The 72,089-nt window shown below is 34.2% G+C and overlaps 4 protein-coding genes and 1 long non-coding RNA gene across 6 annotated transcripts; 2 read left to right on the top strand and 3 right to left on the bottom strand.

Moving 5' to 3' along the window:
• The first annotated feature begins 45,161 nt into the window (after positions 1-45,161).
• LOC131606994 (uncharacterized) lies at positions 45,162-47,548 on the top strand. 2 transcript variants are annotated; one of them, XR_009285155.1, is made up of 5 exons: positions 45,162-45,533; positions 45,629-45,732; positions 45,900-46,104; positions 46,286-46,553; positions 46,689-47,548. It is a non-coding gene; the product is annotated as an uncharacterized LOC131606994 (long non-coding RNA). The 2 variants fall into 2 exon arrangements; XR_009285154.1 differs by having other exon boundaries at positions 46,637-47,548.
• A 1,891-nt stretch (positions 47,549-49,439) lies between these two features.
• On the bottom strand, positions 49,440-52,149 carry LOC131606993 (vicilin-like seed storage protein At2g28490). The gene is made up of 5 exons (XM_058879060.1): positions 51,843-52,149; positions 51,576-51,760; positions 51,410-51,496; positions 49,948-50,346; positions 49,440-49,866 (listed from the first exon to the last, which is right to left on the bottom strand). The coding sequence occupies exons 1-5, from the start codon at positions 52,147-52,149 to the stop codon at positions 49,444-49,446; spliced, it is 1,401 nt and encodes a 466-aa protein (XP_058735043.1). The 3' UTR covers positions 49,440-49,443.
• A 6,375-nt stretch (positions 52,150-58,524) lies between these two features.
• Positions 58,525-60,909, top strand: LOC131601955 (exonuclease V, chloroplastic-like). Its single transcript, XM_058873893.1, has 7 exons — positions 58,525-59,154; positions 59,227-59,331; positions 59,413-59,534; positions 59,646-59,795; positions 59,883-60,036; positions 60,152-60,228; positions 60,342-60,909. The coding sequence occupies exons 1-7, from the start codon at positions 58,765-58,767 to the stop codon at positions 60,589-60,591; spliced, it is 1,248 nt and encodes a 415-aa protein (XP_058729876.1). The 5' UTR covers positions 58,525-58,764; the 3' UTR covers positions 60,592-60,909.
• Positions 60,910-62,961: 2,052 nt separating this feature from the next.
• Positions 62,962-64,259, bottom strand: LOC131601956 (pentatricopeptide repeat-containing protein At1g06140, mitochondrial-like). The gene has a single exon (XM_058873894.1). The coding sequence runs from the start codon at positions 63,922-63,924 to the stop codon at positions 62,962-62,964; it is 963 nt and encodes a 320-aa protein (XP_058729877.1). The 5' UTR covers positions 63,925-64,259.
• Positions 64,260-64,405: 146 nt separating this feature from the next.
• Positions 64,406-66,531, bottom strand: LOC131601959 (nudix hydrolase 7-like). Its single transcript, XM_058873895.1, has 8 exons — positions 66,171-66,531; positions 66,020-66,085; positions 65,655-65,792; positions 65,461-65,538; positions 65,330-65,380; positions 65,196-65,230; positions 64,977-65,085; positions 64,406-64,776 (listed from the first exon to the last, which is right to left on the bottom strand). Exons 1-8 carry the CDS (start codon positions 66,306-66,308, stop codon positions 64,573-64,575), a joined length of 819 nt encoding a protein of 272 aa, XP_058729878.1. The 5' UTR covers positions 66,309-66,531; the 3' UTR covers positions 64,406-64,572.
• Between the last annotated feature and the right edge of the window lie 5,558 nt (positions 66,532-72,089).

Below are 72,089 nucleotides of genomic sequence, written 5' to 3'. Positions count from 1 at the left end.
CTGAATCAGAATCTACATCAGAATCAGACTCTGACTCTGAAGAGGTATTTTCTAATCTATATAGAGATGAGCTAGCTTCCAGTTTAACTGAAATTCTTGAAATCAAGGCTAAGCTTAGTATTAAGTATAAAAATCTGAGAAAGCTCTTTGTATCTGAAACTAAGAAGCTTGAATTAGAAAATTCTGAAGCTAGCTCATCTCTATTCCTAGTCTAAAGTATATTCTTAAAGAATATGACTTGAGCTTTAGGAAGTTCTTATCTAGAGGTATTGGAAGAAGTCAACTTGCCTCTATGATATATGCTGTTAGTGGAAACAAGAGAGTTGACATAGGATATGAGGGTGAAACCCCATACAAACTTGAACCTGTAGATGATATGAAAATCACATACAAGCCATTGTATGATCAGTTCAAGTATGGCCACTCCCATGATATTAGGCTCACATCACATGCTAAAAGCTTTCACATTACACACACTAAGAAGCATGTGACACAACCTAGAAAATATCATGTGGCTCAACCTAAGGAATATCATGTTGTACCTCCTGTTGTTTATAACGCTAAACCCAAGTTCAATCAGAACTTGAGGAGAACTAACAAGAAAGGACCCAAGAAAATGTGGGTACCTAAGGAAAAGATTATTCCCGTTGTAGATATCCTTAGCTGCAAAGAAGACAAAGGAAAGCATGTCATGGTACCTGGACTCTGGGTGCTCTCGACACATGACGGGAAGAAGGTCTATGTTCCAAGACCTGGTGCTTAAATCTGCTGGAGAAGTTAAGTTTGGAGGAGATCAGAAGGGAAAGATAATTGGCTCAGGAACCATAAGTACTGGTAACTCTCCTTCTATAACTAATGTTCTTCTGGTAGATGGATTAGCTCATAACTTGTTGTCCATAAGTCAATTAAGTGACAATGGTTATGACATAATCTTTGATCAAAAGTCTTGTAAGGCTATAAATCAGAAGGATGGCTCAATCCTATTTACAGGAAAGAGAAAGAACAACATTTACAAGATTGATCTTCAAGATCTTAAGATTCAGAAGGTAACTTGTCTTATGTCTGTTAGCGAAGAGCAATGGGTCTGGCACAGAAGATTAGGCCATGCTAGTTTGAGAAAGATTTCTCAGATTAACAAACTAAATCTGGTTAGAGGACTCCCAAATCTGAAATATAAATCAGACGCTCTTTGCGAAGCATGTCAGAAGGGAAAGTTCTCCAAACCTGCATTCAAGTCTAAGAATGTTGTTTCTTCCTCTAGGCCGCTAGAACTTCTACACATTGATCTGTTTGGCCCAGTCAAAACAGCATCTGTCAGAGGGAAGAAATATGGATTAGTCATCGTAGATGATTATAGTCGTTGGACATGGGTAAAGTTCTTGAAACACAAGGATGAGTCTCATTCAGTGTTCTTTGACTTCTGCACTCAGATTCAATCTGAGAAAGAGTGTAAAATCATAAAGGTCAGAAGTGATCATGGTGGCGAATTCGAGAACAGATTCTTTGAGGAGTACTTCAAAGAAAATGGTATTTCCCATGATTTCTCTTGCCGTAGAACTCCACAGCAAATGGAGTTGTAGAGCGAAAGAATAGGACTCTACAAGAAATAGCCAGAACCATGATCAATGAAACCAATATGGCTAAGCATTTATGGGCAGAAGCAATAAACACTGCATGCTATATTCAGAATAGAATCTCTATTAGACCTATTCTTAATAAGACTCCTTATGAATTGTGGAAGAACAGAAAGCCCAACATTTCATATTTTCATCCTTTTGGATGTGTTTGTTTTATTCTGAATACTAAAGATCATCTGAGTAAGTTTGATTCTAAGGCACAGAAGTGTTTCCTTCTTGGATATTCTGAACGCTCTAAAGGCTACAGAGTACTGAAACATTGATTGTTGAAGAATCAATCAATATCAGATTTGATGATAAGCTTGGTCTTGAAAAGCCAAAGCTGTTTGAGAATTTTGCAGATATAGATATCTCAATTTCAGAAGCTGAAGAACCAAGAAGAAAAGTATCAGAAGCTGAAGAACCCAGAAGCAAAAGATCAGAAGATCAAGTTGCTGCTTCTTTAGAGAATCTCAGAATTTCTGAAGAGCCAACTGTCAGAAGATCTTCTAGACTCACCTCTGCTCACTCAGAAGATGTCATTCTTGGAAAGAAGGATGATCCTATCAGAACAAGATCTTTTCTTAAGAATATCAGTACGGATCTATGATCAGAATGAGAAGATGAGAAGTTCTAACTCTTTCAGAATCAAGGTTAAAGCAAAACAGCTGTCACCAACTTTTCCAGAAGATGAACAAGTGTTCACTCTATTTGGACAAGCATGTGTGCAACTGATGAGATGCCGCCCTAGGTCACTGTGCAAATCATTTCAAATTTCACGTTATCCCACCTAACGTCATTCATCATTAAATGCGTTTGATTTTCTTGATTTTGTAACTGTTCATTCTCATAATTTCATTGCATTCTTTTTCAAATCTGTTTCTATTTAAACTCCTCTCATCACATCTTTTTCTTTTTTACGCATTCAGTTTCTCTCTCTCTCTCTCTCTCTCTCTATGCATTTCTGCAATCTGTTTGCCATTTTCTCTAACCCTAAACACAAGAAGAAACCTAGAAATCTCAGAAAGGTGCAAATGGCTGCTTCTTCATCCCATATTGCCGATTCTTCATCTCCTTCTCAACAACATCAACAAGAAGAAGAAGAACTGTTCTATCCACCACTCACTTGCACAATTCCTCTGGAAGATTTAGAGGTTATCTGTGAGTTGATAGTTGATTTTCATAATCTGGAAGAACATCAGTTTAGTCTCAGAAATGATGTGATCTTTCAAGGATGGTCATCATTATTTCGTGAGTTCTATGGACCGGTCTATCCTGACTTGGTAAAAGAACTCTGGGTTAACGCTTTCGTCATTCCTAAAGCAATAGTCTCTTTTGTTCATGGAAGATTCTTCTCAATTACTGAAGACACATTGCGTATGCTGTTTGATTTGAAAGAGCCTGTTGGTGATTTTGAACTCTCTCGAAGGGCAAACTGGAATCATGTTCTTGCTGAACTATACCCAGATGTGACGAAAACAAAAGATGTCAGGGATCTGAAGGACATCTACAAAATATGGACAAAGATTCTTCTTGGGTTTTTCTATCACAGGAAAGCAACCCATTCTCCAAACTTTGTCAATAGAGACCAACAATACATCTTGTATTGCATTGGTACTCAGAAGAAGGTTGATGTTGTATACATCATTTTCAATCATATGTGGACTGCTGTAAGAGATACTCGAGATGAGAATAGAACCATGAAAGGAAATATTATTCCTTTTGGAAGAATCATTACCAATCTTCTGGTTCAAACCAAGATAGTTGAAAGATTGGAAACTGCTGGAGTTGTCAAAGACCTTGTTACTGTCACTGGAAGCATCTTGAATGCCAATACCTTGAGAAAGATGAATCTTATTAAGGTTATTTAACATGTTCCCCAACCTATTCCAGGCGTCAGAAACAGAAGAGGACATGTGCTAGCTGAGTTTGAAACGTTCTTTTTAAATGAACAACCTGATATTAAAGTTCATTATCTAAACGTTGTCAAGAAAGGTAGTACTATAGATGCTCCTGCTGGGATCATTCGTCAGAAAGCCTCAACTTCCAAGCCTGTAGCTTCAGAAGATGTTTCAAAAGCTGCTCCAGAAGTTGTTACCAACAAAGAAAGAAGGACAAAGCGAAAGTATGATCTTCCTTCTGTCAATGAGGAAAAGGACAATCAAGAAGAAGCTGCTGCAGAAGTTGATGAAAACGTTGTTGTTGAAATTGAGAATATACAACAAGAAGATGCTGAGAAAAAGAAGAAAAAGAAGAAGTCAAAGAAAGAGAAGAAAGAAGATGTTGAGAATAATGCTGAGAAGGAAGTAGAGAAGAAGAAGAAGAAAGATAAGAAGAAGAAAAAGAAAACTGTTGAAGTTGAAAAGAGGTTAGAAGAAGAAGTGATTCAATAAGAAGTGAATAAGGAAGAAGAAGAGAAGGAAGCTTCCAGAAAGAGAGAAATTGCTCTAGAAAAGATAAAAGCTGTTTATGAGAAGAAGATGCGAAAGGCTATGGAAGATGTTTCTGAGAGGCCTCAGAAGAAGAGCTCTTCAGGTATCCATGTTTCTGAACCTAACTCTGTTTCTATTTTAATTTTAGAATCTGTACCAACAGAAGTTCCTCAACCCTCTCAACCAGAAAATCAACCACAAACAGCCTCTGTTGAATCCCCTCAAACTACCAATGTTCTCACCCCTCCTTCTTCACCCATAACCAATGCTGTTTCTGACCAACCCATTGATACACTTGTCCTTGATATTCAACCCCTTCAAACCCTCTTTTCCCCTCAAACAAATATCTCCATTTCTCAACCTCCTCCTCATGCAAACTATTCCCCCATTGCTAATCCTGTTACCAACAATTCACCTGAATCAGAATCTAAAAGTACTGGTTCTTTGGCTCAATTGTTTCGTGACTGCAACTTCACTCCTAAACCCCGTCCTGAACCTGAGCTTGTGGTGTTAGACGTCGAGTCAGAAGAAGTAGAATCTTATCTCTCTCTTGATAGAGAACCCCAACCCTACTTTGTTCTGAACCCAGATTCTGCTATCACCAGACTCAAATCCCGCCGGGAATTTTCTGTTGGTGTACATTTTGAAATATTAAAACTAAAAATGGAGATAGGTTTAGAGACATTGAAGGCAGCACATCATGCCCTGATGGATGATGTTGAATTGAGAAATCTCTGGAGGATCTTCAGAAGGAAGATGAACTCTGAGTTTCTGAAGCTTCAGAAGGCGTGTGAAGCAGAAGCTCCAGATCATCTTGGATTTCTAAGATCCTATGAAGAATTCTGGGTCAGTCATCTCAAGGGAAGGTATTGCTTTGAAGAAAAAGAATTTGTTGATGAGCTTGCAGAAGATGTGTCTGACCAAGCGCCTTGTCTTGCCATGGTTGTATGGAAGCCTCAATTTCTTATTCTGAGTGGAAACTTTCACTCTTTATTCAACTGGCTAAGGGAGAATCCCTCAAAGAAAGCACCAAATATGGTATATCCTGTTGTTAAGTATCCATCAGAAGTTGCTGCTCCTACACCTCCAAAGAATCTGGCTTAGATTCTTCAGGCTCTTGAGAATGAAGATTCTGATATCCCTGAAAGGGACTTCAATTTCCTTGAAAGGGATGTTCCAACTCGAGTCACCAGAATTTTGATTCATGTTGTTAGGATGAGCTTTAATTATCAGAGTTTGGTCCTAAATCTGAGGGCAATGAGGTATAAAGAAGGTTTTTCTTGATTGTCCCAAGTTGTAGCATATCTCTGAAAATAAAAGAATTCTCATTTTTAGTGCCAAAATGGTCTTAGGGGAGAAAAACACTTTTCTCTTTTGGCACAACTCCCTAATATTGATTGCTACAAGGTTTCACAGAAGAAGAGCCCTCGAGCATGCCTAAATGTTTTAACCTTGAGATTCTTCTTGACAACAACTTCCTCCAATGGTACATTGAGCAGTATCCTTTGAACCTTAATTTTCTTGTGACAGACGCTTTTCTTCTTTAGTAACCTTTCCTCATACTTGAGAGAATCTCCAAGCCATGCATCTATATGATGTCCAAGACATATTCTTTAGCATCTGCTCTTAGTTTAATCTCTCCATGTTCATCATAATTAGCATAGGAAATATGCACTTTCTTCCGCTGATCTGTGGTCTCAGTCACCAACATGTTACCCAGAATGTCTGGCACATCTATTATGACATATATATTTCGCTCTTTGATAATTTGGTCACCGTTCAACAGTTGAGTGCAATTTCTTCTGACATGTTTACATAACAAGTTCTTTATTTGCATTACTTGATAATCATAAAGTTAGATTGTATCTCCAATCATGCCTACTTCTTACTTCAATTGTACTTGTTGAACAACATTCACTAGTATCTTGACTGATATTCTGCATTGCACAATGTCTTCTCCATGAATGAGAATGATCACTTTCTCATTGTCTTCCATATTAACACTCTTCAAGTTGTTGACATCCATTATGTAGATGTTCTTTATGTAGCCTGAAACTCTTGGTATCACTCTTATGGGTCCAAGAATAACAATGGGATTGGGGTTTTCAGCACTAAGGAATCTTCCATCTTTATCAGGTGATAGCATAGAGTTTTTGGATTTTACTAGCCCAATGAGCTCAGCACTATCATTAATTTGGGTAGTCATATCAATTATCAATATATACTTCTTGCATTAGTAGTACAAAGGATTTCATTTACACTTTCACCTAGAGTCTTCACAGCTTCAACAATATCACCTATAGCAACATCAACATCCACATCTTCATGAACAAGATCATCATTCTCCTTATGCCTTTTGGGCCTCTGCCATCATGTCATGTAGGATGTCTGCCACATTCTTATCACCATCGGGATTTATCAAGTTTGTTTCCCTAGAATCTTCATCATGATGATTTCTCATAGACCCAAATCTGAGTGGAACAACCCTTATACTTCCACCAAAATCTAGATTAGACTTATCAACAATTTGAATGTTAAGACAATTATCTGATACATATATTTTTTGACTGGACTTCAACACACTAGCTTCTGTTTCACCAATCATCCTATCATGTCTTTGGTTAATCACACTTTCAGACATATAAGAAGTCATTATATTATGGTGATTTCTTCCTAACCAATATAGGTTGTTCAAAGTTGGGAGGACCTTCAGTCTGATCATCAGTTTTCCCTTCAATAACCCATTCTTGATTGAGTTTCACACCATTCTCAAGAGATGACTCCGACTTTTGAGATGGATGTTGGAACATGTTTTTTGACATTTTGATTAATCTTTCCTCTTCATACATATTATCTTTATCAGCCCTTAGGTCCTACAAATGCCTGATGTCTTCCTCGGGTGTGTACTTCTTCATAGAAGCTACTTTACCCTCGTTGATGACAACATATCTGGATTTATGGAAGCTCATATTTCCTCCTTTAATTACCTGAAAGGTTTATGGTGTTCACATTTATTGTTGATCTTTTCCTTAGTAGCATTTTCTTATGATTGGACTTAACCAACTAACTCGGGGTCTTGATTATTCCCTTTGCTCTATTATTAAGAGTGACATGAGTAGTGTTTTCTTTAGACCTGTCCCAAGTACCCTTATTATTACAACATCATTCTTTGCTTGAGGATCTTCAGTGTGTTGTAAAAGCTATTGAGTTAGTTGAAGTAGCATTGTGTTTCCACTTCTTCTTGGTCGAGAATCCCTTGATCTTTAATAATTTGTACCAATAAGGACTTGCATGTCCATATTTACCATAATGGTGACATGTCAAAGGTTGTTTCTTGTTTCTCTTCTGATGAGATGACACATGTTGAACACGATGCTGGGACATGTGGTTAGATATCAGAATCATAGTCTTCTTTTCAGGTATAACAACTTTCTCTGAGAATTTTTATCTCTTTCATGCTCGTCCTAAGATTTATTCTCTTCATATCACTGGACCTCTCTCTAAACTTCGTCTTTCCATTAAGTGAATTTGAGATAGTTTTCAAATTACTTTCCAATTGTATGAAATTATCTATTTTAGAGTTTAGTGAAGAAACCTCTTTTTCTACACTTGTGATGGTTGATGTGAGCTCCCTTGTTTCCTTTAGAAGAACACCTATGGTCATGGGCCAGAGGGGGTGTTGCAACGTGCTAGGCCTAGGGAGAAAATAAAAGACATTTCCAAAAACATGCAGATGGGCCAGACCGGGTCAGATCCAGACCCACCACCCCTTTACATAAGATCGGGTTTAGAAACCCTAATTTATTCCCACCAACGTCTCTTTCGTGAAAACATAAACCCCTCTTCTTCTCTTTCATCCCAAGCCTTTGATTTCCCTTTATAACTACGCAGAAAAACAACCAAAATGCAACAAAATAACACAAACCTTCATCGATTTCATGCCTTCAACATGAATCTATGGTTAATTTCAATCAACTACAAGCCACTAAACTGTGGATCCCCTTTTCTCCTTTCAAAACCCTAACCAAATTTTTGAACAAAATCAAGGGAATATTCCTTCACATATGTGAAAAATTAATGAGCTGTAATTGGGATAAAAATGAATCCGTTAGAAGGGAATTTTCTCTCAGATTTTGTGGTGCCATCGATGAGCTGTTAAGGGTGATTTAGGGAATGACTTGATTGACATTTTGTTTGTAGTGATCTTCTAGAAGAGGTGTGGTTCCAAAATTATGACATCACTTTTGAGGGCAAATGAATCTTTTCACAATTTCTTTGCATTTGAAAATGTTTGAAATTGATTCTTGTAGCATTTACTTGTTGGTGAAGGCTCATGTTCTTTCTAATGTTCCAATGCTTGCATTGATTCTTGCATTCTCTTGTTGATGCTTTTGAAATCCTCTTTCTTTGATATTTGCCTTGTTTTTGAAGTCATAACATCTTTGCCTTTTAATGTTCATGATGATAATTCCTTTTGAAACTTGGAAATTCAACTTGAATCTTTGATATTCATTTTCCTTCTTCATATTGTAGGTTATGTATGGAGAAATTTTGTGTTACAAGATGGAAACATGATGGAGGGAAAATCATATTCGAGGAACATCTTGGCATGAATAAGAGTTTATGAACCAAAATAGATTTAGGCCGAACTTGTAAAAAAAAATGGATTCTTCTTTGTAAACGTGTGTCAAACTTATTTTCAATTTTTTTGTTGCAAAATTTATATTGTCTTAAATAGATGTACTCTATCAATTTGAGTGAATAACGTCGTTCTTATTTTTAATAAAAAAATGTTATTAATATTTTAAATTAAGTAGTAGTATGATTAAAACTTTTATTATAAGTTTGTTCGTTCATGAAATCATTGCATAATATTTACAAATTATAAATAGATTTAATTCCTATGCATAGTGAGTTATTATAAGAAATTTACATTTCATTCTATTAGAATTATTTATAAGTACTATTCTAAAATAGTTAAATTAAAAGTTAAACACATTTAAAGATATGACAACTATAATTAGTCGCAATATAAAATTTACTATAATATTGGTGCATATGAACTAAACCTTTATAAATACTTCAAAGATTTAACTTGCATACATGTGTATAGGGAATTTATTTAATGAACATAACACATTATTTGCAAAAACTTATGGCATAAAAGTATTGAAGACTAAATTTAACTATTTTCTTCTATTTTTATATAAATATCAAATCGTTTAGTAAAGGAAATAACCTAAAAGTAGAATCAGGACCGTATTTGAGGGCGTATAAGACGGCCTGCCGCATAAGACCTCAAATTTCTTAAGATTAAATTATAGGTAAATTAGACTTCATAAAATATTTGTCGAGTTAAATCATAATTAAGTAGTTTTTCTATTTGTTTTTTAAAATAAGAAGAATTAAATATGAATTTTTCAAATTTCAAACATAATGATAAAAGTAATGAAAATCTCAACTTAAAAATTAAAATTAATTTTTTTTAAGGAACTTTTTAAAATGTTCTAAACATATTTACAAAATAATCATTCAAAAATAGATATTGATTTACAGTAGGGATTAACACTACGTGCATAATGATTTTGTAAGGATCAAAACATGTCATTTATTTTTATAGGGACTAAATATAAAACTTACTATTTTATTTTATAGGGAGCAAAATCATATTGGGTTAAATATGTTTTTGGTCCTTATAAATATCTCAATTGCAGCTTTTAGTCCCTATAAAAAATATATTGACTTTTAGTCTCTATAAAAATTACTTTTGCACTCACTTTTAGTCCCTCTACAAGGACTAAAGGTGAGTGCAAAAGTAATTTTATAGGGACTAAAAGTCAATATTTTTTTATAGGGACTAAAAGCCATTTTGAGTAATTTTATAGAGACTAAAAACATATTTAACCCAATCATATTTAACCCATGATAAATATAAATAAATTTGTTGTTGTTATATTCTATGGTAACCAAACAAAGGTAATAATAAAATATTATGATGTTTAAATAAAATTATATATTTACAAGATATATAACTCACATGAATAATGAACGCACTTAATAATTAAAGGGAAACGCACAAATGGACAATCATGATCAATAGTACAAGGAATGCGATCTGCAATGGCAAATAATTAAAAAAAATTATTAGAATGTGATCAAGTATTGTGTATATAAATTATGAAATAGGAATGAAAAATAACATACTACCATTGGTTACAACAAGAAATAGAAAAGAAAATATCAAAGCATAAATAAGTATGAGAATTTGAGCCATATTTCCTCTTTTGCATGTAATAGACAAATAGAAATTTGAGCCTTGTATAAGTAAACATTTCTTGTTTAATTAACTTTATTGTAACACTTAGAGGTTTGCAAGAAGTCATTTATAAGATTTTAAAATATTAAATATCTCTTATTAATATGTGATTTTTAAGCTAAGTCAATTAATTACTTAACCTTTAGTGAATATTTATAATACAAGTGTTTGATATGATCAAAAAGTTTATTTTATTTATTTATTTAGAAAAAAGGGACAATATAACTGATACAACCAATGAGATTAAAAAAAAGATGTCAAATAATTACAATGAAATTATTGATGGTCTTTTCTTAGCAAAACAGACAATAAATTTAATATTGTGATTTCTAAGAATAGTGTAAGAAAAAGATTTTAAATATGTTATTTAGATATATTATACTTGTTTTGATACGGTATAAATTTATTGAGTGAGATATTTATGAAATTTTTTCACATATTTAAAGCAAATATAAAAAGAGAAATTTTATCTTATTTTATTTATAACGAGTGTAGTATGTTAAATAGTTATGCTGAAATTTTTTAGTATTTACACCCAATTTTAGATATAAAAAGTATAAATTGTCATATATTTACACTAAATTGTAAGGAATTCACATCTTATTTTAATTATAACAAATGTAAAATGATTGTAAGTTACATAAATTTTAATTTAAAGGATTTAGGGTGGTGAAAGAGATATGGAAAAATATGTATTCATTATGCCAAATTTGTCTTTTAGCAGCACCCCTACGAAAGCGCTTTTAGGAAAAAGCGTTGCTATAGGTTTCGCTAAAAACAAAACAAAAAAACAAGGAAAAAAAGCGCTGGTAAAGGGGGGGGGGTACGAGAGCGCTTTCTAGAAAGCGCTGGTAAATGGGGGGGGGGGGGGGTACGAGACCGCTTTCTAAAAGCGCTGGTAAAGGGTGGGATACGAGAGCGCTTTCTAAAAGCGATGGTATAGGTGTAGGATACGAAAGCGCTTTTATTCTAAAAAGCGCTGGTATAGGGGGGGTACAAAGACGCTTTTGAAAAGCGCTCTCGTAGCTAATTTAAAATTAAAATTTCTAAAACAAAATTAACAGAACACGCTATTTGCCTTCACTGTTCTTCTCTCAGATAACGAAACCCTCCGCGCTACTGCTACAGTTCATCACTATTTCTCGCCCAAAATCGCCGCCGTAGAGCCCTTTAATCATCTCCTTCTCTTCACTGCAACGACATTCATCCTACAATCATCTCCTTCTCTTCGCCGCCGTAGCTCAGCAGCAAAGTTCTCGCCGCCGTAACAAATCTTCCCATTCTGCATAGCTTAGTTCGAATCGATTTTGATTTTTACATCAGGTATCTTTGATTTCTAATGAATCTTGTTCGTTTAGTTGGGTTTTGTGCTCGAATTTTGAATACAATCATTGCAATTGGCGTTAGGGTTTGTTTAATCAGAAAAGGTTTTATCAATTTTTTATTTAACTCAGACTAAAACTAAAACACATCACTGTCAAATAGCAATGGTACAGGGCTATAGTGTTGCGAAATTTGAACAAATCATTGTTGCTTTCTAATACGGTGTTTTAGGCCAAAGTGTTTGAACTATAGTGTAATAAAAATTGAACAAGCCGCTATTTTCTGCCATATGCGATTGACAATACTGCTAGCATGATTAAGTTCTCAAGACTCTGTCGATGTAAATGTTAGTTCTATATAGAAATTGCGAAGTAGATGGACGGAAGGCGGAGACCGACAAAGTTGCCCTCTATAGTGCTGAAATGCTAGGCTCAATTTTTTATGAATTTGTTTTTAAAATTATGATTCAGTTTAGTTCTCATTGATATGATAAGCTTGTACGTTTTGAGTTTGAATTAATATGGTTTGTGCTTTTTCTCATTTATTCTTATGGTTGAATTTTACATTTGGTGCAAGTCTTAGGAAGTTTATAGCTCAGCTGCATTTTTCCAATTTTTTTCAGGTGATCAGGTTGTTACCTTCAGTCAAGTTGTGCTGGAAGTTAACTCAGTCGTCGGCCGCCACAAACTCTAACAAACTCCATCCAGGTTTTCCTCTTTTCTTTTCTGATTATTCCGCGTAGTGCTCGGCTTAACTGGTGACTGCAATTTGATCATTTTAATGTGCATATAGTTAGTGTAGAAACTTCAAACTGGAAGTATTAGCTCTGTTAATTCGTTAATTTAATAGATTCCACAAAACCTCATTTTTCACATGGTTGTCCGGATTTTTCAATAATAATATTTGCAGTTTAATGATGAGCAAAAGGCAAATGGTGTTATTTTAATCGATTAGTCTCATAGCTATTGAGGGTTAAACTTTCTTCTGATTGACTTTGTATACTCTCCCTGTTTGTCTTTCAGGAGAATTTATCAAATTTTATTTATGCCTAAGTCTATTAGGAACTACTAGTTGTGCATTCCTCTTAGTGTAAATATTATTATAAGACACACACTTGTAAATATTATTACAAAACAAAACTACTAAGAATTAATACCGACTCCGTGACAATGACAACAATAAACTCCACTTAGTTCTCTCACAACAGCTTAAAATTAGTTTAATGTCATATTTACAAGAGAAATTGGAATTGATTTGAATTATAGCATGAGTTATTGAGTTTCGTTCTCATTTGTGAATCGATGACCATATTTACCGTTGTGTTTACTTAACTTTAAATATTGAGTTTCGTTCTCCGTTGTTTTTACAATGTTGTTATGATTCTTGATGTCAATGTTGTTAATTGTTCGTTAAGTGATGAACTTACTAACTTTGCGAATTTGCTATAGGGGTTACTAATTAGTTGTTTTTGTTTAGCTTAATTAAGACATGGATAAGACATGGATGAATTCAAACCGATTGTCGAAAGAGTACGAGAAAGGGGTATGGGAATTCGTTAAGTTTGCGGTTGCGCACGCCGAAGACCCGATTCGAATGGCGTGTCCTTGCTTGGGTTGCTATTATGGGGGTAAGGTTGACGGGAAACAGTTGGCATCGCATTTACTACGGTTTGGAATTGATAGAAGTTATACATGTTGGACAATGCATGGTGAGAAAAGTAACGGGAATGTTCAGTCGAGGTGTAATACGAAGTATGCTTCAAACGACGATTGCACAGACACATATGATTATGATCGAGTCGAAGAGATTGCAGAAGCGCTTGAAGAAGATCTTGAGGATTGTCCCAAAATGTTCGAGAGGTTGGTAAGCGATGCAGAGAAACTGTTGTATGATGGTTGTACAAAATTCACAAGATTGTCTGCGGTGTTAAAGTTGTACAACTTAAAGGCGGACAATGGATGGTCGGATAAAAGTTTCACAGAGTTATTAGCCCTTATGAAAGATATGCTACCAGATGATAATGTTCTTCCCAATCGAACGTATGAGGCCAAAAAGATGTTGTCCTCTATTGGCATGAGCTATGATAAGATACATGCATGTCCAAACGATTGCGTTTTGTTTCGAAACGAGTATGCAGCATTGAATGAGTGTCCTAAATGCGGTGCCCCCCGATATAAGAAAAAGTTGTCTCCGGCCAAAGTCTTATGGTATTTTCCTATAATTCCGAGATTTAGACGCATGTATCGTAGTGAAACCGATTCAAGACACTTGACTTGGCATGCAGATGAAAGAATTATTGATGGAAAGTTGCGACATCCGGCAGACTCACCACAGTGGATGAAAGTTAACAGTGATTATCCTGATTTTGGAAAAGAAGCAAGAAACCTTCGCTTGTCATTGTCTACTGATGGAATGAACCCGCATGGTATTCAAAGTATCTCGCATAGCACCTGGCCTGTGATTCTTATGATTTATAACCTACCTCCGTGGCTATGTATGAAGCGTAAGTACATGATGTTATCTATGTTAATTTCTGGGCCTAAACAACCAGGGAATGACATAGACGTATACTTGGCACCCTTAATCGAAGATTTAAAGTTTTTGTGGGAGAACGGTGTGGAGGTTTACGATGGGTATAGGAAAGAAAGTTTCAACTTGAGGGCGATGTTGTTTGCAACAATTAATGATTTTCCAGCATACGAAAATCTATCAGGGTACAGCAATAAAGGTCAAAAAACCTGTCCTGTTTGTGAAGATGAAACTGATACGACACGATTGGATCTTTGTCAGAAGAATGTCTTTCTCGGTCATCGTAGATTCTTAAATTCTAATCATCACTACCGTGGGTGGAGAAAAGCATTCAATGGAAAGGCCGAACAACGTACAGCCCCGCCTTTTTTGACAGGTGATCAAATTTTTGAAAAGGTGAAAGATGTGAGCACTCAGTTTGGCAAGCCTTTTGCACATTTACTTGTCAAGGGTGGGTGGAAGAAGAAGTCAATTTTTTTTGAACTTCCATATTGGAAGTCGTTGTACGTAAGACATTTCCTCGATGTTATGCATATTGAAAAAAACGTATTTGACAGCGTTATAGGTACGTTACTCAATATACAAGGAAAGTCTAAGGATGGCCTTAACATAAGGAAGGACATGGTAAACATGGGAATGAGAACTGAATTGGGACCTGTGACGAAAGGAAGACGAACATATCTGCCACCTGCTGTTTACACTCTATCTAGAAAGGAAAAGAAAACATTGTGTAAGTTCCTCAGTGAAGTTAAAGTTCCAGAAGGCTACCCGTCAGATATTAGAAGACTTGTGTCCATGAAAGACCTCAAGTTAAAGAGTTTGAAGACACATGATTGTCATGTTATAATGGAACATTTTTTACCAATAGGTATACGTTCTATTCTGCCAGAAAAAGTAAGAAGTGCAATAACTAAACTGTGCTTTTTCTTCAGGTCAATTTGCAGTAAGATGATCGATCCCGCGATCTTACCAACATTGAAAAAAGAGATAGTTGTTACTTTATGTGATCTTGAAATGTATTTTCCGCCCTCGTTTTTTGACATAATGGTTCATCTAGTCGTTCATCTTGTGAGCGAGACACAAAGGTGCGGACCAGCTTATATGAGATGGATGTACCCTGCTGAACGTTATATGAAAATATTAAAAGGGTACGTGAAAAACAAAAGTCGACCGGAGGGGTGTATTGCCGAACGATACACTGTTGAAGAAGCGGTTGAGTTTTGTACTGATTTTCTGTCAAATGTTCAATCAATTGGACTCCCCAAATCTCATATTGTTGAAAAAAAAGAAGGAAAAAGGATAATTGGAAATAAAGTTGTGACAGTATCAATGGTCGAGCGGGATCAAGCGCACTTGTATGTTCTGCACAACGAGATTGAGGTTGAGCCGTATGTTGAAATACACAAGGTTGTTCTCCGAGATTTAAATCCGAATAGAAATGAGAATTGGATAGTAAGACAGCACAATCGAAGTTTCATTCCGTGGTTTAGGGAACATATTTATTCAAAGTATCATTCAGATCCTGCTTCAGTAACAGAAAGGTTGAGATGTTTAGCATATGGTCCAAGTATAATTGTGTTTTCTTATAGCGCATACGCAATTAATGGATACACATTTTATACCAAAGAACAGGATGATAAAAGTACTATGCAAAATAGTGGTGTTACCTTGGTAGCTGAAGCAATGCACATATCAAGTGCGAATGACTTAAATCCGAAATTTGCAAATTTGTCATATTTTGGGGTTATCGAGCGCATTTTGGTGTTTGATTACGCGAAGTTTCAGATTCCTGTATTTGGTTGCGAGTGGGTTGAAAATAATAATGGCATACGAATGGATAAGTCGGGATTTTTGCAAGTGGGTCTCAATAGGGTGGGGTACAAAGATGAGCCTTTCATTCTAGCCTCTCAAGCTAAACAAGTGTTCTATGTCAATGATCCGACAAGTACGAAATGGTCTATAGTGCTTTTATCTAACAAAATAGTTTATGAGAACATTGGATATCAAGGTGATATTGGTGTTGGCATTGAATCTTGTACAAGAAACGATCAAAATGAGAATGAATCTTGTACTAGAAATGATCATAATGAGGGTATTTGGATCAATCCAACCGTCCGCGTTGTTAAGAGACGCGTAGAACACAATCCTACCAAGAAAAGAAAGAGACGTTAGTGAAAAAGGTAATAGTATACATATTCCGACTAATGTGCTTTATTCAATTTGTACCGATTGTTATATATTCAATTTGTATAGTTTTTTTCAATTTGTACTCCGATTGGTGCATATTTTTGTTTTGTACATAACTTTTGAACCATGTTTCCGTTTGTCGACTTCTTTACATGTAACTATACTATTTTGACGATTCCGGAGCTGCTCATGCACTTATCTTTACATTTCGGGACTGTTTTTTTATCGGTTTTGCTTCTGCCCGTAATCAAAAGTCGGGCTTAGGGTCTGAATTTTGGAAAACCGACTTCATTTTTGAGTCCGTGAGGACGTTTTACCATAGCCATGTAAATTTCATTCAATTCCGACAACTTTCTTTTTTTGACGCTTATTCTGATTTCACCGATTTCGATCCAGATTTACTTGTACATGCATAGTTTGACTTCCATTTGACTTGTATAATTTGTTAACTTGTTAATAGTGTACTAATGTGCTTTAGTTTGTTTGATACAGGTTCAATGGCTAGTAATCAAGAAAACTCACAAGATAGAGATGCTCCGGATACAAATCCTCCACCTGATACATCATCAAAAGAAGTTGCACAAGGCATCACAATTATGAAGGGAATCGTTCGAGATAGAGACAAAGGATTAATATATAATTTGGAATGGAATTCTGAAAACCAAGCAATTGGTCCTAATTCTGCAAAGTTGACAAGCTATATTGGTACACTTGTTCGTTTGCATATTCCAGTCTCCGTAGCTAAATGGAATCTGAAAAGCAATGAGTTGGACGAGAAAAAAAACATGATTTGGGACGAGATTAAGGTATCATATATGGTTGTTCTTATTATCTTGACGATAATTTGTTTAAATTACTTATACTAAGACACTCTATGTGTATGTTGTTAGAACAAGATTTGTTCTTATCAATTATCTTAGTTTTGATGATAACAATAATATGAATTTTGCTTAAGATAATATGGTACTCTAATCCAATGCAATTTCCCTTTCAGGAAATATATATAGAGTACGCATAATTCAGCGCTCAGAAGTTGTGTCTCAAATGGTTCAGCATGCAACATCAGAACATGGTCTGGCAAGACATCGGAAGATGGTCGAAGCAGAATCAGAACATGGGTCTATGGAAGCATCAGAAGAACATGAGATCAGAAGCACTGAAGATCAGAAGATGGTATCACGCTCAGAAGCACTTCAAGGTCAGAAGATCAGAAGATGCTATGCACCAAGCTGTTTGACTCTGATGATATTCAAACGTCGTATTCACAAACATCAGATCAGAAGGAAGTACACGTGGCAGACTACGCTGACTGACAAAAGGAACGTTAAAGCTACTAAAGGCTACGTCAGTAGACACAGCGTGAACAAGGCTCGAGGTAGTTGACAAAAGCGTATAACATTAAATGCAAAGCTGTACGGAACACGCAAAGCATTAAATGCATTCAACGGTCATCTTCTCAACGCCTATAAATATGAAGTTCTGATGAGAAGCAAGGTTAACGATTCTGCACCAATACAATTCAAATTAACTTGCTGAAACTCTGTTCAAATCAAAAGCTCAGAATCTTCATCTTCATCAAAGCTCACTACATTGCTGTTGTAATATCTTAGTGAGATTAAGCTTAAATTGTAAGAGAAATATCACAGTTGTGATTATCGCTTTTAAGAAGCATTTGTAAACTCTTGAATTGATTACATTAAGTTGTAAGGAACTAGAGTGATCAGATGATCAGTATACTCTAGGAAGTCTTAGCAGTTGGCTGAGCAGGAAGTCTTGGCAGTTGGCTGAGCAGGAAGTCTTGGCAGTTGGCTGAGCAGAAAGTCTTAGGAGTGAACTAAGCCTAGAGTGATCGTGTTGATCAGTAGACTCTAGAAAAAGTCTTAGGAGTGAACTAAGCAGTTGTTCCTGGAGTGATCAGGTTGTGATCAGAAGACTCTGGAAGACTTAGTTGCGGCTAAGTGGAAAACCATTGTAATCCGTGCGATTAGTGGATTAAATCCTCAGTTGAGGTAAATCATCTCTGCGGGGGTGGACTGGAGTAGCTTCGTTAACAGCGAACCAGGATAAAAATAATTGTGCAATTTATTTTTATCGCCCAAGTTTTTAAAGTTACACTTATTCAATCCCCCCCTTTCTAAGTGTTTTTCTATCCTTCAATTGGTATCAGAGCGCCGGTTCTAAGGTGCAAGCACTTAACCGTGTTTAGAAAAGATTCAGGAAGAGAAAAACGCTTCATTTAAAAAATGGTTGATGAAAGTGAAAGGACTATACCTACACCTGCATCTACATCTGGCTCTGCTGAGCAATACAACGGTAACAATGGTTATACTAGACCGCCGGTATTTGATGGTGAAAACTTTGAATACTGGAAAGATAAACTGGAAAGTTACTTTCTGGGTCTAGATGGTGATCTATGGGATCTTCTGATGGATGGTTACAAACATCCAGTAAATGCCAGAGGCGTGAAGCTGTCAAGGCAAGAAATGAATGATGACCAAAAGAAGCTTTTCAGGAATCATCATAAATGTAGAACTGTTTTGCTGAATGCTATCTCTCATGCTGAGTATGAGAAGATATCTAACAGGGAAACGGCCTATGACATATATGAGTCCTTGAAAATGACTCATGAAGGAAATGCTCAAGTCAAGGAGACAAAAGCTCTTGCCTTAATCCAGAAGTATGAAGCCTTCAAGATGGAGGATGATGAAGACATTGAAAAGATGTTTTCGAGATTTCAAACTCTGACTGCTGGATTGAGAGTTCTTGACAAAGGATACACCAAGGCTGATCATGTAAAGAAGATCATCAGAAGCTTACCCAGAAGATGGGGTCCGATGGTGACTGCATTCAAGATTGCGAAGAATCTGAATGAAGTTTCTCTGGAAGAGCTTATCAGTGCCTTGAGAAGCCATGAGATTGAGCTGGACGCAAATGAGCCTCAAAAGAAAGGTAAGTCTATTGCATTAAAATCTAATATCAAGAAATGCACTAACGCTTTTCAGGCTAGAGAAGAAGATCCTGAAGAATCAGAATCTGAAGAAGAAGATGAACTGTCCATGATTTCCAGAAGGCTAAATCAACTCTGGAAGACCAAGCAAAGGAAGTTCAGAGGTTTCAGAAGTTCAAGGAAATTTGAACGTGGAGAATCTTCTGATGAAAGAAGATTTGACAAGAAGAAGGTCATGTGTTATGAATGCAATGAGCCTGGACACTACAAGAATGAATGTCCAAATCTTCAGAAGGAAAGTCCCAAGAAAAAGTTTCATAAGAAGAAAGGTCTTATGGCAACCTGGGATGAGTCAGAAGATGATTCAGAAGATGAGCAGGCCAACTGTGCGCTGATGGCGACAGAAGATGACGGATCAGAATCTACATCAGAATCAGATTCTGAAGAGGTATTTTCTGAACTTACTAGAGATGAGTTAGTTTCCGGATTAACTGAACTTCTGGAATCCAAGTCTCAGATTTGTATTAAATACAAAAAGCTGAAAAAGCTATTTGAATTTGAAACAAAGAGGCTTGAGTTGGAGAATTCTGAATTAAAAGAAAAACTTTTAAAACTATCCAATAATGTTGGATCTCCTTCTGATTCAGAAAAATCCACTCCCAGTCTAAACCATATTCTGAAAGAATATGATTTAAGTTTCAGAAAGTTCTTATCTAGAAGTATTGGCAGAAGTCAGCTAGCTTCTATGATATATGCTGTGTCTGGAAACAAAAGAGTTGGCATTGGTTATGAGGGTGAAACCCCATACAAACTTGAACCTGTTGATGAAATGAAAATTACATACAAGCCATTGTATGATCAGTTCAAGTATGGCCACTCTCATGATATTAGGCACACCTCACATGCACAAAGTTTTCACATAACACACACTAAGAAGCATGTGACACAACCTAGGAAATATCATGAAACTCACATTAAGAATTATCATGCTGTTCCTCCTATTGCTTACAATGTTAAACCCAAGTTCAATCAGAACTTGAGAAAATCTAACAAGAAAGGACCCAAAAAGATGTGGGTACCTAAGGATAAGATTATTCCTATTGCAGATATCCTTGGCTGCAAGAAGGACAAAGCACAACATGTCATGGTACCTGGACTCTGGATGCTCGCGACACATGACAGGAAGAAGGTCTATGTTCCAAGACCTGGTGCTTAAGTCTGGAGGAGAAGTCAAGTTCGGAGGAGATCAGAAGGGCAAGATAATTGGCTCTGGAACTATAAAGTCTGGTAACTCTCCTTCCATCTCTAATGTACTTCTTGTAGAAGGATTAACACATAACCTTTTATCTATCAGTCAATTAAGTGACAATGGTTATGATATAATCTTTAATCAAGAGTCTTGCAAGGCTGTAAATCAGAAGGATGGCTCAATCCTATTTACAGGCAAGAGGAAGAACAACATTTATAAGACAGATCTGCAAGATCTTATAAGTCAGAAGGTGACTTGTCTTATGTCTGTTTCTGAAGAGCAGTGGGTCTGGCACAGAAGATTAGGTCATGCTAGTTTGAGAAAGATCTCTCAGATTAACAAACTGAATCTTGTCAGAGGACTCCCTAATTTGAAATTCCAATCAGATGCTCTTTGTGAAGCATGTCAGAAGGGCAAGTTCTCCAAACCTGCACTCAAGTCTAAGAATGTTGTTTCTACCTCAAGGCCATTAGAACTCTTGCACATTGATCTGTTTGGCCCAGTCAAAACAGTATCTGTCAGAGGAAAGAAATATGGATTAGTCATCGTAGATGATTATAGCCGCTGGACATGGGTAAAATTCTTGAAACACAAGGATGAGACTCATTCAGTGTTCTTTGATTTCTGCATTCAGATTCAATCTGAAAAAGAGTGTAAAATCATAATGGCCAGAACCATGATCAATGAAACCAATATGGCTAAGCATTTCTGGGCAGAAGCAATAAACACTGCATGTTATATTCAGAATAGAATCTCTATCAGACCTATTCTTAATAAGACTCCCTATGAATTGTGGAAGAATAAAAAGCCCAACATTTCATATTTCCATCCTTTTGGATGTGTGTGCTTTATTCTGAACACTAAAGATCATCTTGGTAAGTTTGATTCCAAAGCTCAAAAGTGTTTCCTTCTTGGATATTCTGAACGCTCAAAAGGCTACAGAGTATACAATACTGAAACATTGGTTGTAGAAGAATCAATCAATATCAGGTTTGATGATAAGCTTGGTTCTGAAAAACCAAAGCAAGTTGATAATTTTGCAGGTTGTGATATTGACATATCAGAAGTTGTTGAGCCAAGAAGCAACGCATCAGAAGCAGAGCTTCTCAGAGGCAAAGAATCTGAAGATCAAGTATCAGCTTCTCTGGAGGATCTAAGTATTTCTGAAGAACCATCTGTCAGAAGATCATCCAGACTTATCTCTGGTCATTCAGAAGATGTCATTCTTGGAAAGAAGGATGATCCAATCAGAACAAGAGCATTCCTTAGGAACAATGCAGACTGTCAATTAGGTCTTGTATCTTTGATCGAGCCAACTTCTGTTGATCATGCTCTAGAAGATCCAGACTGGATAATTGCTATGCAAGAAGAACTAAATCAGTTCACAAGGAATGATGTTTGGGATCTTGTTCCTAGACCAGATGGATTCAATATAATCGGTACAAAATGGGTCTTCAGAAACAAGCTCAGTGAGAAAGGCGAAGTGGTAAGGAACAAAGCCAGACTGGTGGCTCAGGGTTATAGTCAGCAAGAAGGGATTGACTACACAGAAACCTTTGCACCAGTGGCCAGGTTAGAATCTATTCGTCTATTAATTTCTTTTGCCACTCAACATAACATCACTCTCTATCAGATGGATGTTAAGAGTGCCTTCTTAAATGGTTATATAGATGAAGAAGTTTATGTCCATCAACCTCCTGGTTTTGAAGACTCTATGTCTCCTAATCATGTTTTTAAACTTAAGAAATCATTGTATGGATTGAAACAGGCTCCCAGAGCTTGGTACGAACGCTTAAGTTCTTTCCTTCTGGATAATGGTTTCACTAGAGGAAAAGTGGACACTACTCTCTTTTGTAAAACCTTTGAAAAGGATATTTTAATTTGTCAAATATATGTAGATGATATTATTTTTGGAACATCTAATGCTACACTTGGAAAGGAGTTTGCTAAGTCTATGCAGGCTGAGTTTGAAATGAGCATGATGGGAGAACTCAAGTAATTCCTTGGAATACAAATAAATCAAACATTAGAAGGAACATATGTTCACCAAACCAAGTAGGTGAAGGAACTTCTGAAGAAGTTTAATCTTCTGGACTGCAAAGAAGCCAAAACTCCTATGCATCCAACATGCATCCTAGGTAAGGATGAGGTAAGTAAGAAGGTAGATCAGAAGCTATACAGAGGTATGATTGGATCTCTTCTATATTTGACTGCTTCTAGACCTGACATTCTGTTCAGTGTTTGTTTGTGTGCTAGATTCCAATCAGATCCTAGAGAATCTCATTTAACTGCTGTTAAGAGAATTCTAAGGTATCTGAAAGGTACTACTAATGTTGGCTTAGTTTACAGAAAATCTAAAGAATACAACTTAGTAGGATTCTGCGATGCTGATTATGCTGGAGACAGAATAGAAAGAAAAAGTACTTCAGGAAGTTGCCAATTTCTTGGAAGTCATTTGATCTCCTGGTACAGCAAGAAGCAAGCAACTATTGCTCTATCAACAACAGAAGCAGAATATGTTGCTGCTGCTGGTTGTAGTACACAGATGCTCTGGATGAAAAGTCAGTTGGAAGACTATCAGATATATGAGAGTAACATTCCTATATTCTGTGATAATACTTCTGCTATATGTTTATCTAAGAATCCTATTCTTCATTCAAAAGCTAAACATATTGAGATAAAACATCATTTCATAAGGGACTATGTTCAGAAGGGTGTTATTTCTTTAAATTTTATTGATACAGACCATCAATGGGCTGATATCTTTACAAAACCCCTGGCTGAAGATAGGTTTAAGTTCATTCTGAAGAACATCAGTATGGATTTATGCCCAGAATGAGAAGATGAGAAGTTCTCATGTATGAGTATCTTCTGAAATGAATGAGGAAAATTTTTTTTGTCAGAAGTTCTGATTGAATTCTTTTAGAAATTATGATTCGGTTATTACTAACGTTTCATTGTCTAAGTTGATTCAGAACCTCTTTTAAAGCAAAACAGCTGTTACGCTTTATCTCGGGATGGTAAACCTGTCGTTACTATTCATGGATAAGCGCGCGTGCAGTTGAAGGGACGCCGACCATAGGTAACTGTGCTAGTCACCTCATTTGTCTTTATTATATCTCTCCTCACGTCACGTAACACTAAATGCTTTTCATCATTCGTTTCATTTTATTTTCCTTTAAATACTCTTCAACATGGTTTTTGGTTTCCTATCTCGGTGCATTCCTCATATATTTTGTCTCTCTCTCTCTTCCATATCAAACTCTACCTGTTCATTTTTTTCTGCAAACCCATCATGAATTCTTCATCAAGCCCAGGAAATAATGAAAATGATAAAAACAACAAACGAAAAGCTGTTGAAACATCACCTTCCAAACCCAAAAAGATCAAAATCACCTATGATCCTCTCAAGGTGAATCCTTTCGAAGCAATGCTGTCTGGAAATTATTCTAGACGTGTGTTTCATCCTCCTGGTGAAAGCCCTCCATCATCTCCATCTTCTTCCTCATCTTTCGACCTTCAAGACTCAGCTTCCTCTGATCTTTCCTCTCCCTTAATCTCTTCTGAAGACATCTCTTCATCTTCACCCGCTGAGGATGGTGTCTCTGGAAAAGGTGGTGGAAGATCTGCTGCAGGACCAAGTCTCCCTGATCCCTCGCCTGAAAGCCCTAGAAGCAGTCAATGAGGCGTTTCACTCCTTCATGGCATGCTGGCACAGACGTGGTCTTAGCTAGGGTCCTAGGATTTGGTCTCAGTAGTTTTATTTTTTCTTTGTTGATCATCTTCTTGTAATCCTCTTTTGCTGATCAATGAAAAAGTTTCTTTGTGTTTTACATTCCAGTAAATGTTTTCTTTTATCGTTTTATACATCTGAATCGTTTTTAAATATTCTTTTTGATGTTATGACAAAAAGGGGGAGAAAGATAAATGATAAATGATTTGATTAAATCTATCAGTTGCTGGGTAAAGGCTCCCACACATTCACTAACAAGAACTGCAAGTTCTATATGGTTTAAGTGTTTTGCAGGTACAGAGAAGTGAAGAAAATCTTCAAAGCAAACACTAGAAGCAAAACCATGGAAACTGAAGCAAGCTGAGTGCTGTCAAGCTTCAGAGATCAGAAGCAAGAAAGAAGAATGAATCAGAAGCACTAATAATAGAATTTGAATATCATTGTCTATCCTGTTCTGACAAAATTCTATTTGCCCTGATACATATAATGTTATGGCTCTGATACATTATTTGCTCTGATACACGTTTTTAGCCTAAATGCTCTGATACATTTGGCTCTGATACATATCATGTATTTGAATATACATTTTATGTTCTAACTCGTTCATGCTGACTTTTGTCGTTTAGTTTTTGTTCTGTAACATTTCAGGATGTAGAGATGCTCTGATGAAGCTCTGGTACATTCAACAATGTTCTGATACAAATCTAGCATGAAGTGATGTTGGTAGACATTCAAAGTTCTGAAGCTATCCGAGGGAAGCAGAAATCAGAAGATGTGAATGCTCTAAAAGATCCAGAAATTCAAGTTCTGAAGCTGTCCTGAATGGAAGCAGAAGTCAGAAGCTGTGAATGTTCTGAAGATCAAAGAAATTCAAGTTCTGAAGCTGTCCTGAATGGAAGCAGAAATTAGAAGCTGTGAATGTTCTGAAGATCAAAGAAATTCAAGTTCTGAAGCTGTCCAATGGAAGCAGAAGTCAGAAGCTATGAATTCTCTGAAGGCAGAAGCTTATATGATCGTCTCTACCGAAATAATCAGGGAAGTCTTTTATCAAAGTTCTTCGAGTATTTATTTCAGGGGGAGATTATTTATCTCAGGGGGAGATTGTTAATCTCAGGGGGAGACATATTCATATGCTTATGCTATAGCTGTGTAATTTGTCTTTTGCCGTCTACTCTTTCTGATCGCAAATTCATATCATTCATATATGTTTTTGTCATCATCAAAAAGGGGGAGATTGTTAGAACAAGATTTGTTCTTATCAATTATCTTAGTTTTGATGATAACAATAATATGAATTTTGCTTAAGATAATATGGTACTCTAATCCAATGCAATTTCCCTTTCAGGAAATATATATAGAGTACGCATAATTCAGCGCTCAGAAGTTGTGTCTCAAATGGTTCAGCATGCAACATCAGAACATGGTCTGGCAAGACATCAGAAGATGGTCGAAGCAGAATCAGAACATGGGTCTATGGAAGCATCAGAAGAACATGAGATCAGAAGCACTGAAGATCAGAAGATGGTATCACGCTCAGAAGCACTTCAAGGTCAGAAGATCAGAAGATGCTATGCACCAAGCTGTTTGACTCTGATGATATTCAAACGTCGTATTCACAAACATCAGATCAGAAGGAAGTACACGTGGCAGACTACGCTGACTGACAAAAGGAACGTTAAAGCTACTAAAGGCTACGTCAGTAGACACAACGTGAACAAGGCTCGAGGTAGTTGACAAAAGCGTATAACATTAAATGCAAAGCTGTACGGAACACGCAAAGCATTAAATGCATTCAACGGTCATCTTCTCAACGCCTATAAATATGAAGTTCTGATGAGAAGCAAGGTTAACGATTCTGCACCAATACAATTCAAATTAACTTGCTGAAACTCTGTTCAAATCAAAAGCTCAGAATCTTCATCTTCATCAAAGCTCACTACATTGCTGTTGTAATATCTTAGTGAGATTAAGCTTAAATTGTAAGAGAAATATCACAGTTGTGATTATCGCTTTTAAGAAGCATTTGTAAACTCTTGAATTGATTACATTAAGTTGTAAGGAACTAGAGTGATCAGTTGATCAGTATACTCTAGGAAGTCTTAGCAGTTGGCTGAGCAGGAAGTCTTGGCAGTTGGCTGAGCAGGAAGTCTTGGCAGTTGGCTGAGCAGAAAGTCTTAGGAGTGAACTAAGCCTAGAGTGATCGTGTTGATCAGTAGACTCTAGAAAAAGTCTTAGGAGTGAACTAAGCAGTTGTTCCTGGAGTGATCAGGTTGTGATCAGAAGACTCTGGAAGACTTAGTTGCGGCTAAGTGGAAAACCATTGTAATCCGTGCGATTAGTGGATTAAATCCTCAGTTGAGGTAAATCATCTCTGCGGGGGTGGACTGGAGTAGCTTCGTTAACAGCGAACCAGGATAAAAATAATTGTGCAATTTATTTTTATCGCCCAAGTTTTTAAAGTTACACTTATTCAATCCCCCCCTTTCTAAGTGTTTTTCTATCCTTCATATGTTTTTTCACAGAGGTCTTTTAACATACCAGATGAGCGTAAACGCTACATACTTAGTTTGGCCGGAAAAAGATATAGAGGGTGGAAAGCTTTTTTGACAAACACCTATCTTAAGGATAAAGATGGAAACTTTCTTGAAGAGGCACCGGGACGGCCAAAAAAATATGAGCTCTTCATTGATGATGAAGATTGGGCTAAGTTTGTAGAGCAAAGAGATGAAGCTTTTCGGAAAAGGAGTGCCACAAATAGTGTGAGAGCATCAAAACCCGCGTATCCATACAAAAAAGGGCGTTTGGGATATGCACGCTTAGAGGAAAAAATTGTAAGTAAATAGAAATGTGTTTTAATTAATTGTCTAAATGTGTTTTAATTGACGATTTTATCATTTGTGTCAATGCATAGTTAGAGGAGACGAAAAGTGAGGAAACCTCACTTCCAGTACATGTGTTGTGGAAGGAAGCTCGTGTGGGCAAGAATTGAGCTGTCGATCCCGATATTCAAAAAGTTTATGCTGAATGTGTAAGTATAACACTGTGTCTTTAATTAAATCAAATGTTTTTTAATATATAATTGATTTTTTATCTCCACTAATAATTATTGAAATGTAAATGAATTACAAGAGACCATGTCGCAATCGGTATCCACCGGTGAGGACCAGGATGATAGGAGCGTACTTAGTAGAGCACTAGATGCTCTTGAGTATCCTGGTCGGATGAGGGGTAAAGGTCATGGTGTGACTCCAACCTCTTTTTACAAGCATTCTAGGAGAAGAAATCCTACCAATGAAGAAGTGTTGCAAAAATTGCAGGAATTACAAGCACAAGTCTCTGAATTACAAAGAGATAAAGAGATGTATATGAGAGAAAAGTGCAATACTTCATCGGTGAAAGAAACTAGTGATAAAGCTAGTATCAACTGTCAAAGAAAATTTCCCGAGGTAATTATAAATTTTTTTTCCTTGCAAATTGTTTTATTTTATTAATGATAATGACTCTATATTTACTATTGGTTTAGGGCATTTCATCTTGCCAACTATACTTATCGTCACCGAACTATCGCCTAGTTGGCAAGGGAAAAGTGCACAACATTTTGGGAGATTTACTTCACCATAGACCGCTCCTGGATGGACACCTGAAAGTATCAGTTGATGTTGTATTAGATCATAATGCGGTGCTACCGGTACCTGACATGGTCTTACAGACAACATTGCTGCGAGATGCAATAGGGTCATTTGTTGCATGGCCCTCGGAACTCATTATCATTGGTGATGAGGTATATTGAAAATCATTATGAATCATTTAGTTTTCGAATGTCAATTCTGCACCGTTACGTTAATTATTTTTTACATTTTAATTTTAGACTGCTCCTACAAAACCCGCAATTAAGGGTAAAAGGATTTTACAGGAGGAGGAGTCTGTTGCATTACTAAAAGAGGTACATTTAAAGTGTTAATATATAATCTGAATCTAAAACTGCATGATTTTATATTTTACCTAACTTATATGATTTTTAGGCATCTGCTCGGGGGTCACAACAAGTGACGCAGCAAGTCCGTAGCGTACCACCCAAGGGTCCTCCGAAGCAAGCAGCAAAAAAAGGTGGTGCTTTTGTGCCTCGATACCGAACGACGCTCGGAACACTTGTTGATATGTCCGATTTGAAGGATGGTGCTTTCCGTGAAATCAAAATGGATGAAGGTATCTTTGGTATTGAATTCCTGTCAAATATTGCACTAGATGACTTGCAAGAGATTTTTACGCATGAACAACTAGGCGTCGGTAATATTCACTCATACATCCGGTAATATTCACTCATACGATATATTATTTAATTAGTCGAACAATTTATTTACACATTTCAATGAAAATAATCTAATGTTTATTATGTTTTTATTTAAGGTTGTTGTATGACAAAGTGTTACGCGGGACTGCATTGTCAAACAGATTCCGTTTCGTGTCTTCCGCCCATTGCTGCAGAATGACAATTGCTACGGAACCGGAATAACTTAGACAACGCTTAGTCGATAGATTCCTGTCCACCGGCAATACAGAAAGCCTGATTCTTTGGCCGTATAATACTCGACCAGTAGGGTTAGTTTCTCATTCTTGGTTCATCTAATCTTTGTTTCTTTTGCGTAGCAAAATTTTCATATAAACTATTGTTTTAATTTATAGAGCACACTGGTTGTTGCTTGCTATCAACCCTATAAGAGAAGTGGTATATTTTCTGAATTCGGTAGATGGTGAGTGGACTAATTATCCGACTATGAAGTCAATGATTGATACGTAAGTGGGATCGTTCTAAATATTCGTGTATATTTATATATTTAATTGTTTGTGAGATTGATCTAAACATATGCTTTTATATTTTTGTTAGATCAATACAAGTGTTCTGAAGTCAAAGAGACGCACAGGTATCCCGGACTAAATCAAACAACATTACTTGGATCAAAGTGGAGGTACATTAATTTTCACAATTTTGCTTATAATATTTATGCTACTTGATAAAACTAGACAACTATAAAATCTTATTTGTTTTTCTATGTAGTGTCCGATACAGCGAAACAGTTCAGATTGCGAATACTATGTTTTGAGGTTTATGAAAGAAATCATTCAAATGAATCAATTAGAGATTCCAATCACGGTATGGATTTATAACTTAAGATAATTTCTTATAATTTATTACATTTAACTAAATCATTCATATTATGTTTTTGTTATGTAGTACTTTAATGACTTCTATGCTGCTTCTTACACGAGACTTAAGTTGGAAGAAATCAAAGAGGAATTGTGTCAATTTTATATTCAGCAACTATTGATATAGGTATGAATACATTATTGTGTGAACAATTTTATGAATACATTATTTTGATAATGACTTTGTGTTTGAGTTTCTTTGGTGGATGTTGGTTCATTTTGCTTAATATTAGTTGACGATGATGACGTTGTTATATGAATCATGTTTGTTTTTGTTGTTGTTAAGTGGTGCTGATAGTTTGATTTGAAACTGGATTGATGACACATTACATTGGTGGATTGATGACACATTACGATATTGGTGGATTGATTTGAAACTGATAGTTTGTTTCATGTTTGTTTTTGTTGTTGTTGAGTCTTTAATTGATCGTGTTGTTCTGTTCATACTTTGCAGGACCAGGCCGAGAAACGATCAAACCTTTGAAGTATAATATTATAGTACTCTAGGTGGTTACTAACTTTGTTCATACTGTTGCCAAAATTTGAAGTATAATATTGTTGATGTTACTGATTTAGTTTGTTTGACATGAGTTAGTTACATGTGAATTGAACTATAATGATGTATATATATGTATAATTTTGGATATTATAATGATATCATATTAGTATATATATATATTGTCCTACCTATGGTTGAAAATATATCACAGGTCGAAAATATATTATAGGTCGAAAATATTACAGGTTGAAAATAAATATAAATTACAGGTCGAACTGGGAGGCTTAAATTACAGGTTGCACTTTAAAATACCTCATTTGGCAACGACAGCGCTTTTAAAAAACGCTCTTAAAGGGCCACCTACTAAAGCGCTTTATTACTAAAAACGCTGCCTAAGATTAAAATAAAAAGCATAAAAAAAAAAAAACACAACATACGAAAGCGCTTATGGAAAAGCGCTGCTATAGGGGAGCTACGAGAGCGCTTTCGGGATAAAAATGCTCTTATAGGGGGGCTACCAGAGCGCTTTTCTGGATAAAAGCGCTGCTATAGGGGGGCTACGAGAGCGCTTTCAAAAGCGCTGTCGTTACCTACGGCAGCGCAGGCTTTGGCAGCGCTTTTAAGCGCTTTAGTAGCCCAAAAAAAAGCGCTTTAGTAGCCCTTCTACGGTGTAGTGATTGTTGGATGGGTGATTTGGAGGATTTCAATGGGGAAGATTTTTGGGACTTTGGTTTAATTCAAGTAAAAGTCAAGAATGTTAATCATAAGGTAAGCTCAACTTTATTTGGATAGCCATAATTTGGAGCATTTGACTTATGAGAAATGCAATAATTTTTGAGGGAGTTATTTTTTGCTATGATGTGGTTTGCTCCAATATCATTTTTCTATCTTAGAGATGATTGTTTTTGGATGAATTAAGCTTAAATATATTTATTATGATTGGTTCCGTTATCTTGCTCTAACACTTGTTAGTGTAGTGTTGTAAGGGTTGTACCCCTAATGCAAATTTTAAAATCAATCAATTGCTTATTAAAAAAAAAAAAAACTCTTTTCGGATATAACAAGTGTAAAATGTAGAAGATTTAAACTAAACCTAAATGAATTTACCCCTTATTTTGGATATAACACGTGTGAAACATCTCACTCTTTAAGAATTTCATTATGCGAAATACTTTTCGATATTTTAGTACATAAAATAAAACAATTCTCTAATGTATATCTATCTAGTATCAACAAATCAAACATTAAAAATAATTGTATATATAAGTTTTTTTCAATCTCTTCTTTTTATATAACTCATACTAACAAATCTTACATTATGTATATATAAGTAAGTTTTCTTCCTTCTCTTGTTTTTTTATCAAACCATTTGCATTTGACACTTTCATTAATTGAGCACATAGTTAATAATGTAGTCATTGACACTTTTTCATACGACGAACTATCTCTAAATATCTATTGATACAAACACATAATAAATTAAACAATAATTAACTTGTTTATATATATAAAAGATTATACTACCTCACTCAATCTTTTAACAAAACAAGCATCAATAATGTCGAAGATGACTCTCAAATAAAGCAATGTAAATTATAATTTTATTTATCATCCTTATGTAATATCATTTTTAGATTTTTCTCGTAAACGTACAAATTAAACACTTAATCTGGAGGTAAATAAAAAATAATAATATTACTGGAGAATAACTTGTGCACTTAAGGGGCAAAACACATATATTTAAACATTTGAAGGGGGTGATTCAAAAAAAATTCTTTTATGGGAGATAAAGCGAATTTCGTCTAAATTACAGAGTATATTGTATATTTAACCCAAAAAAATTATATAAATAGGCATGAATAAAAATAAATTTTTTAAAACTTACACATATTTTTTTAAATATAAGGTGTATATTGTTACATGCTATAATTTTTTTTATATTTTAAAATTTTCACTCTCTTTTAATATATTGGAAGTAATATAATTTGATGATAATTTTTACTTATATTTACACCTGTTTGTTAGATATACGATATAGGCTCTGGTGTTATATTATTAAGGTTGTGGGTTCAACTCCCACTATCACCATTTTTATTTCCTACTTGTAACAAAAAAAAAAAATATATATATATATATATATATATATATATATATATATATATATATATATATATATATATATATATATATATATATATATATATATATATATATATATATATATATATATATATATATATAGGGTGTATATATTGTTAAATGCTACAAGTTTTTTCCTTAGATTTCATAATTTATGCTCTTTTTTAGTATAATGAGTATGTAATAATTTGATAATGATCTTTTATTTATATTTATATTTTTTTAAAGAGGAGGGATCAAATTACACCAATTAGTTACACCAAGTATTACACTCATTTACAACCTTTGATTCATTTAAAATCTAAAGGCTATTAAGACACCAGCTTAATAAAATGTTTCCTTTTTTCATATGACCAACCATTCCTTATATATCTATCTAATCAATTCCATATATTAATAAAATATTTTTTCTCTCACATGAATAATCAATTCCATATATACTGCCAAATAAAAAAATAAATAACACTTCTACTCTTAAAAAAATGAATTTAATTATTTTTTTAATTATAAATAGCAATACTTAAAATTTGATCAATTAACGATACTATTTATATTACTACTAGAAATTTACTATCATATTAATGCTAATGAAAAAAAATTCTCTTTTTAATTCTTAAAAAAAATTCTCATTATTTTCTTCAATTTTATTTAAATTAAATTTTAATTCTATTCACTTAAATTAAAGGTAAAATTAATATATTTTTATGTTCATTTTGTAAGTATTAGTATATATATTGTAATTGAATGAATATTAGAGTCATAATAGTACTAGCACATTATTTAAATAAATTTTAATTTTTTTTATTTGAAATTATAATATTTTGTAATTATTACTTATAATTTATTTTTTTATGCACATTTTGAAAACTATCTCTTACTTTATTTAAAAATATATTATTTGTATCCTTTAATTTAATTGAATAGAAAAGAATTTAATTTTAATAAAAAAAGCAATGAGAATATTTTTAAAAAATTAAAAGAAACTTTTTATTTCATATGAAATCAATTTGATAAAATTTATAGTAGTAAATGTTAATAGTACTGTCTTAAGTGAATTTCTAATATATAAGTATATTATTCATATAAATATAATATTCATATTAAAATTTAAAATTTAATAAAATAAAATTTTAAAAATTGAAGAAGATTTAATAATGAGAATTTCTAATATTTTTTAGTTGAAAATATATTAAAACATATTACTTTCTAGTATGTAAATATATTATTCATATAAATTTAATTAAAATTTAATTTAAATAAAATTGAAGAAAATAATGATAAGTTTTTTTAAGAATTATAAAAAGTATTTTTTTCATTAACATCAATATGATAGTAAATTTCTAGTAGTAATATAAATAGGATCGTTAATTGATCAAATTTTTAGTATTGCTATTTATAAATAAAAAAATAATTAAATTCATTTTTTTAAGAGTAGAAGTGGTATTTATTTTTTTATTTGGCAGTATATATGGAATTTATTATTCATGTGAGAGAAAAAAATATTTTATTAATATATGGAATTGATTAGATAGATATATAAGGAATGATTGATCATATGAAAAAAGGAAACATTTTATTAAGCCGGTGTCTTAATAGCCTTTAGATTTTAAATGAATCAAAGGTTGTAAATGAGTGTAATACTTGGTGTAACTAATTAGTGTAATTTGATCCCTCCTCTTTTTTAAATATATATTTATATTTTTTAAATATAAGATATCTATTGTTATATGTTAAAATTTAAATTTACCTTTTATTTGTAAAAGTGTGACTAACGTAGTGAAAATATTAAAAGTCAATATTTTGAGACTAAAATCATAAAAATTAAAATAGGTTTTATTTCTTTCAAAATTTACATTTGTTTTTACTATAACGGGAGTAATATAAATTTAATTGTGAGATATTGGATCGAACTCTAGTATGGCCGAAGGGTAGCTTCTTGGTTCGACAGGGTTAAGCATGAAGTCGAAGGTTGTTCACATGCTTGTGTCGAAGATGCTAGGGTTGTTAGCATGTTAAATTAGGTTTTAGTGTTTAAACCCTAATTTGTTAAGTTAGCTTGTTTATTAAGTTGGCTTGTGTAATGGGCCTTGTGGAAAAAGCCCATTAGTTAGTATGTTAGGTTTTATTATAAATAGCATACTAGTCTCTCATCATTGCTAAGCTGCAAATCCTAATTTAGGGTGAGAGAGGTTATTTGTTATTCTTGTAAACTTGTAATCTTGTTTTAAGAGAAAGTAAAAGAATAGCAGTTATAACCAATATTTGTGTTCTCCTCTTCTTCCTTGTCCTTTATTCTTCCCTTGTATTATACTTTGTTCTTGACATCGTTTTTCACAACAAATTGGTGCGGTGAGCGTGGAAAAGATGCCTTCAACAAAGTATGAGATTGAAAAGTTCACCGGAGTGAATGATTTCGGTCTGTGGCGCTTGAAGATGAAAGCCCTACTGGTTCAGCAGGGTTGTTTGGAAGCGTTGAAGGGAGAGGCAGCCATGAATGTAGAATTGACGGCAGCGGAGAAGACGAATATGATCGAGAAAGCACACAGCGCAATTTTGTTGAGCCTTGGTGATAAGGTTCTCCGGCAGGTATCAAAGGAGACGACGGCATCAGGGTTATGGGTGAAACTTGAAAGTTTGTATATGACCAAATCGCTGGTAAATCGACTCTACCTGAAGCAAGCTTTGTATTCATTCAAGATGATTGAAGACAAAGTATTGGCTGAGCAGTTGGATATGTTCAACAAGCTGATTCTTGATCTTGAAAATATTGATGTGAAGATCGATGATGAAGATCAAGCGCTGTTACTATTGTGTTCTTTGCCTCGATCACATGCTCACTTCAAAGAAACTCTCTTGTATGGAAGGGAGTCCCTGACGTTTGAAGAAGTTCAATCAGCCTTGTACTCTAAGGACTTGAATGAACGAAAGGAGCATAAACCTTCGACTGTTGGCGAAGGTTTGGCCGTTAAAGAAAAACTCTTACGAAAGGATGGTAAGTTCGACAAGAAGAAAGGCAAAAGACAGTCGAAGTCTTACAGTGGCAAAGCATCTGGCATTCGATGCTACCATTGTAAGAAGGAGGGTCACACAAGAAAGGTGTGCCCTGAACGTCTGAACTATCATGGAAGTAAGGATAATGGCAACGCTGCCATTGTTCAAGATGATTTCGAATCATCTGATGTTCTTGTGGTTTCAAGCAGTGACTCTAAGAAGGAGTGGATTATGGATTCAGGTTGCACTTGGCACATGACTCCAAACAAAGACTTGTTCGAGGAATTATGTGATCAAGATGGTGGATCAGTATTGCTGGGAAACAACAAGGCTTGCAAGATTGCAGGTGTTGGATCTGTGAGATTCAAGCTCCATGATGAGTCAATAAGGTTGTTGACTGAAGTCAGGTATGTTCCTGATTTGAAGAGAAATCTGCTTTCTCTTGGTGAATTCGACAAGAAAGGATATGTTTTCCAAGGAGAGAAAAGTATCCTAAGAGTCATGAAGGGTTCGAAGGAAGTCTTGAGAGGCGTGAAGAAACAAGGCTTGTATACCCTTGAGGCTGAAGTTGTAAGTGGTTCGACAAATGTTGCATCCACGAAACCTTTATCGAAAACAGAAATCTGGCACATGAGATTGGGCCATGTCAGTGAAAGGGGTCTGGTCGAATTAGGGAAACAAAATCTGCTTGGTGGAGACAAAGTCGAAAAGCTGAAGTTTTGTGAACCCTGTGTACTTGGAAAATCTTGCAGAGTGAAGTTCAACAAAGGCAAACAAAGAACACATGGATCCCTTGATTACATCCATGCTGATCTTTGGGGGCCTGCAAGGTGTCCATCACATTCAGGAGCAAGGTATTTTCTATCCATAGTAGATGATTATTCCAGAAAATTATGGGTATTCATCCAGAAGACTAAGGATGAAACTTTTGAGAATTTCAAAAGTTGGAAGACTCTGGTTGAAAGTCAGACTGGCAGAAAGGTCAAGAGGTTGAGAACCAACAATGGCCTTGAATTTTGCAATGAGGCATTCGACAGTTTTTGTGTTGCCTCTGGTATTGCAAGGCATAGAACTACTGCAGGTACTCCACAGCAAAATGGTTTGGCTGAAAGGTTTAATCGAACTATTTTGGAGAGAGTCAGATGCATGTTGACTAGTGCGGGGTTAACGAAGGTGTTCTAGGCTGAGGCTGTTTCGACAGCAACATATCTAATAAACAGATGTCCTTCGACAGCGTTAGATATGAAGACACCTGAAGAAGTTTGGTCGGGACATCCACCAGATCTCGACAAACTGAGAGTATTTGGCTGCGTAGCCTATGCTCACATTAGGCAAGACAAGGTCGAACCTAGAGCTCTGAAATGCATGTTCATGGGATACCCAGAAGGAGTCAAAGCTTATAGGCTATGGTGCCTAGAGCCAGGTCACAGGAGGTGTATCACAAGTCGAGATGTAGTTTTCAATGAAGCTGAAATGGCTTTTAAGAAAACTGATGATGTTGATCGAAGTACAGAAACATCTGACGAAGAGCTGGAACAGGTAGAGATTCCTGTTGAGGTGGAGCATGTTGATGCTGAATTGCATATCCCTGATGAAGTCAAAGAAGAAGCAGAAGATGCTGAGGAAGTTGAGGAAACTGACGATGACTACCTATTATCGAGAGATAGGTCGAGAAGAGTCATCAAGGCACCTCAGAGACTTGGGTATGCAGATCTTATAGCTTATGCCTTAATCTCTGCAAGTGAGGTTTTAGACGAAGAACCTAGAGACTACAAGGAAGTTATGAGGAGTCGAAATAAGACTGAATGGATAAAAGCCATGGATGATGAGATGAAATCTCTTCATGATAATCATACTTGGGAACTGATCAAGAAACCTGCTGGGGCAAGGTTAGTCAGCTGTAAATGGATTTTCAAAGTTAATGAAGGAATTGAAGGAGTGACGTCGAAAAGATACAAGGCAAGGTTAGTTGCAAGGGGTTTCACTCAGAAAGAAGGTGTCGACTTTAATGATGTGTTTTCTCCTGTTTTGAAGCATAGGTCCATTCGAATATTGCTTTCCATGGTGGCACAGTTCGATCTTGAACTGGAACAGATGGATGTGAAGACTGCGTTCTTGTATGGTGATCTAGATGAAACGATCCTGATGAGGCAACCTGAAGGGTATGTCGAAAAGGGGAAGGAAGATTATGTGTGCAAGTTAAAGAGATCTTTGTATGGGCTGAAACAATCTCCTCGACAGTGGAATAGGAGATTCGACAAGTTCATAGCACGCATAAGTTTCATTAGAAGTCAGTTCAACCACTGCGTTTACTTCAGATTTCGACCTGGTAATTCATTTGTTATTTTGTTGCTTTATGTGGATGATATTCTCATAGCAAGCAACAATGTTGAAGATGTGACGAGGGTGAAGGCTGAACTCAATAAGGAGTTCGATATGAAGGATCTGGGAGCTGCTTCCAGGATTCTTGGAATTGACATTCGAAGAAATAGAAAGAAGTCGAAGTTATGCTTATCTCAAGAGGCATATCTATGGAAGATTCTCGAAAAGTTTGGTATGTCGAATTCGAAGCCAGTTGTGACTCCAACAAACCCTCAATTCAAGCTGAGTATTGATCAGTGTCCCAGTACTGATGTCGAAAGAGCCTATATGAATAGCATCCCATATGCTAATATAGTTGGTTCTTTGATGTATGCTATGGTCTGTACTAGACCCGACATAGCATATGCAGTAAGTCTTATAAGCAGGTACATGGCGAACCCTAGAAAGGCTCACTGGCAAGCATTGAAGTGGATTTTAAGGTACATAAATGGATCTCTGAATAGAGTCCTAATTTATGGTGGAGCCTTGGGTGAAGATAGTAAAGCAGTAATAGAAGGATATGTCGACTCTGATTATGCAGGTTGTATGGATTCCAGAAAATCTATTTCTGGATATGTTTTCACTATGTTTGGCACTGCAATTAGTTGGAAAGCAACACTTCAGAAGGTTGTTGCTCTATCAACCACTAAAGCGGAGTATATTGCCCTAACTGAAGCTGTGAAAGAAGCATTGTGGATTGAAGGTTTTGCGAAGGAGCTGAAACTTCAAGGTCGAGGTATCACTGTTAAATGTGATAGTCAAAGTGCAATACACATGTCGAAGAATTCATCCTATCATGAGCGAACTAAGCACATTGATGTGAGGCTGCATTTCGTCAGAGGAGTAATCGAGCGTGGAGAAGTCCAAGTGCTGAAGGTTTCGACTGAAGACAATGCTGCTGATATGATCACCAAGACATTGCCGAGTTACAAGTTTTTCCACTGTATGCAGTTGATAAAGCTGCACGAAGAAAGCTAGTTTGTTTCCTTGATGTTGTAGAGTTAGATCCAAGGTGGAGATTTGTGAGATATTGGATCGAACTCTAGTATGGCCGAAGGGTAGCTTCTTGGTTCGACAGGGTTAAGCATGAAGTCGAAGGTTGTTCACATGCTTGTGTCGAAGATGCTAGGGTTGTTAGCATGTTAAATTAGGTTTTAGTGTTTAAACCCTAATTTGTTAAGTTAGCTTGTTTATTAAGTTGGCTTGTGTAATGGGCCTTGTGGAAAAAGCCCATTAGTTAGTATGTTAGGTTTTATTATAAATAGCATATTAATCTCTCATCATTGCTAAGCTGCAAATCCTAATTTAGGGTGAGAGAGTTTATTTGTTATTCTTGTAAACTTGTAATCTTGTTTTAAGAGAAAGTAAAAGAATAGCAGTTATAACCAATATTTGTGTTCTCCTCTTCTTCCTTGTCCTTTATTCTTCCCTTGTATTATACTTTGTACTTGACATCGTTTTTCACAACATTAATGATAAATAAACTTTTATATTTTACACTCGTTTTAAAAAAATAAGGTGACTATTGTTAAGTGCTAAAAATCAAAATGAGTATTATTTTACAAAATTGCCATTGTGTTTATTTTTACACTGGTTTTAATAATAACAGATATAGATACTTAAATTCTATTTTTATTTTTGCACTAAATAATCCTTCACAAGCTGATGAAACATTGATGGGGTCCCGATCTATTTTGATTTTGGCCATTGAAACTAAAGAGATTGTCAAATAACATCTTTTATGGAAGGTGCCTTTGAGGGATGAATCTCCATTTTGAACTTTTTCATAATCATGAAAATAAAACATGAAGATCTTAACTATTTGCCTTGTCCTTCCAGAAAGAGAAACATTGGTTGATAGTAGCATGGTAATGTCTTTCTTCCAATGAGATGGTTTTTGTTTCAAAGAGATGGTAACTTGCTCCACAAGTTAGCTTAGGTTGGGAAATAACAAATCAATCTTAAGTCTTAACACAGAGGAGTCAATGTTGATCCTAAATGAATCACATACTTTGTCATCCACGCCCAATATTAGAGAATCTTGAATTTGAAAAGTATGAACAATATGTGATGATCCACACTATCTTTCCTTCCAAAAACTGACTATGGTACCATCATCAATATATAGCAAGAGTTGTCCACGAACAATATGTATTAATTCTTATATAATGTTCCTTATATGAGAGAAAATGTGATGAATACATAGGCCTTTTCTTAAGTCCATACTCCTTAATAGGAAAATCCATTCCTCATGAGATTGAAGCATTTCTTAGCAAAGCTTCATGTTTGAGGCTTCATTAAAGGCTATCAAGGACCTGGGGTCTAGACCACCTTGAGACAAAGGCTTTCATACCTTTTTCCATAATCTAAATTGTGTGGTTCTTAAATATATTTGAAAAAAAGGGGATAAGTTTTGCTTTGTTGTTTATTCACATATCTGATGATTCAATTCTTGCAATAGTTAAATATAAGTTTATGAAATTATTTGAGTTCACATTAATTTTTCATATGACGAGGGAGTTTATGAAAATTACATATCATTTGTGTCAAGCTTTACAATAGAAATATCAATATAGATTTAATGATATATGGTTGGTTATAAAAACAAACATATTAATTCAAAAGTTGGAAAATGATGGATGGAATGGTTTATCGAAACATGGAATAGTGTTTTGTAAAAAAATGATATTGATTCTATTGATTGTAATTCAGTTTCTATAGATTGCAAAGGTCATGAACTCCATAAATTTGATCATATCATATTTGATTAATAATTTAAAGAGAGTCTCTTATGTGTTGTAAGTGATCAACAGTTGAAGGAATTCAATCATAGGTTATGGGAAGAAACAACGAAGCTTTTAAGTCTAAACAATAGTTTGGTTCCTGATTATATTTACAAAGTATTTAATATGAACAATTTATGTGTTCTTATAAATAAATTATATTCTATAAAGTTTAGTGAGCAAGATAAAATCAACATGAGATATCGGCTTTAATCATTTCTTTTTAAAGTTGTTGGTCATCGAGATTTGAATAGCTTTTTAATTATGTCAAAATTTTGTGAAGCTCTAGAAATTTATGGAAGGTGAATACATATTACTTGATTGATCACTATATCTTATCTTAACTCTTTAAGTTCTCACCGCTATTACATAAAGATCATTCTCATCAATAAAAAAGAGAATTTCTTTACCCACCTCCTAATCTTCTTAGTCACCTCTGGCGAATTTACCAAAATACCCTCTATTTCGAAAATACATTTCCGAAAACGTACTTTTATTGGAAAAAAAATGTGTTTTCGGAAATGCACTTCCGAAAACACGAAAAAAAGGTGTTTTCGGAGATGTATTTCCGAAAACACCCCCTTTTTTGAGTTTTCGGAGATGCATTTCCGAAAACACCCATTTTTGGGAGAGGGGGTGTCTTCGGAGATGCATATCCGAAATATTCCAAGACCAAATTGGTCCTGGAATGTTTCGGATATACACTTCGGAAAGAATTCAATAATTATTAAAAAATTAAAATCAAGGTGAATCAATACAATTAATAGGTATAAAATTAAGGTGAATCAATAAAATAAAGGTGAATCAATAAAATCAAGGTGAATCAAAATTTCCTAAACAATTTTAAAGTTAAAAAATATTTTACTAACTTATATAAATCAAAAACATTTTAATTTCATAAGTAAATTTTGAATTATATAGAGTTAAATATAAAATTTATTCATTAAATAAAATTAAGACAAAATCTTTTTTTAATTTTTTTAAACTAAATAAAAAATTATAACTCATTTTTAATTATGAGTCAGAATAGAAATATATAAATATATAATAATAATTATTAATTTTGTAAGTGAAATATATAAATATATAATAATTATTATAAATTAAAACACTCATTTGTTTAATTTTTATAATTATTATATAAATATATAAATATATTTATAATTAATATATAATAATTATTATATAAATATATAAATATATAATAATTTTTATAAATATATAATAATTATTATAATCATTATATAAATATATAAATTAAAACACTCATTTTTTTAATTTTTTTTGTAAATATATAATAATTATTATAAATATATAAATAAAAAATTATAAATCATTTTGTAAGTGAAATTATTTTAATTATTTTAATTAAAATTATTTTAAATTTTAAAATATGAATCAAAATATAAATATATAATAATTATTATTCATAACTCATAAATTATATCAAAATATATAATTATTATTATTCATTACTCATAAATTATATCAAATTTATGAGATGTGAATTAATTAATATCCTAAAATTAATTTTTGGAATTTTTAAATTTTTTTTGTTTTTTCGGAGATGTATCTCCGAATTAATCAAAATCCCAATTTTTGGGATTTTTTCGGAAATGTACTTCCGAAGTCTGGAAAAATTTAGAAAAAAAAATATTTCGGAAATACATTTCCGAAGCAGGGGTAAAGTGGGGTTTTCGCTGAGGGTGACCCCATAGGGAGGTGGGTAAAGAAAAAACCATAAAAAATAATGAAATCAAAATTATGTAATAAGACAAAGGATGAATCTTTTGCTAGATTAACACTGGAAAAAATAGTTAAACGTTTCAACATTAAATTAGTTATTTTGATAAATTCATATCTATAAAAGAATGGAAGACATCACTTTAATTTATTTGAGATAGGATTTCTTCTTTTAAATATTCTATTTTTTAATGGTGAATTCTTATCTACCCAACTCAAAAAGTTGGGTAAGGTTACCTCCTTTGTAAAATGTTTTGAAAATATCAAACATTTATAGTATTTTAATAAATAATTAAATGTATTAAATGAGATGGAATCATGTGATTGGTTGGGGGTACACTACTCAACTTTTTGTGATGGGTAGAGAAGTTATCCATTTTTTAATTTGTGTTAAAATTATTTTAAATCTCAGATGGAATTATATTTGAATATTATAATATTTATCGCTCCTCTAATATTTTGGGTCGGATTCGTCACTTGTCATACAGCACCTCCTTTACCATCCTAAAGACCACCTAACTAAAAAATAGTTTCATTAAAGGATATGTTAACTCAACAATTTAAGAGAGTTTCTTACCCCATCCCTCAGGAGGTTGATTTGTATCAGAAATGTATTTATGGAATGTTGAATTATTTTAAAGTTTTTCTAACATTTAACGATTTAAAATACTTCCATATACTTCCGAAAAAAATTAAATTTAGGCAAAAAAGAAAGTATTTCTTCATATGTATTTCTGAAAGTTTATATAAACTGCCTAAAAGAATAAAGAATGGATTAAAAAACTCTCCAATGTAACATCTATTAACAATAAGCAAAACATGGTTTTGGTGTAGTCTATTTTCCTTCCAATTATATATTTTTTAGTTTTTTTTTTAAACTTCAACCTCTCTTCACTATCTGTTATATGTGAGTTTTTATTTTTTTTCATTCTATTTTTTAAAATTATTTTATAAATAATTAAATAAAAATAAAAAAATCAAAACAATAAAAATATTGTTTATATTTTTATCTGCTGCATATCAAAGAAAGCGGACAGACGGGCACGTGTTGGACGCTAGAAATAATAATAACAATACACAAAAAGAACGTCACTCATGGTTGAAACTAGGGATGTTCGTGGTTCAAGAACTGCACTGAACTAAACCAAATTAATGGTTCAGTTCAGTTTTTTAAAAACCACTTTAATAAAAAACCAATTAACTGTTAAAACAGTTCCAATTCAATTTTAAATTGGTTTTAAACCAGATTGTATTTATAAACTGGTTTACAATCAATTTCTAATTATAAACTGGTTTAATCCAGTTTATAATTAAAAGTCAAATTTATTTTATAAATTATTTTCAAATTTTTTTTTTAATTTATCTCCCTCTTTTATATTTATATATATATATATATATATATATATATATATATATATATATATATATATATATATATATATATATATATATATATATATATATATATATATATATATATATATTGGTTTCTATTTGTAACTAAATCTATTATTGTCAGATGTTTCCTATGATAAAATTTATTGAAATAAAGAAATTAGAAAGGATGCTCTTATATTTATTTATCTGCAAATTAAACAAATGGCCAACATCATTCAAGGATATTTGAACTGCAAGATCTGTTGAATGTTCATCAGTATTTTAGTTTTGATTAATGTATGTACTAATGATGAGGCTGTTGGATTTGTTTTTATTGCGTCTTTGAATTTTGAGTTATTTGTGCAATGTGAGAGCCTTTGCCAATGAAGATTCAGAGACACAAACCTAGAATCTAGAATGAACCATTAATTTTGTCTCATATTTTTGATAAAATTTGATTTTTTTTTGGAAAAACTCATTTTTTTTATTTCAGAAAATTCGATTTTTTTTTCGAAAAAACTCGATTTTTCGTGTTTCCGAATACTTGATTTTTCATTTTTTTCCGAAAACACTCGTTTTTTCATATTTATGAAAAATTCGATTTTTCGTATTTCTAAAAAATTGGATTATTTATTTTTCTGAAAAACTCGATTTTTTATACTTTCAAAAAACTATTTTTTTAATTATTTAAATGAATTTAAAGTTTTAAGTAAAAATAATTTATAGAATCATAAAAATAGTGAATATATTTTTCCGATATTTTTTTTAATTTTCCAAGAAAAAATTAATTTTAGATATTTTTAATTTTCAGAAAAATAAATATTTTTTTCTGCTAAATTATTATTATTGGTTTTAGGAAAAAACTAATATATTCGAACCAGTTTATAAAACGAAACTGGTTCTAAACCGGTTTTAAACTGAAGTTGAATTGTTTAAATTAAATGGTTCAGTTCACTAACCATTTAAATGGTTCAGTTTTTTAATAGTGAAATGCAATTCAGTTCTAGTATACAATTCAGTTAACCACATTTTTGAACACCGCTAGTTGAAACCAAATGATTCAGGTTCTATATGTATGTTATAACTGTGTATGTAAAATTTTAGATGGTGTTTTTCACTTCATTGGAATATATAATTATCTTTATTTATTAAAGTGGATATAATTATACAAGAAAATATTTTTAATATATATTCTATAATTTAATGAAGATAAAAAAATACTAACATTAGATTGCACAAATACAATTATATTTTTCCTTGAGAAAGCACCTCACAAAATTTATTAATGCACAATACGTATCGAGGAAATTGCACCTTTGGACAATCATCGTCTACAATACAAGGAATGGGATCTGCAATGTTAAATAAGAGAAATGAATATTTCTAAAAGGTAATAAAATATCTAAAATATAAATTAAAAAGTGGTGTGAAAAACGGCATACCACTATTGGTTACAAGAAAAAATAGAGAAAAGAAGACGATGAAAGCGTAAAAATACATGAAAATTTGACGATATATTCTCTTATTTGCAACTGCATGAAATAAACAAAGAAGTTTTGTATATAAATAAAAATTTCATGTCTTATTAAATTAAACTTATTTTAGAACTTAGGATATGCGAGAAGCCATTAATTGAAAAATTAAGAAATTAAAAAATATTAAACATCTCTAACCCATATACCTTACTTATAATCCTAGTAAAAATCTCCAATAAAAAGATTTGATGAAAATTAAAGTATAATTTATTTATGCTTTAGCCTTTGGCGATAGATAAAATTTTCAAAAGAGAACGATAAATGAAGAAAAAAATTAGTTGTAGAAATATACATACATTGGCATTAATGATTATTTATAAATTAAGAGCACCAAAAGGTATGGTTATTTTTTTTGTTAATAAACTTTGTATCAAAGTAATTAATAAATATCAATCGTTCGTAGGTTCAGTGGTGATTGGTGTTAAATTTGGTAAGGAGGACTACGGTTTGATCCAGTTAAATTTTGTAAGGGATTAAATAGAGATTTTTTTTCTTAGGACTAATTTGGACTTTTTTTTTGTGAGGTACTAAAATTGCTCTTCACTAGCAGTCCAATCACGGTTCAAAAGTAAGAAAAAAATTGATTTGAAAAAATATTAGTAGAGGGACTAACATGACTCGGTTAAATTTTGTAAAGGATTTAATAAGAATTTTTTTTCTCAGGGACTAATCTGACCTCTGCAGTTTTTGTGAGGGACTAAAATGGACCTTCACTCTTATTTTGACAAATGGAATGATATAACTTATGTATAATCTAAAAGGAAAAGGTGAATTAAGTTTAAAGATGTTTCTAGAGATTTATGATATTTTTTTAGAAACTTATTACACCTTCTAAATATCTCACACACCATGCGAGTTGTCTAAAATGTCCTTTTTTCTGTAGATGAACTTCCGGAAGCATCTTTTTTTTGTTTAACGTTGTTTTGTTCCGTAGATGCATCTAAGGAAGCATTTGACGTTATATTCGCACCATACTCTTCCTCTCTCCATTCTTCACTTTCTCATTTCAAAACTCTCAAACTCTCTCAACCTCAAAAATTAAACTTCCACCGAAGTTGTTTTCTTCCTCTCGAGTTCGGCCGATAACGTCAACATCAACTACCAACACATTTCAATAAGTTTCAAACTCCATTTAATCGGTAAGTTTACGACGTCTCGAGTTATTTTAAAGTTTTTGTAATAGAGACTAAATTTGATTTTTAGGTGTAGAAATGATTGAGTAGTGTAAGAAATATGGTTTTAGAGATAATGTATGTACTGTTACATGTGTAAAATGGACGATCAATTCATTAAAATGGAGTTTTTAACCCTCTGCAACAGTGAATAGACTGTTGGTGACGAGGTAGAGGCGGATATACACAGAGAACGGGTGCTGAGATATTACTTACTATATTTGATATGCACTCAGCTCTTTGTGGACACGTGCTCGACGTACACAGACGTCGTTTACCTGACGTACTTATCGAATATCGCATGTGTCCATGAGTACAACTGAGGAGCGGCTACACTAGCATACACCTACCACGGACTCGAAGAGGGATACCTGTGAAAGGCAAGGACTATGGCTGGCAGCTGTACCCTCTTAGTGGTAACAATCTTGTATCCTTCTACATTTTCTCAAAGTTTATTATATATTTGTGATAGTAAGTTTGATCACCGTGTTTTTTTAAGGGTTGGATACTACAATACTTCCCTGACATTATTGGCTGGGGAGAGGTTTCAGGTTACACTGAGGACATGCCGCGTGCCAGAGCCTTCACCCCCCTCAGAGGGAACCAGGTGCCGGATCCTTACAATTGTTGTCTTGACCGCATGACTATTGAGGACATCTACTACGACTGCTACGCTGATCACCGTGAGACGGTTCCGTTCTATGAGATCGGATTATATTCTGGATGGTTGGCGGTCAGTTCGACCATCATTGTTTGTTATCTACCAGAGTGTGTCATGCGTCAGTTCGGGTACCAGCAGACGATACCTCGCCCCCTTCTGACTCCGCTCCTATCGCCATGACCCGTCAACAGCTAGATGAGGTCTTTGCAGACTGGGAGCACCGCATGGTTCCTGCCGAGGCTCGGGCGACCACATCAGAGAGGGACTGGAGCTGCGTCGACGAGTACATCACCTGGTACTAGCGTGTCACACCCATACATGCTTCCCACCGCACCTGGATCACCGCCCATACCAGTCTAGGTGGAGATTTTGCGGACTCGTCAGACTCAGATGGACCATACTCAATATGTTCTTCCTTAGTGTCGTGAGATAGCTGACATGGCGCAGCAGGCATTGCCAATGGTTTATTCCCTAAGGGGTCTACTGGCTTGCGTCTAGTGGAGGGTATCACTAGGGTGGAAGAGGAGACATTTTTGTACCGTAGAAACCATGCTAGGACAGGTGGGTCACTCGAGGGTAGAGGCAGAGTAGCCAGTAGACGGCGCGGTGGATGCAGATGCGGAGGTGGGGCCAGAGGCAACGGAGAGGCGCATGATGATGTCCGACACACACAGTAGTGATGTCTGGGATTTATGTGATGTATGTATTTTGATTTGATTTGTGTACGAGGTTTTTATATGTATTCATTGGCCGGCGATTTATACGATTTATTTTTTTGATGTATTATTTACTATTGTCTTTAAATTGCATTACTTTAATTTACTGTAATTGGATTTTCCATTGTTGTTATAAAATTTGAATTTTAGAATGAAATGTATGTCATTTGAAAATATAGCAGACTGTTCCATAGGTGCATCTAACACTCTGTTTTAACACGTTCTGTAGATGCACCTACGGAAAGAAACAATTTTTTTGAAAAAAAAGTGCTTCCGGATGTGCATGTACGAAAGCAGGGAACATAATTGGAATTTTGTCAGGTGGCTAAGAGATTCAAGAGGTGGATTGAGACTTTCGCTATTTTTTTTGGTTTTTTGATATTTTCTGGAATTATGAACGATGAACAACAAAAAGGTAAAGTGCAGCAAAAATAAAGTGATACAAAAAAGTTATATCTAGTCTCCTCACACCTTTATGAGAGATTTTCACTATTGTTAGATCTTTGTACAAGTCTATACCTGACTTCTCTATACAATCCTCTAACAACAATTAACAAGACAACATCACCTTTTGATTTTACAACACGAGAGAAAGAAACCTACTTTCTCTTGAACCACATTTGTTACCACAAACTTGATAAATAAGTAATAATTAATATAATTAATATAATTTTACAAAGAATTTGAAGCATAAATACAACAAAATTCCGTGAGTTTCTTCTCTTTAAATATAACAATTCAGAATAAATAATCGTTAAATGTTTAAGAAATTTTTATCTATTATTAAGTGCTCAAAAAACTTTTATATGATATAACAGTTTTATGCATAAAAGTTTCTAACAAATTTTAAAGTTATGAACTAAAATTGAATTGTAAGAGATGAATTTAAATGATAAATTTTTTTTAATTTTATAGTGTTCAAAAATATCCAAGATCTAAATCGAACTGAAGTTAAAATAACTAAATCATTATGTTTAAATAGTGAATCAAACTATTATACACAAACTGTTCTAGAACTGTACCATAACTAAAATCAAAACACTATAAATAAAAAATGCTTGTACCATAACTAAAATCAAAACACTATAAATAAAAAATGCTTAAAACAAGTTAATTTTTTTATAAATTAAAAAATAGTTTAACGGTTTGGTTAAAAAAATTTATCTTCTAATGATTCGATACGGTTGGATTCTTAGATAAACGGTACGGTTAAAATTTTTTGTCTTATAACAGTTCGATAGGGTTCGGAATTTTGAAACAATATACCAAATAAATTTTTACTATCGATACGGTTCGGAATTTTGAAACAATATACCAAATCGGAATTTTGAAACAATATACCAAATAAATTTTTACTATGATTTGCTTCGGTTCAGTTTTTTTCACGAACCGTACCATGAACAACCCAGAAAAAAATTTGTCTTATAACAGTTCGAAATTTTGAAACGATGAATAAATTTGTCTTATAACAGTTCGAAATTTTGAAACGATGAATAATTTTGAAACGATGATTTGATTCGGTTCAGTTAGTTTTTTTCACGACCCGTACCATGACCAACCCAAACGTTACCTCTAAAATTTATGACAACCATGAGAAATTATGACAACAACCCTTAGAAGTTATGACAGCCCTTAAAATAACTATACTGGACTCTCTTTGATTCCCCTTCACCTACTCTGCTTCTTTTTTCCTTTAATGAACCTATATTGGACTCTCTTTGGCAACAGACTGTGTAGAAGAACTCTCTACACTACACAAGAGTAGATACTTGAGATCACATTGTAGGACTGTCAACAGAATTCCATGGACAAGGAAAATACATTTTGCTCACATCTAAATAAAACAAAACACATGAACCAAACTAAAATTCATTAAAAAAAAACATGATACAAACAACTCTATTAACTATTTCACCACAATTAAACAACCTATTCAAAAACATGATCTTCCTCCTTTTTCCCTCCACCACCAGGAGCAGCCCATGTTGAAGAAAACATCACATCATCATGTTGAGCACCAACAACCTTCCTCATAACCTCCTCACTCACACCAAATGAAGCTGCAAGTTCAGGTCCTAAAATAGTCTTGAGAATTGATGCACCACCTGCTAGCAACTGTGGATTGTTCTTCTTTGATGAGGTTGTGAATCCAAACAACTCCAAGGCTCCATTTCTTGATGCTATTTGACAGAATGGAAAGTATTTTGGTATATAGAATATGTCTCCTACTTTGATTTCTGTTTCCATTGCATTGCTTCCATTGGGAAATAGTATCTGAACTTTTCCATAACCTTGCAATACCATTGTATATTCTGTTGCCCTTGGATTCACATGAGGTGCCATCATAGATCCCTATGATACAAAAAACAAAATAAGAAAATGGTTTTGGTTTTAACAAGATAAACTTATATAAGGGCTTGTTTGTTTGCATACCGCGGTTATATCGACATGAAAAACACCGATGTCGGGTATTTTAAGTGGAGAATAATCATATCCATCTAATGCACTGCTCCTACCATAAGTGTTTTTGAAATCAGGTTTTCTGTCATAGAGGTTGTATGAGTCAGGTGAATTAGATGTGTCTTTGTTGTCTATGTTGTTTTTCTCTTTTCCTAATACTGTTTTGATTAGTTTCCTCCATGACCAACTTGTTTGCTTCTCCTCTTCATCTTCTTCTTGGATTTGTACCAATGTCTTAAGGTTTTGTACTTTTTCTGGCTTCTTCAATTCAAGGAATTTAGTCCAGAGGTTAGGAGAATGAGAATCGTCTATAAACACAATTGGCCCGTCTTGTTTCTTCTTGAAGATTCTTTGTAGTGTTGCTCTTGATTCCTATAAGTGATCAATTAAGGAAATAAATTTGTTGTGTTTTTGCATAAGAAAGTTCACAGCACGTGTTCATAACAGGTATTAAACACCAGACATAACACACATCAGATACCAAACACAAACAAACACATATACACTTTTGTTGACATTACACTATCAGACAATGGTGTTAGACACTAGACACATCAATGGTGTTAGACACTAGACACATCAGACATAACACATAACCTAACACTACTAAGTACTAACATAACACACATCAGACACCAAACACAACACTACACTTTTGTAAACATTACACTATAAGACAACACGTATCACACACCAAGTGACAAGATGTAACCTAACACTACTACACATCAGACATAACACATAACGTAACACTACTAACATAACACATATCAAATATCATACACATAGACAATAGGTGACAACAAGTATCCTAACACTACTAACGTAACACGTATCAGACCCATAGACAATAGGTGACAACACAGATCCTAACACTACTAACGTAACACGTATCAGACACATAGACAACAAGTGACAACACGTATCCTAACACTACTAACGTAACACGTATCACGTATGAGACACATAGACAATAGGTGACACCAAACACAAGACACACAACACGTATTAGACATCAAACACAAACACAAATACATTTTTGTAAACATTACACTATCATACAATAGTGTCAAACATCAGACACATCAGACATAACACATAACCTAACACTACTAACATAACACACATCAGACACCAAACACAACAATACACTTTTGTAAACATAAAAGATAACCTAACAGTAGTAACACTACTAACGTAACATGTACCAGACACGTAGACAACCATTGACAACAGGTAACCTAACATTACTAACGTTTGTAACACGTATGAGAGACATAGGCAACAAATGACACCAAACACAACAAACACAACACATTTCAGACACCAAACACAACACATTTCAGACACCAAACACAACAAACATACGTTTTTGTAGACATTTTTGTAGAGAGGTATTTAAGCCACGAATATTTTATTTGTAACAATAACTTACATTAAAGGCAGTTTCGAGAATAGCCGGTCCGAATCCAGCAAGAACAGACTGTGGATTATCTCCTCCTCCACTACCAATATAAAAGGACTGCATAAAATTGAACAATGTTAAAAACAACTTATATAATGAGTTCAATATGTGAAACTATAGAGCTGAATATACATACCCGAAAAGTATCACTATCACCAAATCTTGTAGAGGAGTCAATGCTGCAAATGACTTTAAGTCTCTGACCTTCACCTATATTCACTAAATAGAATACAGAACCTGCTGGAATTACATATATGTCCCCTGTCTTCAATCTCCTTTCCTCTAGTTCATCTCCATATATGAATCCCAACTTTGCTACCCCTGCAGAAAAGTTCAAAACTTCACTCTCATTATGCAGAAATAACAAACAAACATAGTGATAAACGAGAGAATCTAATGATACCTCTACGGACAAATATGATCAAATTGGAGTCAAGATATTGAGGAATGAACAAGGATTTTGGTTCCATGTTAATCAAACCAATTTGCATGCTTCTATCCAAAAACTTATCATCATTGTTTTGCATCAACCTCATTTCTCCTGCATCAGTTTTGACAACACTCTTGGAGTTTTGCAACAAGAACAACTTCCTTGATGATGATCTTTCTTCATGTTCACACATTGTCATGGTTACTCCTCCAACAAGGAGGAAGAACAAAAGGGTGGTTATGGTTTTTGCCATGATAGTAACTGTCTGTGATGATAGCATTATCACAATTGTGATTGAAGCGGTGATGAAGGTGGTTTATGAAGAGTGTGAAGAACATAGAGTGACACGTGTCGTGCATGTAGAACTTGGGAGGTTTTGGTGGCGATGTAGTTTGTAGACAAGTTGGTTAGTGAGAAATGAGAAAACATGCTTCAATGACACACTCTCACATTTGTCATATTCATTCAATTAGTTTTTTTTTTTTCTTCTTCTGATCAAAATTTAAACATTGTTATTTTGTTGGAAGTTGGAAAGATGTGAAATGTGAGTTTTAAAAGGATAAATCATTGGTTAATTCTTTAATTTTGTGTTTGGATTAAATTTTTTTTTTTTTTTTAAGAATTTAGAATCCTATATCTATACAGGAAAAGTATATTTTTGATGTAACTTATTATTATTATTATTATTATTATTATTATTATTATTATTATTATTATTATTATTATTATTATTATTATTATTATTATTATGTTACATAGAGGACTAGGAAAAGAAACTAAACTACAATAAATCAAGAGAATCAAACCCCCGAGTCATCCTAGTTTATAGAGGTGTACATGAGTCGGTTTGGGTTGAATTTAGCCAAAACTATAACTCAATCCGTACATAATACATTGGTTTAAGTGAGATAAAATAACCACCCACAATATCATTGAGCTGATTTAGATAAAACTACATTAGGTTGGAGAGTGGGTTCTCCCTTATATAATTATTAATGATATGTCACATTTTTTCTTAATAAATAGTTTAAAATATTACTACTATTTTTTTAAACATTAAATATCTAAATGTACAATGAAATTTATCATAAACATATATTTGTAAAAATCAAAGTTACTTTACCGTAAAACTTAAAATTGCATAAAATCCTTCAATTTACTAGAGTTATCATCAAAATAATCTAAGTGTGACATCCTAAATAAGTTAAAATTATTACTTACTAAATAAAAGATGTTCAAAAGGTTGAAATTGAAGTAACAAAATTAAAAACATCAAAATCATCACTTGTCAAATTATAAAAGAGAGAAAAATGTATAATTACTCAATAACCTATGGCTTTTATGGGTTGGGTGTGGGTTTATCCATAACCCAATTATTTTGAAGGGGTTTTCATTTTTGAAAATCGTATTTGCCCAATAACCCGACCCAACCCACTTTTTTTGGGGTCAGTTTAGGTGAATTTTACTGGACTTATTGGGTATACCCAACCCATGTTTCACGAATTTTACTATTTATGTTTCACGAATTTTACTATTTATGTTTCACGTATTTTACACTTTCACATATCTGCATATTAAAAAACAAATAGTTTTAGATAATTTAAATATTTTAATTGAATTTTTCTCATTTTGAATTTGAATAAAATACTAAGAAAAATTATTATTAACTTTTTGAGTCAATTATATAAAATTTTACTATCATCACATGCTGAAGCTGATAAGAAGAAGAAGATTCTTCAAGATGCCATTCAACTATCACCATATGCATCTTGGAAGAAATCAGAAGAAGCAAGAATTTGCTGCTCGGAACTTGATCAAAGAAGATGAAGAAGAAGACCACTACAAGATGCTATCCAATTTCCAATCATATACATCTTTGTAGAAAAATGTAATGAACACTAGAATTGTTGCTCGTATAGTGTTTTAGGTCTAGGATTCTTCATGTAAATTATTCTAACACATGAGTTGTTGCTCGGAAATGTGTTAAATAATATGTGCTTAATTTAGTGTTTACATCCATCTTGTGTAGAAGCATTATATTGTAAGCAAACCTTTATCAAACTATTGTTTGATTGTTCCTTGAGTGACCGAGTGAAGGTCAGAAGCTCGAGAAGATAGTGGTTGCGGTCTGTTGATGCAGTAAAGCGGCAAGCAACAAAAGATTTGGAAGTATTTATCCGGGAAATTATCGTGTCCACAGAGATTAGTGATATCAAACTGCTATTCAACAGTTTCCAAAGTTATGAGTTTGAATTGAATTGTTTAAAGCATGAAAACGGAAAAGAAAATATCAACACAAAAAAAAATCATTTTTCAGAAAGAAAAGACTTATCAGGCATTGCATATAATCTACTTATCACAAACTTAAACTTACTGACCAGTTATACTCAACCTACAATACTCATCAATATCATCAAGCATCGCTCACACCCTAAGTCATTTCTAACCCAAAGTAGAGAGAACTACTATATCATCTCGGCGACGATCTCTCAGTCAGCCTCAACAACACAACAGACAACTGTATTGCTCGCATCGACGATCTCTCAACCAACACAAACAACACAGAGGCATTAAGCTTCGATAACCACGGAGAATATTAGCTCCAAAAACTATCTCTAGAGTCTAGAACTAATAGATATCCATCTAATCAAGATTTGTGAGGTATATATCTATAACAACCCAAATCCAAACATAAAGCGAAAAGATTAAAAAAAACATCAATAATGATTTGTAAAGCAAACTTTATACAACCCCATGATCAACAAATACACATGAGTTCAAAGAAAAATCATATACAAAACCCAACCAAAGAGAAATACACAAAGAGGAAGAGAAATGAACCGAAAATCTCTCGGTTTGTCAGCTCCGATTGATGATCAATCCACCTCCGATCATCCAAATGCAAGCTCCATAGTTGTTTTCTAAGCTAATCTACCTAAAATATGTTTGTTGATGGAGTGGGAGCAAAAAATACCCAAACCATAACCTAAAAATTGTGTTTTTGGCCCTTAAAACGTGTTTCTATCAGCACCACTTCGCCCGACGGCTCAACACAGCAACTTTTCACAGTTTTTTGTTAGTCAGGCTCGCCCGGCGAGCCCAAAATTCGCCTGGCGAAACACACCAGAAACATAAAAAAATTTGCACTGTTTCGGCCATAACTTGAGAACCGTAACTCCGATTTGCACCCGGTTCGAAGCGTTGGAAAGCTTATTCAATGCTCTATCTAACTATGAATAAATATCAATGCTTGAATACCTACAAAAATGAGATAGAAACAATTAAACTCAATGATATTTACACGATAACGTAATATATACACTATAACGTAAACTATACCAAATATGGACTAAAGTTGAGGTTTATTGATGTAAAACAAATGAATTAAGCCGATGAGTGTTAATTATTCACACTCAAATTTACAACAATTTAGCACTCATCACGGTCATGGTGAGAAATCCTTTTAGAAGATCGAGTGAAGGTTATGAATCTAAAGGGATTAATAAATATTATATCTGTGGAACAGATCACTGAACATTTCATTGTTGGTCAGTCACAAGTGGTTCTTGTGCAAGGTTGTTAGTCACAAGTAATGGCTTGTGTAGGAGTCATTCACCGGGGTTTCCTGTGCAAGGGTCTTAGTCACAAACGGTAGTTTGTGCAGAAAACTATGAATGTTATATCTGTTAACTCATTTCACTGAACATGTCATTGGGTGTTAGTCATCGATTGTTTCCCATGCAAGGTTGTTAGTCACAGGGGTTGTCTGTGCAATGTTAGTCACCGGCTATTGCCCGTGCAATTGTAATCAGTTTGGTTACAGTGGATCAAGTCCTTGTGTTTAAGGCGAAATCACCTCGGAAGGGTGGACTGGATTATCTTGAGGTTCTCGCAAGGGAACTAGGATATATCTGTTGTTCATTTATTAATGTTTAATATAAATGAACACCAATATAAACATGAGACTTATCCGTTAAGAGAGTACATGCTAATAGATATAGCATGCACAACCTAGCGGTTGCCTCATACATCTCTATTTCCAAAATGCTCCTCGTACTTATCCCGAAGCCAAGACAAGTGAGTTGACATCCCCTGTTAGCATCAAACTCTTCTAGCACATTCTCCTTAGTGACTCCTAAATCATGTACAACCTTCATAGACACAACCGTCTAGTTATTAACAAGAGTAATAAAGAATATACCGCCAATAGAGATATGCACCAAGGTGGAGACATCATCTAAAGTGATAGTCATCTCCCTAAATGGAAGTTGAAAGAAAGATGCCTCCTTGTGCCATCGTTCAACAAAAGGACTCAGAAGTCACGTGTCCAACATGGTCAATAAGCAATTGGTAAACTCTAGGAGACCAAAATTAGCAACAATAAGCTTGGCCTGCTCAAGCATCAGACTGCTAGGGAAGTTCTTCATCTTTGAACAGTGGGATGTCACCTTCAGCGGTTGACGATCCTTTAACAAACAAAGTTAAAAAATTATTAGTAAACTTTCAACACATCATGGAACAATAATAAATAAATTGAAGTTATATATATATACACCTCATTCTGCCATAATATGTATGTGACATGGTCAGCATACTCGGTGAGCACTGATCAGTCACTAGGTCCTCTTGGGAATGCTCCATCAATGAGAACAGATGCCTCTGTCGAAGTAGAATTTGTAACGTTTGTATCATCACCGGTAGGAGTATCATCATCAGCAATAAGATGAGAAGGAGCTACCTCATCATCCACTTCCGCATCTATAATGGACACCTCTTCAGCCACAAGTACAACATCGAAATTGCCACCTCATCAACAATAGGTATCATATCTATCTCGGATCCCTACACCTCCTAAGCATGAACAACCTCAATATCATCTCGGGGTTGTTATTATAATCTCACCGCTCAGCATCGGGGTGCGTGGAACTAGGCTTGGACCTGGTCGGCAAATTGTTTCCAGTGAGAACCAGTTGGAGCTACTCATTCAGCCCGTAGTTAGGAAGACTCGGCCTCAATGGCCCTAGCCCGGGTTGCCTCTCTATCAATGATCCTGCCTCCAATGGTGTTATCTCCCCCCCTGGTTCTCGCTGCAAATTGAAAAAATGACAAAAATTAGTGAACTACGGCCAATTTCCAAGTTTCTAAGCTAGTAACAAAATTTCCGAAATATTTTCAAATATTTTTGAACTATCGAAAATTCTGAAATTTCTGGTACAAAATGATTCAAAAAAATCGGAATTTCCATAATTTCCGGTAAAAAAATTCAACAATTCCATAACTTCTGGTAAAAATTTCCGACAATTTTATAATTTCTGATAAATTACTCATTTTTTCAATAATTTCCGATAGATTCTCGAAATTTTTGGTATAGCCAGAGAGATTTTAAAATTTCCACAAGATTTGAGTGAATTTTGAAAATGATTAAGATATTTTACAAGAATATTATAATCCTTTGATTAAGTTTGAGGGGTGCCAAGAATAACTAGGGGTGACAAGTTAAATTCTCATATTTTTGGGTGGAAGAGATCTTACAAAGAATCGGACCTTACCCTAGATTTTTTTTTTTGCAATTTATTAATTAATTTCCAAATAAATTTTTAAAAAAATTAATTACAGTTATTAATTTACTTTAAAAAATATAAATTAATAAATTATCTTAATAATCAATGTCACATCTTTAAAAATTAACTTTACATGTAGTCATTATTGTCACATCTGCAAAATTGAAAGAGCCCAACAAAATTTTAAAGGAAGTAAAGTTGAATGACCAAAAAGCTGAATTTTGAAATGATTGGACTAAAAATTTAAAAGCATTAAAATAGAGGGACCAAAAATGTATTTATGTCTATGTTAAGAAATGTGGTGACATAGTGAGTGTTGGGGATAGCGGTTATGCCAGTTGAAAGGATGCATTGATGTGGTTTATGGAACTGGGAGGAGTGGATTTTGGTGAAGGGTTAGAGAGAATTGGGATATATGTTAAAAGTCTCACATTAGACAATCTTCATTTTATAAGTCGATTTTGAAGGATTTAGTTAGACTTAGTCACATTTTTTAATATGGTATCAAGAATCTAGTTTAAAATTTAGTAGGTCACCTGCTATCAGATTTTCGCTATTGAGTCACCCATCATTTATTTTTCACACTTTAAATATTCAATCATAGACGTGAGAGGGTATGTTAAGAGTCTCAAATCGAATAATATATGGTCTGAACATGTCTTTATAAAGGGGAGAATCTTCATCTTACAAATCAATTTTATATGATCGATCCAACCATATTTCTTAACCCTCTAAAATAATTATTTATACTACTCTTTTCTATAAAAAAAATATATATATTTGTTGTGCTTTGTTTCTTCTAATATAATAAGATGGAGAGAGTCATGTATATTGTCTTTTTTATACAAAGTTAATACACTTCGCTAAAACTTAAATTAAATAGGATAGCTAAAAAGAAAGTTGAAAAGACACAACGAATTGTTTTTTTAGGATACATTTAGCCATTTACAATTTGGTGTCTTTTGTAGGATACCATAAGTTGATGAGTTAATTAAAATGGAGTTTGGTACTTGTAAGAGCAACATCAATAACGTTTATTTATTTAAAAAATGAAAATAACGGTGATAATTATTAAAAATCATTTTATAATTATTTGAAATAAAACTAGAACCATATTCATTAAATTGAAAATATTTTAAAGTTTAAATAGTTAATAAAAAAATTGAGTAAGAGGAGAGTATAAGAGAAGCTTGGATCTATCTTCTGGTGTGGTAGTAACTAGTAATAGTAAATCCAAAGAATTGAAACCCAGAAAAACACGGCGTTTTCAACGGTCACTTTTACCATCTCAAACCAAACATTTTCTGTGGTCAAAGAAAACAACACCATCAAACATGGCCGAACCCGAAACATCCTCATCCAACAATAACAAAAACAACAATAATAATAAAAACAATATTCCAATTGAAATCGTCAGCGACGAAGAAATGGCTCTCATAGAAGCAGCTTATGCTTCTGTCACTTCTTCTTCGATTTTCGCTCGTTCTCTTTCTTCCTGTTGTACTTCTTCAACACCTTCTTCTTCTCCTCGTCTTCACAACACTTCACTCTCCATTAACTCGATCACTCTTCTTTCCAAACGAAAGATTTCTTCTTCTTCATGTGGTGATATTGAAGATACTCTCAGACATGTTAATTCTCCGAAGAAACCCGCGGTTTCGGATTCGTTTCTTCGGAGATTCAGGAAGAGACGTGCTTTGTCTGTCACCGATCTCACGTCCACGGTATAATTTGATTCATTAATTATATGATTCTTAGATGTAATGAATTATTAGATTAATAGTATAGTATGATAGGAATGGTGCCCTAAACAAATGGAGTTTTCACTCCTTCTTGGAGGGAAAAAGGTCAATCAATTTATGAAAGCTGGCATTGCTCGACACGCGAAACTCGAAGCAGAGGTACTACTTGATCGAGTTTTGTATCGTTTTAAATTGTTGGATGATGACATTGGAGTGATGATAAGTGTTGCTGATATGCAGGTTATAACACGCGTGGAAGTGAAGGTTCAATCGCAAGAAGATCGATGGGCCCTAAAGCTTCTTAATTTTATCAATGGTGTGAATCAGTTGTTGTTTGAAGGATTAACTCGAGAATTGCCGATGTAAGTTGATGACGTCTCATTACTCAATCCCGAACTTCTCTAAGTTTACTTGTTTTTTATGGTGGGAATTGGGTAGTTTTAGTTTGTGATAAACTGTTCTTCTGATATCAGAATAGGCTTTGCAGACGATATATGGATGATAGGAGTGATTGACGAGGTTCGGATGCCATTAACAGAAAATGATCATAATCCAATACTAATAGACACAAAGACTCGAGCTCGAGATACACTTCCAGCCGAACCACAACGAAGAAATGGAAGGTATGCTTATTCTTTCGCCATCTATTTCATTCTGTCAATGTGAAAATTCATTTAATGGAATCCTTATACTGTTGTTCCTTTTGGCAGGCTTCAATTGATGTGTTACAAGTATATGTGGGACAATTTAGTTGCTGATAACTTTCCTTCTAAAAGCTTTTTTACTTATTTTGGCTTAAACCCTCATAGTATTCTATGTGAAGATCTCAAAGTGATAAGTGCTGACTCTGGATTTTCTGCTGTGGTAAGTACAAGAGAATGAGTTGCTTGCTTGCTAGCTACCACTTGTTTGTTGTCATTGAATTTTTTTTGTTTCTAGAACTAAGATAATTTAGTTGGTTGATTGATGTTGCATGCAGACCCTTGATGATGTGGTGAGATATTACAGAAATACATTTACGATGTTATCCCCGGCTAATGATCAGCTTTTATTGAGGTATACTCAGAATTTTGAGTTCAAAATAGTATTTTGTCATAAGTCTTTGTAATTTTTCATGAATTTAAAGTTTGAATTTGTAAGGAGACATGGTTTTGTTTGCTTCATGTCAGATATGAGTATCAGAAAGACCATTCATTGCTTTGCGAAGATAAATTTGCATATGATTCCAAGTGGCTAAAGGATCAAATTCATTCTTGTCTTGAGTTTTGGCTTGGAGAGCGAGAAGCTGCGTATGTTCACGAAGACGAGCGCTGGAAATGTCGATTCTGTCAATACGCCCCTGTCTGCCCTGTAAATACTGATGATAGTAAGGAAATGAGTGCCAATACAAGCAATGATTCAAAAGCCAAAGAAAACTAAATTTCTATCTAAGTGTTGACTCTCTTCAATAAAGGTTGAAAACAAGAAAAAGTGTGATATTTCAAACAACCAGGTTGTTTATCTGTTCTAGTAAAAGTCTTCCCCTGATGACATCTTTTTTCTCGCGGTTTCATCCAAATCCATGCGAGAGAACAGAATCTTGACGGTTATAACTTATAGGCCTAGGTTTATTTTAAGCATTGTTTTATGCATTTATCCAATGCATTGTTGTTGTTGTAGCTGTGTTAATTATTTTTGTAACTACAAATATTCCATATTCATGTATAAAGTTATAGTTTATTTTTGGGATACAAGTGTAAAATTTGTATTAATACTTTCAAACTCACCATCTGAAATGGTTGTGATGAGTAGCACTTTGATGGATAATCCAAATTCAAATACTAGAAGAGGTGATTGTAGAGAAAAATATTTCACTTGAAAAAAATGCCACACGATAATTACAAATATTTCACTTGTACAACAATATGCTTTTTCCATTGAGTCAAAATTCAACTTGGTTGTACAACAATGGCTGCTTCTTTTTCTTGCAGTTGCAACAACAATGATTTCTGCAGCATCTTTCCTATCAATACAGTATAATAAAGCATTTGGCTCAAGTCCTAATAAGGAAACTATGTTAGACAGAAAATGTCAATAGCAGACCATATATTGCAGACAGAACAAAAGTAATTGCACGAGACTTTGAGAAGGTCCAAAAAACGAAAAATAAACTCTAAAGTAAATCACACTCAATTAACACCAAATTTGTCAAAATAACATCAAACCCATAACTTAACCAGGTTGCATTTTAATTAGTTGAAAGTGCAACAATAAAAGATTCAGGTAAACATATAGTTAAACAAATGACATGATGAGGAACGTTCTCGAGTATCAATTTTCTGTAAGAAAAAAATATCATGCTGAAATTTTGTAGGGTAAAAAACAGAAATTGAATCTATTTTAATTTTTTTAAGCTATTGTTTGTAATTGTAACCTTGCTCCTCTCTCTATCTCTGCCGGCGTTTGTTGTTTCGGTTTTTTTCAATTTCTTCAGCCGGCAGCTCCTCCTCGTAGTTTTTTTTTGAAAAGCCAATTAAATTAAAAAGAACAAACACGGCATAAGTCATGCCATTACAAGCCAATCCAGAACATTACACAATAGTGCAGTACTGTCTAAACACACCGGTTCTACTAAAAGGAAACCTCATACCCCATTACTACTAAAAAAAACACTTGGATCTTTATCCCACACAAATTCCATACAGGATAAAGATCCAAGATAAAATAGAAAAAACAACCCTATAAGATCATGACATTCAGTAGCTCTGAGATTGAAATCTGATTGGCGGCGATCAATCCTGAAACAGACCGCGGAACAAAGATATCACCAAGGAATCCTCACTGAACATAACCGGCTCAGTACCGTTCCAAAAGCAAAACACCAGAAGAATTAAAATCCTTGCAATCTATTACTTTTAAACCCACATGAATTTTGTGAAACGGGGATGAATTTTGAGAAACATCCAAGATGCCTCGTTTGATTAGATTATCCCTAGTAGGAATTTTATTCTGCAACAGTCTCCAAACGAATACTGATACTTTTAATGGGACTAGTCTATTCCAATCAGTATCGTACGCATTACGTTCACCTTCCCCCGAAGCCAACCCTTCAATGATCACTTTATATGCTTCTTTAACAGTATATTCAAGTGTTGACCATTTCCACCTATCCATGACATTGACACTTAACTTAGTTCTACTCACCAATTCCCTAATCTCCTCCTCGTAGTTGATATACGGTTGAGCACAGGCAAGTAGTTCACTCATGCTCCACAGCTCTTCCAAATCCAGTTTTTCTCTAAACATGTTATCTGGCATCAAACCTTCCTTAAAGATCCAACACTTCAACTTGTCACTCACCCCTATTACCTGTACAGCTTCTGTGGTGAATCTGTCAATGTATTCCCGCAAGGTCTCCTTCTTCCTTTGCAGAATGGCACTGTGTGTGGCTGTTGTCTTCAGTAGACGCTTTCTAGACATCCTTACATGTGTTCTCTTTGCTACCGTATTTCGAAAAAAATTTCTCACCTTTGGACTCTTAGTATTTGTTTGGGATGACGTTAGGAGCCTTGTTTTTGTGTCCCAATATGTTTTTGACAATTAAGAAATTATACATTGAAGCTTCCACAATAACACCGGTTTTTTCTGCAATTTTCTTTAATGTGACACAATGTGCTAAATGGGGCAGTCCGCACAAATTCTTCATTTACTGATACAAATTGATACATCTACCTCATAGCAACTGATTTTCCAGCACCCACGATAGGATTAATCCCTTCCACAATTACCGAAATACAGGTATATTAAAATTTAATTTGAGGATGCAACAACACTAAGTTCTGTACCATAAACCCTCTCTGCAATTCTCTCAGCCACATCAACCTTCCCATGAGTTTTACATGCCGCCAACAGGGCACCCCACAAAGCTTCATCAGGTTCAACATCCATTCTCAAAATCAACTTCTCTGCTTCTTCCACTAAACCAACCCTCCCCAACATATCCACCATACATGTATAATGTCTCACCTCAGGTTTCACCCCAAACCCCACTTTCATCATCTCAAATATTTCCCTCCCCTTCTCTACAAAACCGCCATGACTACATGCAGTCAAAACTACAGTAAAAGTAACACCATCCGGCCTCTCTCCAACTTCCACCATTCTATAAAACATCTCAAAAACCTCTTCAAACCTACCATGCATTCCATACCCCGCCATCATCGTCGACCAAGTAATCACATTTCTCTTCCACATTCCGTCAAACACTTTGCGTGCAAAATCCAAATGTCCACACTTACAATACATATGTATCAAAGCATTCGAATTTTTCAAATCCAACCCAAACCCATTAACCAAAACAGCTCCATGAACCTGTCGCCCCAGCCTTAAAGCCGATAGCCCAGCGCAAGATTTCAACACAAGAGGCAAAGTGTGACGATCAAATGGCTTATTAGAAAAAACCATTCTTCGAAAAAGGGAGAGAGAATGAGAGAACATGTTAAGAGATGAATAGGCTCTGATGAGAGAGTTAAAGAGGAAAACGGGTTGGCGATTCGTGAATGAAAAGAGGATATTAGCTTGGTGCAATTGGGAACATGAAGCATAACAAGATACGAGTTTGGTTCGAATGAAATCGTGGTGTGAAATGCCCAAAACGATGGTGCGAGCGTGGATTATTTTGAGGTTGTTTGTGTTTTTTGAGGAACAACATTTGTCGAGATGAGCGGCGTAGATTGGTTTGAGTTCATGATGTTTGGCCATCACCTTAATCATCACAAAAATGGGATACTAGGTTGCTGCAGAATGAACGGAATTTATAAAATTGCACCCTTTGTTTTACTAACCAACGTCGAACCTTTTTAATATGACCAAATCAACAGACACTCTTCCTTGTCACGTTACTGTAACTTTCAAAACCAATACAACACAACAACAATGACATCACCATCGCATTAACCTTGTATCAACACCAATCCAAACTCACAATAAAATGTATCACAAGAAAATAATAATAAATTGTTGACTTAGATTATGTTGATGATCTGCAACAGAAATAAAATATTGCTCATCTAAATCTTAATAATTGTCTCAAAATTGAGGAGGAACTTAGGAGGAAAAAACTTAAATTAAATAGCATATTCAAAGTGACAGGAACACTAGTATTTTACCATAAAATGACTAAAGATCAGAAGTGCCAAAAATTTATTAAAAAGAATATATTTAGATAGTCAATGGATGGAAGATTTTGCAGACATTGAAAATCAATTTGGTTCATATTTATATTAGTTGATAGTATCCCTATTTACATGATATGATATATCTATACAAAGAATGTAAAGAATATAAATGGTCATGAAATTCAGGCGCACTTCGAAGCAAATGGTCGTTGAGAGTAACAAAGCAAGCTTCATGCTAAGCTTGCTATTTGGAAGCTAACAAGTTGTTACCAATAGCATCACTGTTAAGATACAGATAAGTTTTTTTGCCAGAAGATGTAGTAGTAGATACGTTAGAAAAACCAGTGTAGTTGCCATTCAACTTTGATAAACATATTTTCGCAATAAAATCAAAGAGCTCATTTTCTTGCACAAAGGGCTGAGCTGCATAATCTTCAACCGGCATCCACTGAAAAGAAAAACAAAACTATGTTAGAATGGTCACCACAAGTCAAAAAACACCCTAAAACCTTATAAAGTTTTCCGGAACAAATATCAAGATTGATTATTAGGATACAACTATCATTGACATGGCCTTGTAAGAGTATTTTGTTTTCTTTTTCAATTGATAATTTCTGTTATAATGGCCTTAAGAACATATAAAGATACCTTAGTTGCTTCAATTTCTGAGGCCTGACTTTGAATGTCAAAGGATTGAGGTTGCAACATGCAAACAAAGAACATGTCTGATTTCTGAAAGAAAGATTTATGGCTTTGCCTGATACCAAAGAGACAGGAAGAAGAACATAAAGGTCAGTAACAGGCCATATATTGCAGCAGCATTTACTTAATATATGCCAACATTCACACTGCATGTGTCACTCTTACCTGAATGCTAAAACTTCAACAAACTTTGTCTCTATCTGAAGGAAGAACAAAAGTAATGGCATCAGAATTTGAGAAAGTTCAAACAAATGAAGTGGTAGAACTTATTCTATACTGTATTTTATTTGTTTGCTTACCCCTGTCTCTTCCTTCACTTCTCTAATTACAGCATCAGAAATATCCTCGCCCTGCAAATAGAATTATAATGAATCAAAAGATCATATTAAAATTTTCAAAAATTTTGATCAATAACCAATTTGATATATACTTCATTCACAGCTCCAGTAGGCATCTTCCATACACCTGTGCCACCAAATTTACCACTGGTTTCCTGAACCACAAGCACCTATCAAATGAAACAAGACCGTTCAAACAGAATAACAGACCGGCGTTATCACAATATAAAATATAAAAGATTTTATTTAACACAAGCAGTACAAAAGCATATATCAAATAGATTACCTCTCTCTTGTCATTGACGACAAAAGCACCAACGCCAACACGGTGTGAAGCATTTGCAGGAATGCTATCAGGGGTATCTGGGATCCAATATACAAGCATCAAGTAATCTGACTCAGCATGATGGTACCTAAATCCAGCCTGCAATGCAGTTAAAAAAGCTGTTTGTATCAACATGCACTCACTTTCTAACCTATATGCTGCATTAAAATATACATTCAAGCTTGCACTGTATGGGTATAAACATATTGTTGCAAACATGGTTCCCCATGCGGATATGGACTCGGGTACCGACATTTCTCCAAATCTCAAATTATCATAACTTTGTTCACTTTAGTTAATAAAATGAAAATGGACCGTATATATACCTGGACAGCAGAATGAACAAGATTTGAATGCTGTAAGGGCAAATTGATCCATATTCCCTTTTTTCCCTGTTTTGAAGAAATTAAATTAATTGAAACTGTAATAATAATAGTGATTAATTAGTGAATGTAGGTAATTAACTAACTAATTAACCTGTTGACTCCATTGAGACATTGAATCCTCCAATTTAGAAGCAAATGAATCAGAATCCATAGGGCTTTGAACGGTTAGAGTAACTCCTCCGAATTTATCCTCTTCAACACTCATTTCTTCAATCTTTTCAGCATCCATTTGAATGAAACAAAAAAGGACTACGAATTGAAACAGAAGAACGAAAAGTGGTTTGGCTACTAACTTGGCCGTTTCTAACAAACCTCTCTCTTTCAATGAAATTCAAAAAAGAATGTTAATAATGAAATGATGTATTTTTGTTTTTCTGTTCTTAAATAGAATAGAAATTAATAGACATTCCACTGCGTTACGCGTTTCAACATTTTTAAATTTCAAACTCGGTGTTTTTTATAAGACTTTTTCAATTTTTATAAGACTTTTCGAAAATGCTTGGTATTTGAAATTGAACCAAGTTTTCGTGGAGAGATCGTGAAGCGTGTGTTCTTAACATCGTTCCAAAAGTCATTCATAATTTAATATTCAATACCAGGTATAGTTTTTTTTTCTACTCCCACCATAAATAAAATTTATAATCCTAACTAGTTTAGGTTAAACTATATCATGTTTTAATCTATCCAATATTAAAATATGATAAGTTTATTTTATTTTTTTATTTTAATTTATCTTTTTAATTTAAATTTTTAGCAAGAATGTTAGAAATCAATAAAATAATATAAGAAAATAAATTACTGATATTTATTATTTTTTTTCTATTTACATATAATACATATCATATTTATTTAGTGTTTTGTTCGAGAACAAAAATGGATGTTCTAGCCTCACGGAGGAAGCAGAAATGATGAGGGGTTGATAGCTATTGATTTTGAATTGTGGCTCTGATCTCCTTTAAGGTGGTGCAGGATGGACATGCATGGTTAGCACTTCAACGCTCAAGTCAAGATTCAAGATGAGTATAATGAAATTGGTGATTAAAGATTGTGTCCCTTCTCATTGCATGTGGATTGTTTTATATTCGGGTCAAATGGATTGGGCCTTTGATGGATTGAGCCTTAGTCGATTGGGTCTTCAAGACTTATCGGGGCACCGAAGGAGTCGGGTAAGCCTTAAACATCATTAATCGGCCTTTATATCATAGTGAGGTACGAATAAGGATTGAATCGCTTAGGATCGGTTTTCTTAGTTAGAAGAGATATCTAAAGTTTCCTTGGAGGAATAAACTTCTTCTTTTGAATCGTTAGATGCCCTTGTAACAAATGTAGGCGGAGGAATAAACCACGCTGAGGTCTCAATGCCCCCTCCCGTTTTATCAAAAGAGGAGATACGAGCCAGTTTGCAAATGAGGGAACACCCTAAAGTCCTAGAAACCATATGTGAGGGATCATGGGCATATGTGAGGGGCTTTCAACTGTATGTCGAGCACAAGTCCTAGAAACCCGGTATTAATATATTCTTTGATCTTTTTCGTTTAAGGCGCACAACCCTGGAAAACTTTCGTAACCAGGGGATTTTCCAACTTCACAGGGTCGTCTCTTCGTTCGACCCCTTTATTTTGAATGGGGTGATTTTCTGAGAGGTTTTTTCTTAATGAAACCCATCACTCCTACAGCTCACTCCGTTTTCTGCTATCTTCCCATCGATTCTCCTTAATATTTTCGGATTTCATATCCAAAGTATTGGTCTAAGATCCACTTCAATCGGGATGTTGGCTCTTACTTTACCCTGCCAGGATATCTTTTTCCTAACTAGGTAACAATGAAAGGTGATATGCAATCCTGGTTTCAAGGGCTTGGCAAGGAGAAAGGGTTCGACTTTGGCGAGGTTCCCCTTCCTTAAATGAGGAAAAGGTGGATTGATACTTAGGTTATCATGAGTGCAACTAATACTGGGAAGAGGAGAAAAAACTTTAGTGAGAATAAAGTCTTCAGGTTTTTTTACACGTGTGATTGCATTTTACAGATAGCAAGGATAAAATAAGCAAGTTGAATATGTTTCAAATCCTTGATGATGCCCAAGGTATCCGAGTTGTGCTCAAACACTAGGACTTCTTCTTCTGCCCTCATTTATGCTTCGGTCCCGTCTTCTACCCTGGCTACAGAAACTTTGGCTCAGAACAAGGAACAACAATCTCCTTGGGGTGATTCTTCTCCAAAGCAGAGTTGCGTTGTTGAAGATGATGCTTCTGGGGAGCTGAATCCCTTTATAAAGATGTCAAATATTTTTTCTTTTCGGCTCCCATGCACTCCTGAGGAGGCTGCTACTATTATCTAGTTGTCGGATTTATCCTTCGTTAAGAATCTTCCTGAAGGGGATAAGATGGAAATGGCTTCCGAGATCATTTGTAGAATGTTCAAAGTTGGTATTGTCTTTTCTCTCCTCTCTGCTGGACGGGGATGTGTCTTGGCCCCGGTTAGTCCCTTCAAGGAAGGCATACTATGAAAGTGAAGGTCAAAGATATGGAGCTGAAGTGAACAAACCTTCAGAAGGTGCTCATTTCATTGCAGGAGGAAGTTCAAGTTTCTAATTCTTTGCGGGAGGTAGTGGAATTACATGGCTCTCCTTCAACTCTAGTTTCTTTTGTGATTAAATTCAAGGGCTCTCTCCAAGATGTAGAGGAGTAACACAAGGTTGCTTATGATTCTGTTGAGGAGAAATATGTCAGAAAGGAGCATTAGAAGGATGCAGAGGCATTGAAAGCTCTCTAGGATGAGGTGGCAGGTCTTGAGCGTTTGCTTCATGAAATTTTTCAACAAACTATGCGGGAGGTGATCGGAGTCCGAGAATGAGTTGTGGAAAAGGCGAGGAAGTTCTGTTCGGGTGGAATAATTTCTTCCGAGGCATCGGACCCATTTAAGTCTTCTTTTTGGCTGAATTAGGAAGGATATCCCAATGCCTCGGTTTCACATGCTCGGACTTGATTTTCTTTTTTGCTTTGTATTATTTAGTTTGTGCAATGATTTCCAGGCTTTTGTGCCCCGAGTGTAAAATTTTTGGATATTTAATGAAATTTTTTACCTTGATACTTCAAATATTGTTAGCTTTAGAGCTTCATGACGACCATAGCTTAATCATCATTGTTGTTTGCAATTGGGTATAGCTTCAGGTTTGCTCCATTTATCAGCAAAGTCTTTATTTATTTTAGGATTTAGATCGGACTACCAATGTTTTTCGATGATGGTGGAATGTTTGTTATGAGTGAGAGGGCCTTTATCACTTCGCTTTATGAAAGAATCAGCGTATTTAATTATAATGAGATGGTGAAAGTGTCTTTGGGATCTTCTTGCTTATTATATCTCGCCGCGTCGACCAATTTCGGCTACCATTTTTTGTTTCTAGATTTGTTTGTTATCTTTAGCATAATGATTTGTACGCCATGTTTGGCTATTTGCTCATGCTTCCCAGGCAAAGCCTCTGATCAAGAGAAATCAGCTTCATGCGACCGTACTTTAAATTGTGTTCCGTGTTTCAAAGGATTGTTCCTAGGCATGAGCCTCGACAAGATGGGCGTGAGGACGATATTAGGTCAGGAGACGAATTATAAATTCCATACCCAGACTTCATGGAAATCACCTTTTGAGCCTAGCACAACCCTAGATCTAGGTCTGAGGCCCACTTCTTCTACTATTTAGTGGACTTCTTGCTTAAGGGATCTGGAGAAGCCATGAACTGGTTAATCAGAGATCTGGATCTGAGCCATGAGAATCCAAATCTGGAACTTTTGATCCCGTTCAATGGTGTTTTGCAAAGCGAACGTGATTTTTTCGTGGAAACTGAAGGAATCAGAATTCAATTTGTTTCTTGATTCAGTAGCCATAGGATGTTACGAGTTAGTGAATCAAATATTGGATTTAAGATCACGTAGGAATCAAAAATTGATTCTGACAAATGATGTCATTGTTTCGTTCGGGAACCAGAAATAGATGTTCTAGACTCACGAATGAACCACAAATGATAAGAGGTTAATAATTGTTGATCTTGAACGGGGGTTACGATCTCCTTTATGGAGGTGCGTGGTGGACATGCATGGTTAGTACAACAACACGCAAGTCACTTCACGATTCAAGATGAGTATAATGAAATTAGAGATCAAAGATTATGTCCCTTCTCATCGCACGTGAACTGTTTTATATTCGAGTCAAATGGATTGGGTGTTGGTCAATTGGGGTTTTGGCCGGTCCAGAACATTTAGCTTATCTAATATAAATAATATTTTTTTAAAATTTATCTATGATTGATTTTAATTTTTTTACATCATTTATATTAAATTTATTAATATTATAATCAATATGTAATAATTTTACAAAAATAATTTTATAATATTAAATATATATTTATTTATTATTCATAAATAAATAATTAATAAATTAAATATTTAAATAACAAATTATAAGTTTTTTTATAGAAAGTCCCTCAATTTTACTAATTGTTTCAACTTTGTCCTTTCTAGTCATTTTCTTGAAATAGTGTTAAATATTTTAACATTTCTTCTTTGTCATCAAGACGTGACACCTAGATGAGATCACGTGTTATTAACCCTAAAATTGTTTTGTGTAATTAAGGTTCCTTGCTTTCTTCTTCAACCTTGTTAAAATTAGGGCATCTATATGCCAAAAACGAAGAAGAATAAGAATGTCTTCTACAAATTTGTCTCCCTTTCAAAAAAAAATATGGTAAAGGGGGGAGCTGACACTAATATTTTCAAATTAAGAGTTTACTCATCTTCTATGAAGAAGCAATGGAGACAAAATTATTGGTGTTATAACTTTAATGTGTTTAGAAGGGCTACAATAGCTAATAGTTTTGGATAACAATTATGGGGATGCCCATATATAGGGTAAAATACTTATACTTATTCACCAATTTCATTTTGCCACAACATCTTATGCTTTCCTGAATTTACGTAGTAGACTACTAAAGTTGGATGCGACTATTTTGATTGATAATATGATGAAGAGAAAGATGATTAGGACATATTTATCATGAAGTAAAAAAAATAGGTTGGAAATTTTAAAAAAAAAGAAAATGAAAATCAACATACTAAATTGGTTCAATATGAAGAAACAATTGAAAGACAAAGATAACAAATTAATGCACAAAAGTAAGAGTTAGAATAACTTGAGATGGATCTCAAGAAGACGATGAAATGAAATAAATTTTGGAATAATTTATGTTTTGTAGTTATAACTATTTCAATGTACATTTTACTTAGTATTATTAGTGTGATTTTGTAATTCTATTTTGAGTTGGTATTGTAATTTTTCAAGTTGAATGAAATATAATTAATATTTATTTTTGTTCCTATTAATTTATGTATATGAGTTGATATTGTTATGTTTACAATTTAATTAAATGGAATTAAATTTTTTGTCCCTGTTAATTTATGTTTCTAGTATACTCTGATTTTTTTAGTTGAATGGGATGGATCATTATAGTATACTCAGTTTAACGTGTTATACTCAATTTTACATTGTGGTATACTTAGTTTGCATTATGGTTATTCCAGTTGATTTAGATGCATCATTTCTGGTATTATTTCATGATTTGGATGCATTAGTTCAGCAAAATTAGCAACATTAATTAACAAATATTAACCTTCATTCATTAATTAAAAACATTCATTAGCAACATCAAAATGATGGAAGTTTGGTGGAACATAAATCAATACATCAAAATGACATACCAAGTAATTAACATATCATTAAAGTTATCCTAAACCAAAGGTAAAACCAAAATATATACCAAGTCATTAATTTAACATTACATTTATCCTAAACTAATAGAAATATAAGTTTTTTTCTTTCTTGTTTGAGATAAACTGAGCCTAGTGGTAGGTCCTTTGACATTCGTTGTTGCACTTAACCCTGTCGTAGGACATAGTGATCCAACATTTTTTGATGGCTTTCTAATGCCCAATGTTTTGATAGTAGTTGTTGATCCACATGT

This window comes from Vicia villosa, linkage group LG5, assembly GCF_029867415.1.
Source record: "Vicia villosa cultivar HV-30 ecotype Madison, WI linkage group LG5, Vvil1.0, whole genome shotgun sequence".
Lineage (NCBI taxonomy): Eukaryota > Viridiplantae > Streptophyta > Magnoliopsida > Fabales > Fabaceae > Vicia > Vicia villosa.
Note: the sequence above shows the minus strand (reverse complement) of the source record. Positions and strands in the feature narration are given on the sequence as shown.

Excerpts from the sequence above, each read along its gene's own strand:
- LOC131606993 (XM_058879060.1), bottom strand. The coding sequence starts at position 52,149 with ATGCTATCATCACAGACAGTTACTATCATGGCAAAAACCATAACCACC. Across the intron at positions 51,761-51,842 it reads GATCATATTTGTCCGTAGAG|GGGTAGCAAAGTTGGGATTC; the intron begins GTATCATTAGAT and ends ACTTTTCTGCAG. Across the intron at positions 49,867-49,947 it reads TTCATGTCGATATAACCGCG|GGATCTATGATGGCACCTCA; the intron begins GTATGCAAACAA and ends TTTGTATCATAG.
- LOC131601956 (XM_058873894.1), bottom strand. The coding sequence starts at position 63,924 with ATGATTAAGGTGATGGCCAAACATCATGAACTCAAACCAATCTACGCC.
- LOC131601959 (XM_058873895.1), bottom strand. The coding sequence starts at position 66,308 with ATGGATGCTGAAAAGATTGAAGAAATGAGTGTTGAAGAGGATAAATTC. Across the intron at positions 65,793-66,019 it reads TTGTTCATTCTGCTGTCCAG|GCTGGATTTAGGTACCATCA; the intron begins GTATATATACGG and ends ACTGCATTGCAG. Across the intron at positions 65,231-65,329 it reads AAGTGAAGGAAGAGACAGGG|ATAGAGACAAAGTTTGTTGA; the intron begins GTAAGCAAACAA and ends TTCTTCCTTCAG.
- LOC131601955 (XM_058873893.1), top strand. The coding sequence starts at position 58,765 with ATGGCCGAACCCGAAACATCCTCATCCAACAATAACAAAAACAACAAT. Across the intron at positions 59,332-59,412 it reads ACGCGAAACTCGAAGCAGAG|GTTATAACACGCGTGGAAGT; the intron begins GTACTACTTGAT and ends GCTGATATGCAG. Across the intron at positions 59,535-59,645 it reads TTAACTCGAGAATTGCCGAT|AATAGGCTTTGCAGACGATA; the intron begins GTAAGTTGATGA and ends TTCTGATATCAG.